This window comes from Pristiophorus japonicus, chromosome 20 (assembly GCF_044704955.1).
Source record: "Pristiophorus japonicus isolate sPriJap1 chromosome 20, sPriJap1.hap1, whole genome shotgun sequence".
Classification (NCBI taxonomy): Eukaryota; Metazoa; Chordata; class Chondrichthyes; family Pristiophoridae; genus Pristiophorus; species Pristiophorus japonicus.
Window position 1 is genome coordinate 85,957,987 of NC_091996.1, and position 71,529 is coordinate 86,029,515.

The 71,529-nt window shown below is 51.8% G+C and overlaps 2 protein-coding genes across 2 annotated transcripts in view; one reads left to right on the top strand and one right to left on the bottom strand.

Annotated features, from left to right (window-relative positions):
• The first annotated feature begins 29,094 nt into the window (after positions 1-29,094).
• Positions 29,095-59,940, top strand: slc25a35 (solute carrier family 25 member 35). The gene is made up of 5 exons (XM_070863088.1): positions 29,095-29,638; positions 32,048-32,113; positions 50,318-50,470; positions 52,493-52,627; positions 57,982-59,940. Exons 1-5 carry the CDS (start codon positions 29,261-29,263, stop codon positions 58,144-58,146), a joined length of 897 nt encoding a protein of 298 aa, XP_070719189.1. The 5' UTR covers positions 29,095-29,260; the 3' UTR covers positions 58,147-59,940.
• A 4,155-nt stretch (positions 59,941-64,095) lies between these two features.
• Positions 64,096-71,529, bottom strand: part of rangrf (RAN guanine nucleotide release factor) — a 12,380-nt gene continuing 4,946 nt past the window's right edge. Inside the window, exons 4-6 of the mRNA XM_070863089.1 lie at positions 70,436-70,586; positions 66,793-66,887; positions 64,096-65,480 (exon numbers count right to left, since the gene is read on the bottom strand). Of these exons, the coding sequence (XP_070719190.1) occupies positions 65,339-65,480; positions 66,793-66,887; positions 70,436-70,586 (388 nt within the window). The 3' untranslated portion in view covers positions 64,096-65,338. The remainder of the gene's footprint in view (positions 65,481-66,792; positions 66,888-70,435; positions 70,587-71,529) is intronic.

A 71,529-nucleotide genomic window follows, 5' to 3' on the forward strand; every position in this document is an offset into this window, starting at 1 on the left:
TTTTGGCAGGAAATTTGAGCTGGAGACAGATCACAAACCCCTAATGTCCCTTTTGGCCGACAACAAGGCCATAAATGCAAATACATCGGCCCGCATACAGAGGTGGGCACTCACGTTAGCTGCCTATGACTATACAATTCGGCACAGACCGGGCACTGAAAACTGTGCCGATGCACTCAGCAGGCTCCCACTAGCCACCACTGAGGGGGCAACTGAGCATGATGCTGAGACGGTCATGGCTGTTGAAGCTTTAGAAAGCGAGGGCTCACCTGTGACAGCCTGTCAGATTAAAGTCTGAACAAATAAAGACCCGCTACTGTCTTTAGTCAAGAAATGTGTCCTGAATGGGGACTGGGCAGCCACGTACGGGGCATGCCCTGAGGAGTTTAAACCGTTTCTTAGGCGCGGGGATGAACTCTCGATTCAGGCCGATTGCCTACTGTGGGGAAACCGAGTAGTCATGCCCCAGATGGGCAGAGAGGTGTTTATCAGAGAACTCCACAATGAGCACCCGGGCATTGTCATGATGAAGGCAATTGCCAGGTCACACGTTTGTTGGCCAGGGATAGATGCAGACCTGGAACTTTGTGTTCGCAGGTGCTACACATGTGCTCAGCTGGGCCACGTGCCCAGGGAAGCCCCCCTTAGCCCCTGGTGCTGGCCCGCCAAGCCATGGTCATGCATCCATGTGGACTACACAGGTCCTTTCATGGACCTTTTGGTTGTAGTAGACGCCTACTCCAAATGGATTGAGTGTGACATTTTAAATTCAAGCACATCCTCTGCCACGGTAGAATGACTACGGGCAATGTTCACTGCCCATGGTCTACCGGATGTCTTGGTCAGCGACAATGGCCCGTGCTTCACAAGCATTGAATTCCAGGACTTCATGGCAGGCAATGGAATCAAGCATGTCAGAACGGCACCGTTCAAGCCGGCCTCAAACGGCCAGGCGGAACGAGCAGTGCAGATAATCAAACAGGGGATGCTCAGAATCCAAGGGGGTTCCCTACAAAGACGCTTATCACGCATCCTGTTGGCCGATAGATCCCAACCACACTCACAGAGCTGCTAATGAAAAGGACGCTCAAAACCAGGTTATCCCTTATACACCCCACCATGAAAGAAATTGTTGCGAGCAGGCGTCAGTCACAATGTGACTACCATGACGGGAATGCGAGGGCGCGATGTATTGATGTCAATGACCCTGTTTTTGTTCTTAATTACGCTGCAGGGCCCAAATAGCTTGCAGGCACTGTGGTTGCCAAAGAGGGCAATAGGGTTTTGGTAGTTAAACTTACCAATGGACAAATCTGCCGCAAACACGTGGATCAAACTAAAAGGAGGTTCAGCAACCCCATAGAAGAAGCAGAGGAAGAACACGATGTCGAGTTCACTCCACCACAGGTGACCGAACACCGGAACCAAGTGGAGGAGAGACCAGTCACTGTGGGCAGTCCGGACAGGCCTGAGGCACCGCAATCAGCAGACACTCAGGCCAACGCCCAACAAACGGAGCCTCAACTCAGGCGCTCTACAAGGGAGTGTAAACCACCAGAAAGACTTAACCTGTGATCCCAATAAGACTTTGTGGGGGAGGTGATGTCATGTATTCAACTGTCATTGTAACCCATGTATAAGCTGACCTAAGTTGTACACCGTGAGAACATTGACCACTAGGTGGTGAACTTGTGGGAGACACTCCTAACCTGGACTTTCAGGTATAAAAGGGGAAGCTTCACCCACCGTCTGCCTCTTGAGGTCTTGGTAATAAAGGTAACTGGTCACAGAGTGATCTTTTCTCAAGTATGGGCCTCGTGTGCATTTATACTGTATAATAAGGAGATATTAGGTCCAAGTCCTAATCTGGCGGGCCGTGACAGGTGATTTATCATTTTCAAAAGCTTCCATGACCATCAACAAGTCTGCGGGCTGCGCCACCATCAACAAGTTTGCAGGCTGCGCCATTTCCATCCCCGTGGTGGGCAATGGTAGCCTACTGAGAGCATCCGCACAGTTCTCGGTGCCTGGCCTGTGGGGGATGGTATAGTTATACGCTGATAGCGCGAGTGCCCACCTTTGTATGCGGGCTGAGGCATTAGTATTTATCCCCTTGTTTTCAGCGAACAGGGATATGAGGGGCTTGTGATCGGTTTCCAGCTCAAATTTGAGGCCAAACAGGTACTGATGCATTTTCTTTACCCCGAACACACACGCTAATGCCTCTTTCTAAATCATGCTGTAGGCCCTCTCAGCCTTAGGCAAGCTCCTGGAAGCATAGGCGACAGGTTGCAACTTCCCCGCAACGTTAGCTTGTTGTAATACACACCCGACTCTGTACGATGACGCGTCACATGCTAGCACAAGTCTTTTACACGGGTTATACAATACAAGCAGCTTGTTGGAGCATAAAATGTTTCTGGCTTTCTCAAAAGCAATTACTTTTTTTCCCCATACCCAGTTCTCACCTTTACGCAATAACACATGTAGGGGCTCTGAGAGGGTGCTTAACCCCGGTAGCAAGTTACCAAAATAGTTGAGGAGTCCCAGGAACGACCGCAGCTCCGTGACATTCTGTGGCCTGGGCGCGTTCCTGATAGCCTCTGTCTTGGCGTCTGTGGGCCGAATGCCGTCCGCCGCGATCTTTCTCCCCAAAAACTCCACTTCTGTTGCCCTGAAGACGCATTTCGACATCTTCAGCTGCAGTCCTACGCGATCCAGTCGCTGGAGGATCTCCTCCAGGTTTTGTAGGTGCTCGACGTGTCCCGACCCATGATCAATATGTCGTCCTGAAAAACCAACATGTGTGGTATCGACTTGAGTAGGTTCTCCATGTTTCTCTGGAAGATCGCTGCAGCTGACCGAATTCCAAACGGGCATCTGTTGTAGATGAACAGTCCCTTGTGCGTGTTGTTGCAGGTGAGGCCCTTAAAAGACTCCTCCAGCTCCTGCGTCATGTAGGCCAAAGTCAGGTCGAGCTTGGTGAACGTCTTGCCTCCTGCCAGCATCGCAAATAGGTCGTCTGGCTTAGGTAGCGGGTATTGGTCCTGTAGCGAGAAACGATCAATAGTTATTTTATAATCGCCGCAAACCCTGACCGTGCCATCACTTTTGAGTACTGGAACAATCGGGCTGGCCCACTCATTGAATTCCACTGGGGAGATGATGCCCTCGCGTTGCAGCCTGTCCAGCTCGATTTCCATTCTTTCCCTCATCATGTGAGGTACCGCTCGCGCCTTGTGGTGAATGGGTCGTGCCTCTGGGACCAAGTGGATCCGCACCTTCGCCCCGGAAAAGTTTCCAATGCCTGGCTCAAAAAGGGAAGGAAATTTGTTAAGAACCTGGGTACGTGAGGCCTCATCGACATGTGATAGCGCTCGGATGTCATCCCAGTCCCAGCGGATTTTGCCCAGCCAGCTTTTTCCAAGCAGTGTGGGGTCATCGCCCGGCACAATCCAAGTGGCAGTTCGTGCACCGTGCCCTCTTAGGTGACCTTGACCATGGCACTGCCCAGGACAGTGATGAGATCTTTGGTGTACGTTCTCAGTTTCGTGTGGATGGGGCTCAGGGCTGGTCTGAATGCCTTGTTGCACCACAGTCTCTCAAACATCTTTTTACTCATGATGGATTGGCTAACGCCAGTGTCCAGTTCCATGGCTACTGGTAAGCCATTCAATTTTACATTTAGCATTATAGGTGGACATTTCGTCGAAAATATGTGCACCCTGTGTATTTCAGCATCTGCCTTCTCTCTCTGAGGCTCAAAATTGCTTTGATCCACCATGGACCAATCTTCCTCTGCCACATGGTGGTTAGCAGGTTTTGCAGAGCTTGCAGCTCGGCTGCAAGCTCGTTGGAGGTGCCCCATTGTTCCACAGCTCTTGCAAACATACCCTTTGAAGCGGCATGAATCGGCTGAATGGAAGCCTCCACAATGCCAACAGGGTGTGAATTGCTTTGCATTCATCCTTTGTTGCGGAAAATCTGAGTCATGTGGGTCACCTGAGGCCTGCTGGCAGTTGCAGATTCGTGGTTTCTGCCCTGTACATTTCTGCTCGCAAACACAGTTCCAGTTAATTTATGAATATTGCTAGCACTTGTGTGCTGAGAGATTTGTTTGGTGTTATCACTGGTGGACATAAATGCCTGTGCTATCGTAATGGCCTCACTGATGGTCTGTGTCTCTACAGTCAAAAGTTTTCGTAGGATGGTCTCGTGGCCAATGCCCAGTACAAAAAAGTCTCTGAGCATCTGCTCCAGGTCGCCATCAAACTCACATTGTCCTGCAAGTCGCCTTAGCTCAGCGACGTAGGTCGCCATTTCCTGACCTTCAGATCGCTGGCACGTGTAGAACCGATACCTCGCCATCAGCACGCTCTCCCTCGGGTTAAGATGCTCCCGAACCAGTGTACACAGCTCCTCATATGACTTATCTGTTGGTTTCATCAGAGCCAGAAGATTCTTCATGAGGCTGTCGGTCGGTGCCCCACAGACTGTGAGGAGGACCGCTCTCCTTTTTGCAGCACTTCCTTCTCCGTCTAGCCCGTTGGCTACAAAGTACTGGTCTAGCCGTTCGACATAGGCTTCCCAGTCCTCACCCTCCGAGAACTTCTCCAGGATGCCCACAGTTTGCTGCATCTTTGTGTTGGATTCGTATTCTCGTCGCCAGTTATTATGTTTCTAGCACAGATGAGACTGCACACAGGGAGGTTAAAGTAACAGTGACCTCAGTCTTTATTAAGACACTCCAGAGTGAGGAACATACCTTAGGGGTCGGCTTATACACAGTGCTCCCAAGGGATGCTGGGTTCCCTTGGGACTTCAGGGGATGCGCTCCCTGGTGGCGGAACATGGGAGCACATGCTTTACAGATACACAACAGACAGCACTGTCAGGATTTGTGGAGACTACAAGGTTACGATCAACCGAGTTTCGAAACAGGATCAATACCCATTACCGAAGTCTGATGACCTGTTTGCAGCGCTAGCCGGGGGGAAGTCGAGCACTAAACTGGATCTGACGTCGGCCTACATGACACAGGAGCTGGTCGAGACGTCGAAGAAACTTACGTGCATCAACACTCATAAATGACTGTTTATCTACAACAGGTGTCCTTTCGGAATTCGCTCGGCTGCAGCCATATTTCCGAGGAACATGGAGAGTCTACTGAAGTCCGTCCCCAGAACGACCATGTTCCAAGATGACATCCTGGTCACAGGTCGTGACTCCGCCGAACATCTGGACAACCTGGAAGAGGTTCTACATCGTCTGGACAAAGCGGGACTCAGACTGAAACGCTCGAAGTGCATCTTCATGGCACTGGAAGTCAAATTCCTGGGGAGGAAAATTGCTGCTGACGGCATCATGCCTACGGACTCGAAAACCAAGGCCTTCAAAAATGTACCCAAGCCTCAGAATGTGATGGAGCTGCGTTCGTTCCTTGGTCTACTCAACTACTTTGGTAATTTCTTACCGAGATTGAGCACCTTATTAGAGCCACTGCACATGCTGCTAAGAAAATGCGACAACTGGATTTGGGGTGCGTCTCAAGATAGAGCTTTTGAGAAAGCTACTAATCTGCTTTGCTCTAACAAGCTGCTGGTACATTATGATCCTTATAAGTGTTTAGTATTGGCCTGTGATGCTTCGTCATATGGAGTTGGTTGTGTGCTCCAACAAGCTAATGAGTTGGGCAAATTGCAATCTGTTGCATATGCTTCAAAAAGTTTGTCAAAGGTGGAAAGAATCTACAGCATGGTAGAAAAAGAAGCACTAGCCTGTGTGTATGGGGTTAAAAAGAAGAATCAGTACCTGTTTGGTCTTCGGTTTGAACTGGAAACAGATCACAAGCCGCTCATTTCATTGTTTTCGGAAAACAAAGTTAGCAATACAATGCATTGTCCCGCATCCAGAGGTGGGTGCTGACATTATCTGCCTATGATTATATCATTCGACATAGACCTGGCACTGAGAATTGTGCCGATGCACTTAGCCGTCTGCCGTTGCCCACACCGGAGGTGGAAACGCCACAACCGGCAGATCTACTGTTAGTGATGGATGCTTTTGAAAGTGAAGGAACCCCTGTCACGGCTCAACAAGTTAAGACCTGGACCAGCCAGGACCCGATATTATCGGTTGTGAAACGTTGTGTCCTTAGTGGTGATTGGTCTGCCATACCCAAGCAAATGTGTGAGGAGACCAAATCTTACAACCGTCGCAAAGACGAACTATCCATTCAGTCAGATTGTTTACTGTGGGGTAATCGTGTTGTTATGCCTAAGAAAGGCAGAGAGAAATTTGTACATGATCTACTTAGCACGCATCCCGGTATTGTCATGATGAAAGCCATTGCCAGCTCTCATGTATGGTGGCCTGGAATTGACTCTGATCTGGAATCATGTGTGCATCAGTGCAACACTTGCATGCAGCTTAGTAAAGCACCAGCGGAATCGCCGCTGAGTCTGTGGTTGTGGCCGTCTAAACCATGAACCAGGCTCCACATCGACTTTGCAGGTCCCTTCTTGGGAAAGATGTTTTTAGTTGTGGTGGATGCTTATTCCAAGTGGATAGAGTGTATAATCATGTCATCCAGTACATCCACAGCTACCATTGAGAGCCTTCATGTCATGTTTGCTACGCATGGTCTGCCTGACATCGTTGTGAGCGACAACGGATCTTGCTTCACTAGTCTGGAGTTTCAAGAGTTCATGAAACTCAATGGTATCAAACATGTGAGCTCAGCACCATTCAAACCCACATCCAATGGACAAGCAGAGCGTGCGGTCCAAACCATCAAACAGAGTATGAAACATGTAACTCAAGGTTCACTGCAGACTTGCTTGTCATGCATATTGCTTAGTTACAGGACAAGACCCCATACGCTTACCGGGGTCTCCCCTGCTGAACTATTGATGAAGAGAGGTCTCACGACCAGGCTTTCTCTTTCCACCCTGACTTGAATAATCGTGTTGAATACAGACGTCAAAGTCAGCGAGGGTATCATGATCGCGCTACTGTGTCACACAGCATTTCTATCAACGACCCTGTGTATGTACTAAATTATGGTCAAGGTCCCAAGTGGATCGCCTGTACTGTTATGGCCAAGAAGGGTAACAGAGTGTTTATTGTCAAGCTCAAGAATGGGCAAACATGCAGGAAACATGTCGATCAGATAAAGCTGTGACACACGGATGAACCGGAACAGTCTGAGGAAGATACAATCAGTGACCAAGCAACCTACCCTCAGTCATCAGAGGACTCCGCTGCCATCAATGAATCTGGACTTTCAATCCCTGACATGGACATTGCCACTCCCATCAGATCGGCTACCCAGCTCCCATCATAACAGACTCAGAACGCTCACCCAAGGCTGGAGTTGAACTGAGACGATCAACTTAGGAACGGAAAGCCCGGGACTGTCTCAATTTGTAAATAGACTGTTACTAATATCTTAAAGGGGGATATTGTCATGTATGTTGGGTTACTAGCCACCAGGTGGTGCCACTGACGGAGGTCATTGGGCTGTACGCACGTGTGTGCGGCCCAAGTATAAAAGACAAGCCATCTTGTAATGTAATCACTTTGGGCCCGAATAAAGCAGAGACAGGTTTGTACCTGTTCGGAGTTTACAGTATTGAGTTATTGCATGCACAACAATAACGAAAACCGCCTATTTCCACCTCTGTAACATCGCCCGTCCCCGCTCCTGCCTCAGCTCATCTGCTGCTGAAACCCTCATCCGTGCCTTTGTTACCTCCAGACTTGACTATTCCAACGCACTCCTGGCCGGCCTCCCACATTCTACCCGACGTAAACTAGAGGTGATCCAAAACTCGGCTGCCCCGTGTCCTAACTCGCACCGAGTCCCACTCACCCATCACCCCCTGTGCTCGCTGCCCCATGTCCTAACTCGCATCGAATCCTGCTCACCCATCACCCACTGTGCTCGCTGACCTACATTGGCTCCCGGTTAAGCAACGCCTCGATTTCAAAATTCTCATCCTAGTTTTCAAATCCCTCCATGGCCCTCACCCCCTCCCTATCTCTGTAATCTCCTCCAGCCCCACAACCCCCCCGAGATGTCTGCACTCCTCTAATTCTACCCTCTTGAGCATCCCTGATTATAATCGCTCCACCATTGGTGGCCGTGCCTTCTGTTGCCTGGGCCCCAAGCTCTGGAACTCCCTCCCTAAACCTCTCCGCCTCTCTCTCCTCCTTCAAGACGCTCCTTAAAACCCACCTCTTTGATCAAACTTTTGGTCACCTGTCCCGGATTTCTCCTTATGTGGCTTGTTGTCAAATTGATTTTTTTTGTCTGATAATCGCTCCCGTGAAGCACCTTGGGACGTTTTACTACGTTAAAGGCGCTATATAAATATAAGTTGTTGTTGTTATTAATCTATTAAATAAAGTTAATTTATAAACATTTTAAACCTCCAATCTATTTTAAAAGTTCGATTATAACATTTTAACCCCGCTAACATATTAAATAACATTCATTTATAACATTTTTAAACCCCATTAATCTATTAAAGAAAAGTAAATTTTTAACATTTTAAAATCTCTAATTTACAAAAAAAAAGTTCATTGTAATATTTTTAAATGTTGAATCTATTTTAAAAAGGTTAATTTATAACATTTAAACCTCTAATTCATTTTTTTGAAGTTAATTCATCACATTTAAACCTCTAATTTATTAAAGTAGGGTTCATTTATAATATTTTTAAACCCATTAATCTATTATAACTTTTTAAAATCCGTATAAACCTCTAATTTATTGAAAAATGTTCATTTATAATAGTCCCTGGATTGTTGCCCGATTGTTAGAAATGAACGTTGTTTAATATTTTAGGGGTTTCAAAATGTTAAAATCGAACTTTTTAAATAGATGCAAATTGGCATAGAAGCACCGACAGATCAGGAGAATTAACACGTGGCTAAAGGGCTGGTATGGGAAAAGAGCGGTTCCTTTTTATGGGACATTGGAACCAGTTCTGGGACAGGAAGGAGCTGTACCGATGGGATGGGCTCCACCTGAATCGGGCCACATCCCAGCGGAAAGGGTCAATAGGGAGGTGGCAAAGGCTTTAGACTGGTACGACAGGGGGAAAGATCTACAAGAAATTAAACTAGCCTAAATATAAACAAAGCCGGAAAGGAGAGCATAGGAAAGTAAAGTCGGGAAGGACATTGACGACCAGGGAATCACTCGAGTTATAGGACAGGAGTGTAAAAAGTTGGTTAAAAATAAAGAGGAACTGCTATTAAAAATAAGATACAGGTGTCCGTAATAAATTCATTCATTCACAGGCCATCCCTCGGAATCGAGGAAGACTTGCTTCCACTCTAAAAGTGAGTTCTCAGGTGACTGAACAGTCCAATACAGGAATTACAGTCCCTGTCACAGGAGGGACAGACAGTGGTTGGAGGAAAGGGTGGGTGGGACTGGTTTGCCGCACGCTCCTTCCGCTGCCTGCGCTTGCTTTCTGCACGCTCTCGGCGACGAGACTCGAGGTGCTCAGCGCTCTCCCGGATGCACTTCCTCCAATTAGGGCGGACTGGTCTTTGGCCAGGGACTTGCTTGTGATTGCTTGTGATTAATCTATTAAATAAAGTTAATTTTATTTAATAGATCCCAGCTATAAACTGATGTTACCACTCAGTTTGACTCCGGACACAATTCCTAGGTCGGGTATCTCGGGAGGTCCATCTAACCTTTCGCTCACGCACCTGTATCTAACCCCTCGCTCACACTCCTATATCTGGGGAGGTCCCTCTAACCCCTCGCTCACACTCCTGTATCTGGGGAGGTCCCTCTAACCCCTCGCTCACACTCCTGTATCTAACCCCTCGCTCACACTCCTGTCTCTGGGGAGGTCCCTCTAACCCCTCGCTCACACTCCTGTATCTAACCCCTCGCTCACACTCCTGTATCTGGGGAGGTCCCTCTTACCCCTCGCTCACACTCCTGTATCTATCTCCTCGCTCACACCCCTGCATCTGGGGAGGTCCCTCTAACCCCTCGCTCACACTCCTGTATCTGGGGAAGTCCCTCTAACTCCTCGCTCACATTCCTGTATCTGGGGAGGTCCCTCTAACCTCTCGCTCACACTCCTGTATCTGAGGAGGTCCTTCTAACTCCTCGCTCACACTCCTGTATCTGGGGAAATGGATAAGATTATGACGAGGTGGATGCAGAGAGGATGTTTCCACTGATGGGGGAGACTAGAACTAGGGGGCATGATCTTAGAATAAGGGGCCGCCCATTTAAAACTGAGATGAGGAGGAATTTCTTCTCTTAGAGGGTTGTAAATCTGTGGAATTCATTGCCTCAGAGAGCTGTGGAAGCTGGGACATTGAATAAATTTAAGACAGAGATAGACAGTTTCTTAACCGTTAAGGGGTTATGGGGAGCGGGCAGGGAAGTGGACCTGAATCCATGATCGGATCAGCCATGATCACATTAAATGGCGGAGCAGGCTCAAGGGGCCCTGTGGCCGACTCCTGCTCCTATTTCTTATGTTCTCATGTTCTTCTTGTTGTGTCTTTAAGACTCTTATGAATGACTCCACGAGGTCTAGTATTGTACTTGAGCTGTTGTGACCTTAGTCGCATTTATTGTAACTCCAGAGTGAGGCACAAGCATGGTGGGCAGCCTTTTATACTGGGCCCTGCACACCTATGCAGGTGACCCTCAGGTATCCCACTGCAGTGCCCTCTGGTGGCACACCTTATCTGACTATACAGTTAGCATACATGGTCTACATACATGATACTTATGTTCTTATGTGTCGGTGGGGATGTTGCACTTTGGAGGCTTTGAGGGTATCCTTGAAACGTTTCCTCTGCCCACCTGGGGTTTGCTTGCCGTGTAGGAGTTCCGAGTAGAGCGCTTGCTTTGGGAGTCTTGTGTCAGGCATGCGGACAATGTGGCCCGCCCAGCGGAGCTGGTCGAGTAATAAAACAGGGAAGCTGGAGGCAATAAAACGTTACGAGGAACCAGACATAGTAGGGATTACTGAGACATGGCTACAGAAAAATCAGGACTGGGAATTAAACATTGCAGGGTATAATATATTCAGAAAATATAAAGAGGGAATGGGGAGGTGGAGTAGCTGTGCTTATTAGGGATAACATAATGTCAGTAGGAAAAAGTGTTGCAGCTATTGGCAAGCCAGAAATAGAATCTATGTGAATAAAGATAAAAGATAACAAAGGATTAATCACACTAATGGGGTAGTCTACAAACCCATCTAATAGTGGAAGGGAGGTGGAGGAAGAAACATGCAGACAAATTAGGGAAATTAGTAAAAAACATAGAATAATAATCATGGGGGATTTCAACTACCCCGATATTAATTGGACAGAAGGGGTAGATAAAGGGGATAAGGGAATGGAGTTGCTGCAATGTGTACAGGACTACTATCTATCCCAATATGTAAAAAGCCCAACAAGGGAGGATTCGCTACTGGATCTAGTAATGGGGAATGAACCAGAGCAGATAAGAGAAGTACAAGTAGGGGAACATCTAGGCAATAGTGACCATAATATAATACGCTTCAAGATAATAAAATTGAGAAGGACGTAAGTGTGACGAAGATCAGGGTAATGAATTGGAGAAAAGCAGATTTTAAGGGGCTGAGAATAGAACTTGTGAAAATAAAATGGGAACAATATTGGCAAACAATGATGTAGAACAATAATTTAAAACGGTGTTCAACAGAGTCCAGGAAAAATATATTCCGCTAAAAAACAAGAACAAGCTAAACACTAATTGTTATGTCTCAATTAAAACAATGTGACTGAGTACTGTAGACTTGAGTAAGTGTGACCTTAGTCTCTTTATTCTGACTCCAGAGTGCTGGCACAGTATGGGAGGCCTGCTTATATGCAGTACACCCAAGAGATGCTGGGATCCCTTGGGACTCCAACAGATGCGCCCTCTGGTGGCGGTAGAATGCTGGTTACAAGGTGTTGCATACATAACACTAATGAGACTCCATGGATGAATAAAGCCATAAGGGAACAAGTAAGGGTAAGGAAAGAGGTGTATATTAGGTACATAGACAGCAGGGGAGTGCATGATAAGGGAGAATACAAAAAGATTAGGAGAGGTCAAAAAACAATTAGGAAGACAATGATAAACTATGAAATTAAATTATCAAGGGACATAAAACAAAATACAGGCACATAAATAAAAGGAGGAAGGTTGGGATGGGACTAGGGCCATAGGATAATACCACAGGTAACGATAGAGAGATGGCAGAAATATTAAATAACTACGTTGCTTCAGTATTTACCAGGGAGATAAAACAGGTGGACATGACATTGGATGATGAGATTAGATATCAGATAACTGCATTGAAAATAAAAATAGATATATTAAATAAACTAATCAAACTCAAAGAGGATAAAACCCCTGGTCCAGATGGATTGCATTAATGCATTTTAAAAAAATGTAGGGAAGAGATAGCAGAGGCATTACTACTTATATTTAATAATTAGTTAGAAAAAGGTGCAGTGCCAAAGGACTGGCGGATGGTTAACGTAATACCTATATTTAAGAAGGGGGATAGAACATGTCCAGGGAATTATAGACCAGTCAGCTCAACATTGGTGGTAGGAAAAATAATGGAATTCCCACTAAAGGAGAGAACAGAAGAACATCTAGAAACCAGAAGTATAATAATGAAGAGTCAGCATGGATTTCAAAAGGGAAAGTCCTGCTTGACCAACCTCATTGAAGGTAACAAAGAGAGTAGACAAGGGTAATGCAGTAGATGTAATATATCTAGATTTTCAAAAGGCCTTCAATAAGGTACCCCATAATAGACTGATCTACAGGGTCAGAATAAGTAGCAGAATGGATCGCTAGCTGGCTTCAAGACAGAAAGCAGAGAGTCGGGGTAAAGGGCAGCTATTCACAGTGGCAGAAGGTGGGTGGTGGTGTTTCACAAGGATCAGTGCTGGGACCACTGTTGTTCACAATTTACATTAACGATTTAGACTTTGGAATCAAAAACACAATTTCTAAATTTGTGGATGACACCAAATTGGGGCGACAGTCAATACTGAGGAGGACTGCAACAAATTCCAGGAGGACATTAATAAACTTGCAGAATGGACACATAATTGGCAAATAAAATTTAACACAGATAAATGTGAGGTATTACATTTTGGTAAGAAAAGTAATGAGGTCACATATTACTTGGGAAATACGAATCTAAATGGGGTAGAAGAGCAAAGAGATCTCGGAGTACAAATACACAAATCACTAAGGCAGCGACAGACCATAAAAAAGCAAACCAAGAACTAGGGTTTATTGCTTGAGGGACAGAATTGAAAAGTAGTGAAGTTATGCTAAACCTGTATCGAACCTTGGTTAGACCACACTTGGAGCACTGCGTACAGTTCTGGTCATATTATAAACAGGATATAGAGGCACTGGAGAGGATAATACCAGAAATGCGAGGGTATACATGTTATGCATGCAATAAAGGTTCAAACTGAGTACTATTTAACTAAGCAAGGTACGACAGAGAAACATAGAAAATAGGTGCAGGAGCAGGCCATTCGGCCCTTCGAGCCTGCACCACCATTCAAAATGATCATGGCTGATCATGCAACTTCAGTACCCCATTCCTGCTTTCCCTCCATACCCCTTGATCCCTTTAGCCGTGCCTTAGCTGTGCTTTATTTCGTCCCAAAGTGTCTGATTCACAAAATGGCTGGCCTTTTACACCAGGGCAGCACCATGTGCGCGCTGCTCAGTGGCCTCCAACAATGACGCCATCTGGTGGCTACAAACAGAATGTACATACATGACAATACATATCAGGAAAGGATGAACAAGCTGAGTCATTTTTTTGCTCATAAAAAAATGGTTGAGGGGTGACCTAATAGAGGTCTTTAAAATGATGACAGAGTGGATACAGAGAGAATGTTTCCACTTGTGGGGAAGAGCATAACTAGAGGCCATCAATATAAGATCGTCACCCAGAAACCCAATGGGGAATTCAGGAGAAACTTCTTTACCCAGAGAGGGGTGAGAATGTGGAACTCGCTGCCACAGGGAGGGGTTGAGGCGAATAGTATCGATGCATTTAAGGGGAGGCTGGACAAGCGTATGGGGGAGAAGGGAATAGAGGGTTACGCTGATCGATTTAGATGAGGAAAGACGGGAGGAGACTCGAGTGGAGCATAAACACGGCATGGACTGGTTGGGCCGAATGGCCTGTTTCTATGCTGTATAACCGATGTGTAATCCTGTGTATACCCCTCCCTGTGGCAGCGAGTTCCACATTCTCACCGCTCTCTGGGTAAAGACGTTTCTCCTGAATTCCCCATTGGGTTTCTCGGTGACGATCTTATATTGATGGCCTCTAGTTATGCTCTTCCCCACAAGTGGAGACATCTTTTCTATGCCTACCCTATCAAACCTTTCCATCATTTTAAAGACTTCTATCGGGTCGCCCCTAAGTCTCTTTGCTGGAGAAATGAGCCTTGTCCTGTTCAGTCCTCCCCGATAGTTATAAACCTCTCAGTTCTCGGATCATCCTTGTAAATCTGTCGTGCACGTTCTAAAGAACCTCTATATCCTCATCATCATCATAGGCAGTCCCTCGGAATCGAGGAAGACTTGCTTCCACTCTTAAAATGAGTCCTCAGGTGAGTGAACAGTCCAATACGAGAATTACAGTCTCTGTCACAGGTGGGACAGACAGTGGTTGAGGGAAAGGGAGGGTGGGACTGGTTTGCCGCACGCTCCTTCCGCTGCCTGCGCTTGTTTTCTGCACGCTCTTGGCGACGAGACTCGAGGTGCTCAGCGCCCTCCCGGATGCTCTTCTTCCACTTAGGACGGTCTTTGGCCAGGGACTCCCAGGTGTCGGTGGGGATGTTGCACTTTATCAGGGAGGCTTTGAGGGTGTCCTTGAAACGTTTCCTCTGCCCACCTTTGGCTCGTTTGCCGTGAAGGAGTTCCGAGTCGAGCGATGCTTTGGGAGTCTCGTGTCGGGCATGCGTTACCGCGTCGATAACGTTCCTGCAATAAGAACATAAGAAATAGGAGCAGGAGTCGGCCATTCGGCCCCTCGAGCCTGCTCCGCCATTCAATAAGATCATGGCTGATCTGATCATGGACTCAGCTCCACTTCCCCGCCCGCTCCCCATAATCCTTCACTCCCTTATCGCTCAAAAATCTGTCTATCTCCGCTTTAAATATATTCAATGACCCAGCCTCCACAGCTCTCTGAAGCAGAGAATTCCACAGATTTACAACCCTCTGAGAGAAGAAATTCCTCCTCATCTCCATTTTAAATGTGTGACGGCTTATGCTCCCTCTGCACTGCCCCTTCAAACACTCCCAGGGCAGGTACAGCACGGGGTTAGATACAGAGTAAAGCTCCCTCTACACTGTCCCATCAAACACTCCCAGGGCAGGTACAGCACGGAGTTAGATACAGAGTAAATGTTGGTCATGTTGAAGCAAATTCTGCCCTGTTACCACTTTGCAGACTTTCTCGACTATCCTTCCATATTGGAAAGTCAGAATTCCTGCACTCTGGGGGGGTGCCTCAATCATGCTTCAGATGTCAAGGTGTCACATTTCCGTTGTCAAACTTTGCATATCGTTTTTTTTATATTCATTCGTGGGATGTGGGTGTCGCTGGCAAGACCGGCATTTATTGCCCATCCCTAATTGCCCCTTGAGAAGGTGGTGGTGAGCCGCCTTCTTGAACCGCTGCAGTCCGTGTGGTGAAGGTGCTCCCACAGTGCTGTTAGGGAGGGAGTTCCAGGATTGTGACCCAGCGACGATGAAGGAACGGCCGATATATTTCCCAGTCGGGACGGTGTGTGACTGGGAGGGGAACGTGGAGGTGGTGGTGTTCCCATGCGCCTGCTGCCCTTGTCCTTCTAGGGGGTAGAGGTCGCGGGTTTGGGAGGTGCTGCCGAAGAAGCCTTGGCGAGTTGCTGCAGTGCATCTTGTCGATGGTGCAGACTGCAGCCAGGGGGCGCCGGTGGTGGAGGGAGTGAATGTTGAAGGTGGTGGGTAGCGTGCCCATCAAGCGGGCTGCTTTGTCCTGGATGGTGTCGAGCTTCTCGAGTTTTGTTGGAGCTGCACTCATCCAGGCAAGTGGAGAGTGTTCCCTCACACTCCTGACTTGTGCCTTGTAGATGGTGGAGAGGCTTTGGGGAGTCAGGAGGTGAGACACTCGTCGCAGAATACCCAGCCTCTGACCTGCTCTAGTAGCCACAGTATTTATGTGGCTGGTCCAGTTAAGTTTCTGGTCAATGGTGACCCCCAGGATGTTGATGGTGGGGGATTCAAATTTTCATAAAATCACAGAAATTTACAGCACGGAAGGAGGCCATTCGGCCCATCGTGTCCGTGCCGGCCGACAAAGAGCCACCCAGCCTAATCCCACTTTCCAGCTCTCGGTCTGTAGCCCTGCAGGTTACGGCACTTCAGGTGCACATTCAAGTACTTTTTAAATGTGGTGAGGGTTTCTGCCTCTACCACCCTTTCAGGCCGTGAGTTCCAGACCCCCACCACCCTCTGGGTGAAGACATTTCCCCTCAAATCCCCTCTAAACCTCCCCCCAATTACTTTAAATCTATGCCCCCTGGTTGTTGACCCCTCTGCTCAGGGAAATAGATCCGTCCTATCCACTCTATCCAGGCCCCTCATCATTTTATACACCTCAATCAGGTCTCCCCTCAGCCTCCTCTGTTCCAAGGAAAACAACCCCAGCCTATCCAATCTTTCCTCATCGCTAAAATTCTCCAGTCCCGGCAACATCCTGGTAAATCTCCTCTGTACCCTCTCCAGTGCAATCACATCTTTCCTGTAACGCGGTGACCAGAACTGCACGCAGTACTCCAGCTGTGGCCTAACCAGTGTTTTATACAGTTCAAGCACAACCCCCCTGCTCTTACATTCTACGCCTCGGCTAATGAAGGCAAGTGTTCCGTATGTCTTCTTAAGCATCTTATCGACCTGGCCTGCTACTTTGTATGTCATCATCATCATCGGCAGTCCCTCGGAATCGAGGAAGACTTGCCTCCACTCTAAAAGTGAGTTCTCAGGTGGCTGAACAGTCCAATACGGGAATTACAGTCTCTGTCACAGGTGGGACAGACAGTGGTTGAAGGAAAGGGGAGGGTGGGACTAGTTTGCCGCACGCTCCTTCCGCTGCCTGCGCTTGATTCCTGCATGCTCCCGGCGCTTCAGATGTCACACTGCAAAGGATCAAAAGTACAAAAAATAGAAAGCACGGCAATCATATTCTGCTGGTTTCTGCTGATCCAGCCCCGTAAATTTACAAGCACGTGTAACTGAGCACAGGGCTTACAGCGATTGTTCTCTGTGGCCATAACATTACAGGCCTCCACTACAGCATCCGAATAATGCACCTTGCGTTACATGGTATTCCTCAACCACCATTATAAATGTGGTGCCCTAACGTGAGCAATGCCATGGGATGCCTGTTCGCGTTATATGTTTTTTCTAGAGGGAGTATGTTCATAACAGAAGAAATAGGAGCCGGTCTCGGCCATTCGGCCCCTCGAGCCTGCTCTGCCATTCAATATGATCATGGCTGATCTTCGACCTCAACTCCACTTCCTCCGTATCCCTTAATTCCCCTCGAGTCCAAAAATCTCTCTACGACTCAACATCCACAGACAGCCCTCTGGGGCAGAGAATTCCAACGATTAACAATTATCTGAGTGAAGAAATTTCTCTTCATCTCAGTTTTCCAGGGATTTGAGCACATAAATCTAGGCCGACACTCCCTGTGCAGTACTGAGGGAGTACCGCACTGTCGGAGGGGTAGTGCTGAGGGAGTGCCGCACTGTCGGAGGGGCAGTGCTGAGAGAACGCCGCACTGTCAGAGGGGCAGTGCTGAGGGAGTGCCGCACTGTCGGAGGGGCAGTGCTGAGAGAACGCCGCACTGTCGGAGGGGCAGTGCTGAGGGAGTGCCGCACTGTCGGAGGGGCAGTACTGATGGAGCGCCGCACTGTCGGAGGGGCAGTGCTGAGGGAGTGCCGCACTGTCGGAGGGGCAGTACTGATGGAGCGCCGCACTGTCGGAGGGGTAGTGCTGAGGAAGCGCCGCACTGTTGGAGGGGCAGTCTTTCGGATGAGACGTTAAACCGAGGCCCCGTCTGCTCTCTCAGGTGGATGTAAAAGATCCCACGGCCACTATATCGAAGAAGAGCAGGGGAGTTATCCCCGGTATCCTGGGGCCAATATTTATTCCTCAATCAACAGATTATCTGGGTCATTATCATATTGCTGTTTGTGGGAGCTTGCTGTGCGCAAATTGGCTGCCGCGTTTCCCACATTACAACAGGGACTGCACTCCAAAAACGTACTTCATTGGCTGTAAAGCACTTCAAGACGTTCGGTGGTCGTGAAAGGCGCTATATAAATGCAAGTCTTTCTTTCAACCACGCCAAAGGCTGAAGACGGGTGGAGAAGGATAGTTTACCACAGTCACATCGGATGTTATTTGTGACTTTGATCAGGGCCGTTTCAATGCTGTGACCGGGAACTGGAACTGCAGCCCAGGGAGATTCAGCAACTTCCCGAATGAATGGGCCATGGAGAAGGTGCAGTGCCGCCTTGACACCAGCAGAGGCCGACACACACCAGCAAACCAGGGGAACCACGTTCCATCGGGCCCGGAATTTGATGGACTCCATGCTGCCCATATTACTACTTCGGGTTCCGCCCAGTGCCACTTTCCATTTGGTCTGGAGCCGGGCGGGAGAGGAGAGAGCTGCCAGGAACATAGAAACAGAAACCTAAAAAATAGGTGCAGGAGTAGGCCATTCAGCCCTTCGAGCCTGCACCGCCATTCAATATGATCATGGCTGATCATTCACCTCAGTACCCCATTCCTGCTTTCTCTCCATACCCCTTGATCCCTTTAGCCGTAAGGGCCACATCTAACTCCCTTTTGAATATATCTAACGAACTGGTCTCAACAACTTTGTGGTAGAGAATTCTACAGGTTCACCACTCTCTGGGTGAAGAAGTTTCTCCTCATCTCGGTCCTAAATGGCTTACCCCTTATCCTTAGACTGTGTGCCCTGGTTCTGGACTTCCCCAACATCGGGAACATTCTTCCTGCATCTAACCTGTCCAGTCCCGTCAGAATTTTATATGTTTCTATGAGGTCCCCTCTCATTCTTCTAAATTCAAGTGAATATAAGCCTAGTCGATCCAGTCTTTCTTCATATGTCAGTCCAGCCATCCTGGGAATCAGTCTGGTGAACCTTCGCTGCACTCCCTCAATTGCAAGAACGTCCTTCCTCAGCTTAGGAGACCAAAACTGAACACAAATCCTCTCGCTATGATAGCATTTGTTGAAGCCTTCACTCACCCTGACCACCCGCGTGAGGTCGTTAAACTTCTTCCTGCACTGGGTGTGGGACCTGGGGAGCCCATAGTCCAGCAGACCTGTGGCAAGGGCATCCTGTGAGTTGGTACAGGACCGCCCACCTTCTCTCCACCGCTAAGACCAAAGCCTCCAAAGGTTCCTCAGAAATCCCTCCCAGGCTCTCTCCCTGGGGCGGCGATCTGCCCTCAGGATTTGTAAATAAGTGTTCCTGCTCCTTGTCCTTCTCCTTATGGTTGTTGAGGCCCAATGCTGAGAATGAGCTGCTGCCACATCAATGGACCTCCCCTTTAAGCAATGAAAAAAGGCTGTGGCAATCATTGTGTATATAATACCACCAACGGTGTCTCCGCAAGATCCTGCAAATCCCCTGGGAGGATAGACGCACCAACGTCAGTGTTCTTGACCAGGCCAACACCCCCAGCATCGAAGCACTGACCACACTCGACCAGCTCCGCTGGGCGGGCCACATTGTCCGTGTCATGTATCTTACGTGGCTACTGTTGGTACTATCACAAGGTGTGCCACCAGAAGGCACTGCAGTGGGAGACTTGTAGGTTACCTGTACAGGTGTGCCTGGCCCAGTATAAAAGGCAGGCCACCAGGTGTGATCCTCACTCTGGAGTTAACTAAGGTCACTACAGTTCAAGTACAACACGTTGCCTCATGGAGTCATTACTAGAGCATCTAAGGACACAACAATTGGCGACGAGATTACGGACTTTCACGCGAAAATGGCTACCCTTGGTACGTTGCAGCAGTTCGCCGATGGTGATGATTGGGTCATCTTTGTGGAGAGGCTTGACCATTTCTTGGCCGGAGACGTCCCGGCTTCACTGGCTGATAAACGCCGAGCTATCCTGCTAACCAGGTGTGGGCCCAACGTCTATGGCCTCGTCAGGGACTTACTGGCACCAGCGAAGACAACGACCAAGTCGTACAAGGAGCTCGTAACCCTGGCCCAGGAGCAACTCAAGCCCAAGGAGAGCATCCTCACAGCCAGAGACGGGTTCTACACCCACCGACGGACCGAAGGCCAGGAAGTCGCAGAATACGCCGCAGACCTCAGGAGGCTGGTGGCACCGTGCGAGTTCGGCACCCACCTCACCGAAGCGCTGCGGGACATTTTTGTCTTTGGAATTGGCCATGAGGGCCTTCTTCACAGGCTACTGTCGGCGGACACCACAGTCACCCTGCAGAAGGCCATCTCTGTGAGCCAGGCATCCATGACCTCGACCTGCGGCTCTAGGCAGATGTCTCACCCTCAGGACTCAAACCTACAGGTACTGTGCACAGAGTGGCGCCGTATAGAGGCTGGACTGTAGAGCGCGAACCCTCTCAGGGAAGAGAGAACAGGCCCCCGAGTCCCTGAACTCAGAGTCTGCCGAGGGCGGGGGGGCTAACCGAGTAGCTCCATGCTGGCGTTGCGGAGGGAATCACAGGGCTCACCAGTGCCGCTTTAAAGACTATGTGTGCAAATCCTGCAGCACAAAGGGCCACCTCCAGCGAATGTGTAAGAGAAATATGACTCACTGAGTCGATGAAGAGTCTGCAGATGGCCAGGAATCCAGCGCGGATTATGAATCGATCGGTAGAGAGGCAGCCCAGCCCCACGGGGAGGTACACAGCATGTTTACCTGCACCACCGAGTGTTCCCCGCTGAAGATGGAAATCGAGATAGATGGCGTTCCAGTCTTCATGAAAGTGGACACAGGGGCGAGCCAGTCAGTGATGAAACAAGAAGCCTTTGAGAGGCTGTGGGAGAATCAGGCTGAACGACCCAAGTTGGTCCTGGTTCAGGCAAAGCTGCGCACCTACACCGATGAACTCATCCCAATCGTTGGTAGTGTGAATGTAAAGGTACTCCATGATGGCGCAGTGCACAAGTTATCCCTGTGGATTGTTGCAGGTGATGGACCAACGCTGCTCGGCAGAAGGTGGATGGAGAAGATCCATTGGAAGTGGGAAGACTTCAACCCTCCAGCGATCGATGCCCTCCACACCCAGAGGCAAAACAAGCCCTCACCGGAGGTTGGATCCGGCACCAGAGAGCAGACCAGCACAGCACCCGAGGCACAGACCGCTCAGCACGACTGCGTGGAGATGATCCAGCTGAGACGACCCGAACACACCTTCCAGGCTCCAGTGACAGGACTCCGGAGGAAGAAAATCGGATCCAAAGGCGACTTCCCAGCTTCGGTGGCAGAACCCAGGGAGAAGAGGATCACCGCAGTCGACATCGTGGATGGAGGAAAGATGGCGCCCAAACCACGAGGTGAGGCGCTGAAGAAAAAGATGGCGGCGGCCAGATCACGAGGTGCAGCGCTGATGGAGCAACACGTGGCACCAAACGGAGAAGAGGATTAGGGTAAAGATAGCAAGGCTCTCTTAAAGGAGCCCAGCAACCCACCACTCTTAAAGGGACAGTCCCACACACTCAATCAATGTAATAGCAACTGTGAGTTAGATGTAAAATGTGCAATTGATGATCAGAGTTGTGTACATGCAATAAGCAAAGAAAAGTTGCGCTACAGGTTATTTACAATGAGTAATGAAACGTTGTGCGATGTAGGATTTCAACTGCATGCAGTCAATGCAGCGGGCAAACACCCATCGGGAGCACACAGGTCCAGCGAGCTACCCAATGCTGTAGCCTGCGTCCCTGGGACCAGAGAGATGCACCACGGAGTGTGGCCACAAGCAGCCAATATACACACACTGCAGAGCAAGCGATCTCAGGAGGGCAATGGCACCAGTATCGATACCCTGCCCCCGATCGGCTCCACCTCTCAGGCACCTGATGGCACCAACCGCCACGAGCCTGAAAGAGCAAACTGCGCTAAGGCGCAGCCCCCAGACCCTATCGCCACCAAGGCTACACCTGGGAACGAAGGGTCACCCGATACGGTTCTCCCAAATGGGACTGGGACCAGCCAGGATCCCAAACCAAATAACGCCCAGGCAAGCGAGTCAGCAGTTCCCTGCGCACGGCCAGACGACTGCTCCTCAGGGAACAGCAGCGACCCGGGGCGCAAGGAGACGACAGGGAGGTCACAGGCGTCTGTGAACCTGCCCGACGCTAGGAGCAACAGCAAAGGCCCCGGGAGCGGGCAACTCGAGCCAACCGGGTTCCCACTGCCAGCACCGGGCACCGAACCACCACCAGACGACCTGGGCACCATCCAGCAGTTCTGGCACTAGTTTGTCCTCACACACCGGTGCTGACTCCAGCACTGACTCCAAGTATATTCCAAGTATATTCCAAGTATGTACCTCACCAGTCAAATGTACTTGCCTCACTATGGTACCACGAATGTAATACTGTAAATGCAAATTTTTTGGGGGGACTTGAATGTATTTGAATGTAATGAGCCACCGGCATAATCTATATGTGGCTGGGGGAGAGAATAGAGTGGTCACGGACGCACAAACAGAATCCACCAGCACCTCTACTGCCAACGAAACACCACCTACCCACCCAAGATGAAAACGACCCTCCAAGGGTCAACCAGATAGAGCTAAGCCCAGAGCACAGTCAATGCATGAAGGCAATTTGCACTCAGGACTTGGGGGAGAGTGATGTCATGTATCCTACATGGTTACTGCTTGTACTATTACAAGGTGTGCCACCAGAGGGCACTGCAGTGGGAGACTTGTAGCTTACCTGTACAGGTGTGCCTGGCCCAATATAAAAGGCAGGCCACCAGGTGTGATCCTCACTCTGGAGTTAACTAATAAAGGACCTGGGCACGGCCAAGGGTGCCATCAGCCGGTCCAGGCAGCGGGCGGTCGAGGGGGTCGTTCAACCTGACTGCCTGCCTCTCTTCCGCTCTTACATCCGGTCCAGGGTGTCCTTGGAGATGGAGCACGCGGTGTCCACCGGTACGCTCGCGGCCTTCCGCGAGAGGTGGGCACCGGAGGGACTGGAGTGCATCATCACGCCCGGCAACCAAATTTTAATTTGATTTTACGTTTTTAAGTTTAATTTGTTTTAATTGCCGGTGCTTTTAGTGTCCCCCTCCCCTTTTATAGGGGGCACTGGGGAAAAATGTGATTTTAGCGCCCAAAAAAAAAACACAAAAAAAAAACCAAAAAAAAGGGGGAAAAAAAAAAAGGGCCTTGTAAATGTCTGGAGTGTCACCCAGGTCGGGTGGCACCGTTTAATGTTTTTTTTTTGTTTTGCAGATGAACTCCAAAAAGAGATTAACTAATAAAGGACTAAGGTCACTACAGTTCAAGTACAACACATTGTCTCGTGGAATCGTTATCAGGGCATCTGAAGATATAACAGAGGGCATCCTGTCAGTTGGTACAGGACCGCCCACCTTCTCTCCACCGCTAAGACCAAAGCCTCCAAAGCTTCCTCGGAAACCCCACCCGGGCTCTCTCCCTGGGCCGGCGATCTTCCCTCAGGATTTGTAAATAAGTGTTCCTGCTCCTTGTCCTTCTCCTTATGGTTGTTGAGGCCCAATGCTGAGAATGAGCTGCTGCCACATCAATGGACCTCCCCTTTAAGCAATGAAAAAAGGCTGTGGCAATCATTGTGTATATAATACCACCAACGGTGTCTCCGCAAGATCCTGCAAATCCCCTGGGAGGACAGACGCACCAACGTCAGTGTTCTCAACCAGGCCAACATCCCCAGCATCGAAGCACTGACCACACTCGACCAGCTCCGCTGGGCGGGCCACATTGTCCCACATGCCCGACACGAGACTCCCAAAGCAAGCGCTCTACTCGGAACTCCTACACGGCAAGCGGGCCCCAGGTGCGCAGAGGAAACGTTACAGGGACCACCCTCAAAGCCTCCCTGATAAAGTGCGACATCCCCACCGACACCTGGGAGTCCCTGGGCCAAAGACCAGTCCACTCTAAGTGGAGGAAGTGCATCCGGGAGGGCGCTGAGCACCTCGAGTCTCGACGCCGAGAGCGTGCAGAAATCAAGCGCAGGCAGCGGAAGGAGCGTGCGGCAAACCAGTCCCACCCTCCCTTTCCTTCAACCACTGTCTGTCCCACCTGTGACAGAGACTGTAATTCCCGTATTGGACTGTTCAGTCACCTGAGAACTCACTTTTAGAATGGAAGTAAGTCTTCCTTGATATCGAGGGACTGCCTGTGATGATGATTAGGCTGCCCCCAATATTGGTCCAGCTTTTCAGTGTAACGCCAATAGAATCATGAGGAGAGGACGAATTTTGCATGCAGCCTAAATGATTTTCATCAGGCGTTACTTAACCATTTTTAGTCTAAACACGGCCAATTTCTTGATTAGAACAAATTTCTAGCCCTGATGAGATCACCTCTCATTCTTCTAAACTCCTCAGATTATAGGTCCATTATACTCAATATTTCCTCACATGACAATCCCCACATCCCAGCGATCAATCTAGTAAACATTTATTGCAATCACTCTAGTGTAAGTATATCCTTCCACACCAGCAGTCTCACCAGGGCTCTATATAATTGCAGGGAGAGAGAGATGGGGAAGGGGCTATGGGGAGAGAGAGATGGGGAAGGGGCTATGGGGAGAGAGAGATGGGGAAGGGGCTATGGGGAGAGAGAGATGGGGAAGGGGCTATGGGGAGAGAGAGATGGGGAAGGGGCTATGGGGAGACAGAGATGGGGAAGGGGCTATGGGGAGACAGAGATGGGGAAGGGGTTATGGGGTGAGAGAGATGGGGAATGGGCTATGGGGAGAGAGAGATGGGGAATGGGCTATGGGGAGAGAGAGATGGGAATGGGCTCTGGTGAGAGATGGGGAAGGGGCTATGGGGAGAGATGGGGAAGGGGCTATGGGGAGAGAGAGATGGGGAAGGGGCTATAGGGAGAGAGAGAAGGGGAAGGGGCTATGGGGAGACAGAGATGGGGAAGGGGCTATGGGGTGAGAGAGATGGGGAATGGGCTATGGGGAGAGAGAGATGGGAATGGGCTCTGGGGAGAGATGGGGAAGGGGCTATGGGGAGAGAGAAACATAGAAACATAGAAACATAGAAAAGAGTTACAGGAGTAGGCCATTCGGCCCTTCGAGCCTGCACCACCATTCAATAAGATCATGGCTCATCATTCACCTCAGTACCCCTTTCCTGCTTTCTCTGAATACCCCTTGATCCCTTTAGCCGTAAGGCCCATATCTAACTCCCTCTTGAATATATCCAACAAACTGGCATCAACAACTCTCTGCGGCAGGGAATTCCACAGGTTAACAACACTCTGAGTGAAGAAGTTTCTCCTCATCTCAGTCCTAAATGGCTTACCCCTTATCCTTAGACTGTGTCCCCTGGTTCTGGACTTCCCCAACATCGGTAACATTCTTCCTGCATCTAACCTGTCCAGTCCCGTCAGAAATTTATATGTTTCTATGAGATCCCCTTTCATCCTTCTAAACTCCAGTGAATAAAGGCCCAGTCAATCCAGTCTCTCCTCATATGTCAGTCCAGCCATCCCGGGAATCAGTCTGGTGAACCTTCGCTGCACTCCTTCAATAGCAAGAACATCCTTTCTCAGATTAGGAGACCAAAACTGAGTACAATATTCCAGGTGAGGCCTCACCAAGGTCCTGTACAACTGCAGTAAGACCTCCCTGCTCCTATACTTAAATCCTCTAGCTATGAAGGCCAACATACCATTTGCCTTCTTCACCGCCTGCTGTACCTGCATGCTAACTTTCAATGACTGATGTACCATAACACCCAGATCTCGTTGCACCTCCCCTTTTCCTAATCTTCCACCATTCAGATAATATTCTGCCTTTGTGTTTTTGCCCCCAAAGTGGATAACCTCACATTTATCCACATTATACTGCATCTACCATGCATTTGCCCACTAACCTAACCTGTCCAAGTCACCCTGCAGCCTCTTAGCATTCTCCTCGCAGCTCACACCGCCACCCAGTTTAGTGTCATCTGCAAACTTGGAGATATTACACTCAATTCCTTCATCTAAATCATTAATGTATATTGTAAAGAGCTGGGGTCCCAGCACTGAGCCCTGCGGCACTCCACTAGTCACTGCCTGCCATTCTGAAAAGGACCCATTTATCCCAACTCTCTGCTTCCTGTCTGCCAACCAGTTCTCTATCCACGTCAGTATATTACCCCCAATATCATGTGCTTTAATTTTGCACACCAATCTCTTGTGTGGGACCTTGTCAAAAGCCTTTTGAAAGTCCAAATACACCACATCCACTGGTTCTCCCTTGTCCACTCTACTTGTTACATCCTCAAAATATTCCAGAAGATTTGTCAAGCATGATTTCCCTTTCATAAATCAATGTTAACTTGGACTGATCCTGTCACTGCTTTCCAAATGCGCTGTTATTTCATCTTTAATAATTGATTCCAACATTTTCCCCACTACTGATGTCAGGCTAACCCCCCGGTCTATAATTACCCGTTTTCTCTCTCCCTCCTTTTTTAAAAAGTGGTGTTACATTAGCTACCCTCCAGTCCATAGGAATTGATCCAAAGTCGATAGACTGTTGGAAAATGATCACCAATGCATCCACTATTTCTAGGGCCACTTCCTTAAGAACTCTGGAATACAGACTATCAGGCCCCGGGGATTTATCGGCCTTCAATCCCATCAATTTCCCTAACACAATTTCCCGCCTAATAAGGATATCCTTCAGTTCCTCCTTCTCACTAGACCCTCGGTCACCTAGTACTTCCGGAAGGTTATTTGTGTCTTCCTTCGTGAAGACAGAACCAAAGTATTTATTCAATTGATCTGCCATTTCTTTGTTCCCCATTATAAATTCACCTGATTCTGACTGCAAGGGACTTACGTTTGTCTTCACTAATCTTTTTCTCTTCACATATCTATAGAAGCTTTTGCAGTCAGTTTTTATGTTCCCGGCAAGTTTCCTCTCATACTCTATTTTCCCCCTCCTTATTAAACCCTTTGTCCTCCTCTGCTGAATTTAAATTTCTCCCAGTCCTCAGGTTTTCTGCTTTTTCTGGCCAATTTATATGCCTCTTCCTTGGATTTAACACTGGCCTTAATTTCCCTTGTTAGCCACAGTTGAGCCACTTTCCCAGTTTTATTTTTACTCCAGACAGGGATGTACAAATGTTGAAGTTTATCCATGTGATCTTTAAATGTCTGCCATTGCCTATCCACCGTCAACCCTCTAAGTATCATTTGCCAGTCTATTCTAGCCAATTCACGTCTCATACCATCAAAGTTACCTTTCCTTAAGTTCAGGACCCTAGTCTCTGAATTAACTGTGTCACTCTCCATCTTAATAAGGAATTCTACCATATTATGGTCACTCTTCCCCAAGGAGCCTCGCACAACAAGATTGCTAATTAGTCCTTTCTCATTACACATCACCCAGTCTAGGATGGCCAGCCCTCTAGTTGGTTCCTCAACATATTGGTCCAGAGAACCATCCCTAATACACTCAAGGAAATCATCTTCCATCGTATTGCTACCAGTTTGGTTAGCCCAATCTATATGTAGATTAAAGTCGCCCATGATAACTGCTGTACCTTTATTGCATGCATCCCTAATTTCTTGTTTGACGCTGTCCCCAACCTCACTACTACTGTTTGGTGGTCTGTACACAACTTCCACTAGCGTTTTCTGCCCTTTGGTATTCCACAGCTCCACCCATACCGATTCCACATCATCCAAGCTAATGTCCTTCCTTACTATTGCGTTAATTTCCTCTTTAACCAGCAACGCCACCCCACCTCCTTTTCCTTTCTGTCTACCCTTCCTGAATGTTGAATACCCCTGGATGTTGAGTTTCCAGCCTTGGTCACTCTGGAGCCATGTCTCCGTGATGCCAATGTTATCATATTCATTAATTGCTGCCGGTGCAGTTAATTCGTCCACCTTATTCCGAATACTCCTCGCACTGAGCCTTCAGGCTTGTCTTTTTAACACACTTTGCCCTTTTAGAATTTTGCTGCAATGTAGCCCTTTTTGATTTTTGCCTTGGGTTTCTCTGCCCTCCACTTTTACTTTTCTTCTATCTTTTGCTTCTGCCCCTATTTTACTTCCCTCTGTCTCCCTGCATAGATTCCCATCCCCCTGCCATATTAGTTTAACCCCTCCCCAACAGCACGAGCAAACACTCCCCCCAGGGGAGAGGTGGGAATGGGCTACGGGGAGAGAGATGAGGAATGGGCTATCGGGAGAGATAGGGAAGGGGCTATGGGGAGAGAGAAGGGTAATGGGCTCTGGGGAGAGATGGGGAAGGGGCTATGGAGGGGGAAAAAAATGAAGATTTGCAATTTATATAGCCACTTTCACCGGCCCATGAGGTCCCTAAAGCGCTTTCAAAAGGAAATGCTGAGGAGAGTGGTGCATTGCAGAGTGCTGCAGTGCAGGGCACCGGGCTGACTGGCAGCAGCCTCCTTTGCCCAGTGCAACCCCTCCCCCCTCAGCACCCTCACACCCCCCACAGTTGGTGCACAGACTGTCTGTGGATTTTTGCAGAGAGAGGTGGCGCGGGGGTGATTGACAGCTGGCGGCCCGGGGGGGGTGATTGACAGCTGGCGGCCCGGGGGGGGTGATTGACAGCTGGCGGCCCGGGAGGTGATTGACAGCTGACGCGGGGATTGGAACGCGGTGCCGGCGGTCGCTCGGCGACGCGGGCCGGGGAATGGTGATTGACAGCTGCCGCTGCAGCGCCTGCGGGCGCGCCTGCCTCCCTCCCTCTCCCCCGGCCGCTGTGATTGGGTGCACGCCTTGTGAAGCCCCTCCCGGCCGCACGGCCACACAAGGCGTGCACCCGGTGCAATGCAGCATGCCGTTGCCTGGCAGCCGGCGTCGGGCTGCATCGGTCGGAAATTGAGCGCGCAGCGGCCGATTGTGTGATATTTGCACATTTTGCGTTTTGCAAGCCGCCGGATGGACTTCGTGCTGAGCGGGCTGGCCGCCTGCGGGGCCTGCGTGTTCACCCACCCGCTGGAGGTGGTCAAGACCAGGATGCAGCTGCAGGGCGAGCTGCAGCGGCGCGGCTCGTACCCGGTGCACTACCGCAGCGTGCTGCAGGCTGCCCGCGCCGTGTGGCGGGCGGACGGGCCGCGGGCGCTGCAGCGGGGGCTGGCGGCCGGCCTGCTCTACCAGTTCGGCATGAACGGCGTCCGCCTCGGCGCCTACGCCGCCGCCGACACGGCCGGCTACACCCGCAACGCCGCCACCGGCCGGGTCAGCGGCTGCAAGAGCACGGCGGCCGGGGCGCTGGCCGGAGTGGCCGGAGCGCTGCTGGCCAGCCCCTTCTACTTGGTGAGTGAGTGAGGGAGTGTCCGATAACTGAGGGAGTGAGGGTCCGCCAACTGAGGGAGGGAGTGAGGGTCCGCCAACTGAGGGAGGGAGTGAGGGTCCGCCAACTGAGGGAGGGAGTGAGGGTCCGCCAACTGAGGGAGGGAATGAGTGAGGGTCCGGGGATTGAGGGAGGGACTGAGGGAGGGACCGCCAACTGAGGGAGGGAGGGAGTGAGTGAGGGTCCGACAAAGGAGGGAGGGTACGGCAACTGAGGGAGGGAGTGAGGGTCCGTTAACTGAGGGAGGGAGGATCCGGCAACTGAGGGAGTGAGGGTCCGCCGGCTGAGGGAGGGAGGGAGTGAGGGTCCACCAACTGAGGGAGGACGTGTCCGCCCTCTTTGACCTCAACTCCACTTTCCCGCCCGATCCCCATATCCCTCGATTCCCTTAATATCCAAAAATCTATCGATCTCAGCCTTGAATATACTCAACGACTGAGCCTCCACAGCCCTCTGGGGCAGAGAATTCCAAAGATTCACCACCCTCTGAGTGAAGAAGTTTCTCCTCATCTCAGTCCTAAATGGCCGACCCCTTATCCTGAGACTGTGACCCCTGGTTCTAGACTCCCCAGCCCGGGGGAAATATCCTCCCTGCATCTACCCAAACATTTGCATCTTAACATCTACCTGGTGAGTGCTGCATGCAGTCTGCTGTGGGTGGGCTGGTGGCTGGGGACTTGAGACAGGAGAGAATAGAAAGACCTGCATTTATATAGCGCCTTTCACGACCACCGGACGTCTCGATGCGCTTTACAGCCAATGAAGTACTTTAAAAAAAAAAAATTGCAGTCACTGTTATAATGTAGGGAAACCGATTTGCGCACAGCAAGCTCCCACAAACAGTAGTGTCACAATGACCAGATCAGGGCTGATTTGCATCTTAACTTGTATTTATATAGCGCCTTTAACACAGTGAAACGTCTCAAGGTGCTTCATGGGAGTGTTAGGAGACAAACAATTTGACACCGAGCCATATAAGGAGATATTAGGGCAGGTGACCAAAAGCTTGGTCAAAGAGGTAGGTTTTAAGGAGCGTCTTGAAGGAGGAGAGAGAGGTGGAGCGGTTTAGGGAGGGAGTTCCAGAGCTTGGGGCCCAGGCAGCTGAAGGCACGGCCACGATATGCCACAACAACCCACCCATCACGCTTCCCGACCCCAGCCACCCCATGGTCAAATAGCATCCGGACACTCGCTGTCCTGGGTGTGATCTTGCGCAGGGCAGGAGGGTTGACGTGGGCGGGGTGGGGCAGGATCGATCGAGAGAGGCTCCTGACTCTAGCATTGCAATACAGGTCTCCTCTAAGGTGTCAGCTGTGACTCAGTGGGGGTAGCACTCTCGCCTCTGAGTCAGAAGCTCCAGGGTTCAAGTCCCACTCCAGGAACTTGAGCACAAAAATCTAGGCTGACACTCCCAGGGCAGTGCTGAGGGAGCACCGCACTGTCGGAGGGGCCGTCTTTCGGATGAAACGTTAAACCGAGGTCCCGTCTGCTCGCTCAGCTGGACGTAAAAGATCCCATGGCCACAATTTCGAACAAGAGCAGGGGAAATCCCCCCGGTGTCCTGGGTCCAATATTTATCCTCATCCATACCTTTGTTATTTCCACACTTGACTATTCCAACGCACTCCTGGCTGGCCTCATTCTACCCTACGTAAACTAGAGGTGACCCAAAACTCGGCTGCCCCTTGTCCTAACTCGCACCGAGTCCCGCTCACCCATCACCCACCGTGCTCGCTGCCCCATGCCCTAACTCGCACCGAGTCCCGCTCACCCATCGCCCCCTGTGCTCGCTGCCCGGTGTCCTAACTCGCACCGCGTCCCGCTCACCCATCACCCACTGTGCTCACTGCCCCCGTGTCCTAACTCGCATTGAGTCCCGCTCACCCATCACCCTCGCTGACCTACATTGGCTTCCGGTTAAGCAACGCCTCGATTCCAAAATTCTCATCCTTGTTTACAAATCCCTCCATGGCCCTCGCCCCCTCCCTATCTCTGTAATCTCCTCCAGCCCCACAACCCCCCGAGATACTGCGCTCCTCTAATTCTGCCCTCTTGAGCATCCCTGATTATAATCGCTCCACCATCGGTGGCCGTGCCTTCTGTTGCCTGGGTCCCAAGCTCTGGAACTCACTCCCTAAACCCCTCCGCCTCTCTTTCCTCCTTCAAAACGCTCCTTAAAACCGACCTCTTTGACCCAGCTTTTGGTCACCTGTGCTAATTTCTCCTTATGTGGCTGGATGTCAAATTGTTTTATCTTAAAATACTCCTGTGAAGCGCCTTGGGACTTTTCACTACGTTAAAGGCGCTATATAAATGCAAGTTAAGAATTATTGTCTTTCCGTGCATCTGAAACTTTGCATTGTTTTTTTAAGGTCAAGACTCACCTACAGACACAGTCAACCTCTGCTATAGCTGTGGGTCATCAGTATAAACACCAGGTAAGTGGAAATACTGGATACGCAAAGCGGATATCTGGGAGATAAGGATACTGTGCCTTCAGGAATTAAAGTTACAGTGAGGCCATTGAGTCCCTCGAACCTGTTCCGCCATTCAATTAGATTGCGGCTGATTATCATCATGACTCCAGCTACCTGCCTTGCCTCAGGAAAGGAAATGGAATGTTGGCCTTTATTGCAAGGGGGGATAGAGTATAAAAGCAGAGAAATCCTGCTTCAACTGTACAGGGTATTGGTGAGGTCACTCCTTGAGTATTGCGTACAGCTTTGCTCTCCTTATTTAAGGAAGGATATACTTGCATTGGAGGCTGTTCAGAGAAGGTTCACTCAGTTGATTCCAGAGATGAGGGGGTTGAGCAGGTTGGGCCTCTACTCATTGGAGTTTAGAAGAATGAGAGGTGATCTTATCGAAACATATAAGATTCTGAGGGGGCTCGACAGGGTAGATGCAGAGAGGATGTTTCCACTGGTGGGGGAGACTAGAACTAGGGGACATAGTTTCAGAATAAGGGGCCGCCCATTTAAGATGGAGATGAGGAGGAATTTCTTCTCTCAGAGGGTTGTAAATCTGTGGAATTCTCTGCCCCAGAGAGCTGTGGAGGCTGGGTCATTGAATATATTTAAGGCGGAGATAGACAGATTTTTGAGCGACAGGGAGTAAAGGGTTATGGGGAACGGGCGGGGAAGTGGAGCTGAGTCCATGATCAGATCAGCCATGATCTTATTGAATGGCGGAGCAGGCTCGAGGGGCCGAATGGCCGACTCCTGCTCCTATTTCTTGTGTTCCGTAACCCTTCATACCTTTGCCCAACAAAAAGCTATCAATACCAAATCGAAACACTGGATGCTGGAAATATCAGCGGGTCAGGCAGGCAGAAACAGAGTTAACGTTTTGGGTCGGTGACCTTTTCTCCGAACCGGGAAAAAGTTAAAAATATAATCGGTTTTAAACGAGTTCAGAATCAGGGAAAGAGGGGAGAGAAGGACAAAAAAAGAAAGACTTGCATTTATATAGCGCCTTTCACGACCACCGGACGTCCCAAAGCACTTTACAGCCAGTGAAGTACTTTTGAAGTGTAGTCACTGTTGCAATGTGGGAAACGTAGCAAGCTCCCACAAACAGCAATGTGATAATGACCCAGATAATCTGTTTTTGTTATGTTGGTTGAGGGATAAATATTGGCCCCAGGACACCGGGGAGAACTCCCCCTGCTCTTCTTCAAAATAGTGGCCGTGGGATCTTTTACGTCCACCTGAGAGAGCAGACGGGGCCTCGGTTTAACGTCTCATCCGAAAGAATGCCCCTCCGACAGTGCGACGCTCCCTCAGCACTGCCCCTCCGACAGTGCGGCGCTCCCTCAGCACTGACCCTCCGACAGTGCGGCGCTCCCTCAGCACCGCACTGGGAGTGTCGGCCTGGATTTACGTACTCAAGTCCCTGGAGTGGGACTCGAACCCATAACCTTCTGACTCAGAGGCGAGTGTGCTGCCCACAAAAGGGAAGGTCTGTGATCGGGTGGAAGGTGGGAGAGATTAAAGGGATGATGGTGTGAGAGAGAGAGAGCTCTATCAATCTCAATTGACTCCCGGCCTCAACAGCCTTTTTGGGGGAGAGTTCCAGATTCCCACCGCCCTTTGTGTGAAGAAGTGCTTCCTGACATCACCCCTGAACGGCCGGGCTCTAATTTTAAGGTGACGCCCCCTTGTTCTGGACTCCCCCCACCAGAGCAAACAGTTTCTCTCTCTCTCGACACTATCTAATCCTTTAATCCTTCAATTAGATAACTGCCTTAATCTTCTATACTTAAGCCCGGTCTGTGCGACCTGACCTCATAATTTAACCCTTTTAGCCCCGGTATCATTCTGGTGAATTTGCACTGTCCCCCTCCGAGGCTGATATGTCCTTTCGAGGGACGGGGTCCAGGGCTGGAGGCAGTACTCCCGATGGGGGTCTGACCAGCTGAAGCCTAACTTCCACCCCATTGTACTCAGGGCCCCTCGAGATAAAGGCCAACATCCCCTTCGCACTTTTAAATTATTATTTTGTCCATTAGCTTTTCGTGCCCTCGGTGCAAGGACCCTTAAAGCCCCCCTACTCCTCCACAGTTCTCCAGCTTCTAACTAACAGAGAGTCGGGATAAATGGTTCATTCTCGGGTTGGCAACCAGTAACTAGTGGGAGTGCCGCAGGGATCAGTGCTGGGACCCCAACTATTTACAATCTACATTAACGACTTGGAAGAAGGGACTGAGTGTAACGTGGCCACATTTGCCGACGATACAAAGATGGGAGGAAAAGCAATGTGTGAGGAGGACACAAAATCTGCAAAAGGACATAGGCTAAGTGGGCAAAAATTTGGCAGATGGAGTATAATGTGGGAAAGTGTGAGGTCATGCAGTTTGGCAGAAAAAAAATCAAAGAGCAAGTTATTATTTAAATGGAGAAAGATTGCAAAGTGCCACAGTACAGCGGGACCTGGGGGTACTTGTGCATGAAACACAAAAGGATAATATGCAGGCATAGCAAGTGATCAGGAAGGCCAATGGAATCTTGGCCTTTATTGCAAAGGGGATGGAGTATAAAAGCAGGGAAGTCTTGCTGCAGTTGTACAGGGTATTGGTGAGGCCACACCTGGAATACTGCGTGCAGTTTTGGTTTCCATATTTATAAAAGGATATATTTGCTTTGGAGGCAGTTCAGAGAAGGTTCACTTGGTTGATTCCGGAGATGAGGGGGTTGACTTATGAGGAAAGGTTGAGTAGGTTGGGCCTCTACTCATTGGAATTCAGAAGATTGAGAGGTGATCTTATCGAAACGTATAAGTTTATGAGGGAGCTTGACAAGGTGGATGCAGAGAGGATGTTTCCACTGATGGGAGAGACCAGAACTAGGGGGCATGATCTAAGAATAAGGGGCCACCCATTTAAAACTGAGATGTGGAGGAATTTCTTCTCTCAAAGGGTTGTAAAATCTGTGGAATTTGCTGCCTCAGAGAGCTGTGGAAGCTGGGACATTGAATATATTTAAGACAGAGATAGACAGTTTCTTAATGATCAGCCATGATATTGAATGGTGGTGCAGGCTCGAAGGACCGAATGGCCTACTCCTGCACCTATTTTCTATGTTTCTATGTTAATCGATAAGGGAGTGAAGGGTTATGGGGAGCGGGCGGGGAAATGGAGCTGAGTCCATGATCGGATCAGCCATGATCGTATTGAATGGCGGAGCAGGCTCGAGGGACCGTATGACTGACTCCTGCTCCTATTTGTTCTGTGCTCCCCATTTTGAAAATACCCTGATCTGTTTGTCTTGGGTCCTTACACTCACCCACATTGAACTCTATCTGCCACCACTTTGCCCACGCACTGAATCCATCGATGTCCCCGTGCAACTTCCTGCTCCCACCTACACTACTTACCGTGCCCCCGAACTTGGTGTCGTCGGCAAGCTTGGACGTACGGCTTGTGCGATGTACGCACCTGTGCGCAGGCTCGCAGGCTTGTGGGGCTGTTGCACTGTGAGTGGCTCAGCCCATCACGTGATGTTCACGAGACTCAATAAAACCCCGGCCAGTTGAGTTCAGGTTCCCCACCATGAGGCGTGCGGTTGTGAGCCTGGTGGATGAACTGGCCGTGTTCAGTTTGATTGTTAAGCATAAACCTAAGAATTAGAAGCAGGAGGAGGCCATTCGGCCCCTCGAGCCTGCTCCTCCATTCAATAAGATCATGGCTGATCATTGACCTTGTCATGTATGTAACCTTCATGTAACAACACCGCAATACAGTATATACTTGAGAAATGCACACCTTGACCACAGGGGGTGAACTTGTGGGAGACACTCCTCACCTGGTCATCCAGGTATATAAAGGGAGTTCCCACGCAGAGTCATCACTTCTTGGTCCTGTGAATAAAGGTGCAGGTCATGGAGTGACCTTGTCTGCAGTATGTGCCTCGTGTGGATTTGAGGTATTGTGTAAGGACTTTGCAGACCTCAACTCCACTTTCCCGCCCGATCCCTCGATTCCCCTCGACTCTTTAAAAAAAAAAAAAAAAATCTATATGTTCAGAGACTCTGGCATCTCTGGGCTAGAGAATTGCAAAGATTCACAACCCTCTGAGTGAAGAAATTCCTCCTCATCTCAGTCCTAAATGGCCGACCCCTTATCCTGAGACTGTGACCTCCTGGTTCTAGGCTCTCCAGCCCGGGGGGAAACATCCTCCCTGCATCTACCCTGTCAATCCCCCTTCAGAGTGCGAATAAACCTTTGCGGATAAACCAGCGGGTTCTTTACAGCGAACGTGTCGCTGTGAATCCTTAAGCCAAGAACCCGCAAAGCAAGTGCACTACAAAGCTCTAATCCTTTGTCCAAGTCCTTTTTATAAAAGGGCCTGACCACTGCCATCGAACCGGAAATCGTTGTGCACGCACAGATCCTGTGTTTTTGTTTTGTTTTGGAGCGGAGTATTTAAAATACACACTCGACACCAGGTCTGCGTTCGAAGATTCAAGCGGGTGTTATTCGCAGTGGTGGGGAGGTGACCGGCTGTGGGTCTAGCTAGGTCACTGTCCAATGGTACTTAGTTTCAAACTACCTTTTATGCACTTAATCATACACACTCAACCTCGTGCTGATTGTGTTTAAAGCCCGCGTGCACAGTGATTGGTCAATTTCCTTCCGCGTCACATAACGTCACTCGTCTCTGTTCTCTGCCGTGCTCGCGTAACATCAAGGTACCGCCTCCATTACCCGGGAGAGGGTAATCATCATCATCATAGGCGGTCCCTCGTGTCGAGGATGACTTGCTTCCACGCCAAAAAGGGACGCGCTCACAGCAGTTTCAATGAGGTCCTAATATTCCAGATCCCGAACTACATCCTGAAGGGTGGAAGATGCCTGTGGGTGGATTTTTTTAACGTGGGGTGGCCGTTGCACACCAGCCACCACACGGGGCTTGACAGAGCGAGGTCTTGGTCCAGTGGCAAGGGTTAACCAGGACGACTGGAGACCAGCTCTGCTGCACAGACCTAGTGCGTGCACATATCGCGCAGTGTGGGCTGGGCCCGTGCTGCCCCTGGGCCCTCGCCTCTCCTGGGCCCCCGAACTCTCGCCTCTCCCGGGCCCCCGATCACGTCTCTCTACAATCTCTCGCCGCTCCTTCGCCCCGACCTTGCCGCTCCTGCTGTACCTGCCCACGCTCCAATCACCAACCGACCAAAGCAGTGAACATATTTAATCAGGACTGATGAGACCACAGTCTGTTGTTGCTGCCATGAACCTTGCTCAGGTCAGGTGGTATCCGGTTCACGACTGCCCTGTTGTTCCACTTCCCCACCCTCCGAGGCCCCTTTGTGGTTCCATTTCTAAACCACGCAGCTTACCTCGGGCGGTTCTTGCAAAGTCGACATGTTATTCTCAACCGCCTACTGAGCGATCGAAAAGCTGATTCACTGCAAATAGCCCGTTAGCCCCAAGACCCCGTCTTAACCCGATCATTATAGCAGAGCGCGAAAGCTCCACTTCAGTTTGTTTATGAAGAATAAAGAAACGGATTTAGAGAAATGTCCATCTTCCGGAAGAATGAGCGAGGGATATTTTCCCCCTCTATAAATTGCCGTTAATGCGTTCTGTTGATGTGCGTTGCCGGTTGCTAGGCGCTGCTGCGCGGTGTAAGATTTATCAGATCCGCCCGATTTATTATCTCTGTCAGAAGAGACTTGTGACAGCCACCAACCACGCTAGGTGCAGGTATTTTGTAAATAAGCACAACAGATTTTATTTAGTGGTTTGCTTCTAGTACAAAGAAGTAATACTTAACGGGGCGATAGTTGACAATCTGTTCTTTGAAACCTCAACGGAAGCCAATGAGTGACCACGGAGCTTGTCTCTCGCTGTGTTCTGTTGACTTTCGTCCTCCTCCAGTCGTCTTCTGTGGTGGTGCTGCCCCCGAAGTTGAATAGCTGTTACTCTTGTACTCTTTCCCTCCCATTTTCAAATGCTGTGAGAAGCTGCAGTTGTTCGAGCCTTACAATAGGTCATTCTCAGACCTTCAATCTTATCTCGATCGCCCCTCCCTCCCTGTGGCAGCAATCACTTCTCCGAGAACAATTCCACAGACCATGTCACAAAGAATTCATTACTGTGCTTGGCCATGCAAAATTATGATGAGGGTTGCTTTGTGTTGCATACCTTTATCTTACTGATATTCTGGTCTTGGCCATTCCAGTTCCAAATGAAGCTGTTCCAGCAACAACAAAAATGGTTAAGGTAATTAATGGCTCAATTTACCATGATGCTTTGCTTCTCTGTTTTTACCATGGTGAACTGAGCTGACACACATTGTACAGGAACAGCGTCCCGAATCCGGAACCCGCGGGACCGAGGCCGTTCCAGATTCCGTGTTTTAACGGACTTTGTGACGTCTTTCAGGTATTTCCGGATTTCGGAATGTCAGAAGCGGGTGGGGGGGGTGGGGGGTACCTGCCGAGGAGCTGTTCGGCTGTCCAGGGCCCTCCGAGGAGGTCTCGAGGTAAGGGCAGCGACGGCAAGGCCCGAGGTCGGACAGGGTCGTCTGGTCCGGATTCCGCAAAACATTTAACGGATTCCGGACGACCCTGGCACCAATCGGTCCGGATTCTGGAACATTCCAGAACTCCGGATTCTGGATGCTGCACCTGTACTTACTTTTATCACATCAACGAAAGCATTATTAAAACACTATCCCAACATGCAGCTAAGTTTTATCTCTCAGCGGCCTTCAATGTCAACCACTATCATCATCATAGGCAGTCCCTCGGAGTCGAGGAAGACTTGCTTCCACTCTAAAAGTGAGTTCTCAGGTGACTGAACAGTCCAATACAGGAATTACAGTCTCTGTCACAGGTGGGACAGACAGTGGTTGAAGGAAAGGGTGGGTGGGACTGGTTTGTCGCGCGCTCCTTCCGCTGCCTGCGCGTGTTTTCTGCACGCTCTCGGCGACGAGACTCGAGGTGCTCAGCGCCCTCCCGGATGCACTTCCTCCACTTAGGGCGGACTGGTCTTTGGCCAGGGACTCCCAGGTGTCGGTGGGGATGTTGCACTTTATCAGGGAGGCTTTGAGGGTGGTCCTTGTAATATTTCCTCTGCCCACCTGGGGCTCGCTTGCCGTGTAGGAGTTCCGAGTAGAGCGCTTGCTTTGGGAGTCTCGTATCGGGGTATTCGGACAATGTGGCCCGCCCAGCAGAGCTGGTCGAGTGTGGTCAGTGCTTCGATGCTGGGGATGTTGGCCTGGTCGAGGACGCTAACGTTGGTGCGTCTGTCCTCCCAGGGGATTTGCAGGATCTTGCGGAGGCAGTGCTGCTGGTATTTCTCCAGCGATTTGAAGCTAACCGGCAGCGCATTGTGACCCCATTGAATCTGAAGGCTTCGTCAACAGTGGACCTGGGCTGATCACTCAGTGCAAGTGAAACCGTTTCAAGGAGCTTATTTCCAACGAGGGATTAAAAACCCGCAAGACTTGGCGTTTAGACAGACCTCCATCTGTTGTGAACGTTATTTTTAAAAATTTGTGGCCCGACAGTTATGCTTCTGCGTAGTTTCCGGATCATTGGAGGAGTACCTGGGTTTCCAAGTATAGTGAAAGGCCGAGGCCCATGGGAGACAGCACTGCTCACATCCTGTCCACCCATTGTCCATACTCTCCGTCTCCGACCTCTGAACTAATTCCCTGCCCATGTCACTGGGTCGCCCCAGGGTCACTGGGGATCGCCCCTCCCGGGGTCATTGGAGGTCGCTCCCCCAAGGGTCGCCCGCCCCTGGGGTTACTGGCCTCCCCGCCCCTGGGGTCACTGGAGGTCGCGCCCCTCCCCCCCCCCCCCCCCCCCCAGGGTCAGCAGGTTGCCTCAAAGGAATCTTGAGCTTGCTGCCTTTACTAAGGAGGAGACTGCGAGGTCACCTGATTGGAACTTTTACGATTTTTGAAAGCTGGCATTTACACATTATTTTTCCTCAGGACATCCCAAAGACAGCTCACAGACAATGGATGACGTTTGATGTGCAGTCACTGTTGCTGTGAGGGCTAACACACTCAATTTGCGCACAGCAAGCTCCCACACACAGCCATGAGATAAATAACCAGATAATCTATTTCAGTGATGTTTGGTTGAGGGATAAATATTGGGCCCAGGACACCAGGGAGAATGCCCCCTTTTTTCTTCCTATAGTGCACATGGAAACTTGTTACGTCCATCTGAGGGGGCAGACGGGGCCTCTGTTTAACGTCTCATCTAAAAGATGTCAACTCCCGACAGTGCGGCGCTCCCTCGGTACCGGCCCTCCGACAGTGCGGCGCTCCCTCGGTACCGGCCCTCCGACAGTGCGGCGCTCCCTCGGTACCGGCCCTCCGACAGTGCGGCGCTCCCTCGGTACCGGCCCTCCGACAGTGCGGCGCTCCCTCGGTACCGGCCCTCCGACAGTGCGGCGCTCCCTCGGTACCGGCCCTCCGACAGTGCGGCGCTCCCTCGGTACCGGCCCTCCGACAGTGCGGCGCTCCCTCGGTACCGGCCCTCCGACAGTGCGGCGCTCCCTCGGTACTGCACTGGGAGTGTTAGCTGAGATGACCAAGCATTTGGTGGCCTATCCTGTTATCTCTTTCTGTGGCTCAGTGTCAAATCTTGTCTGATTACGCTCCTGTGAAGCGCTTTGGGTCGTTTTAAAATATGAAAGGCACTGGAATTGACCATTACAACGCACTCCTGGCTGGCCTCCCACATTCTACCCTCTGTAAACTAGAGCTGATCCAAAACTCGCTGACCCGTGTCCTAACTCGCACCGAGTCCCGCTCACCCATCACCCCCTGTGCTCGCTGCCCCGTGTCCTAACTCGCACCGAGTCCCGCTCACCCATCACCCCCTGTGCTCGCTGCCCCGTGTCCTAACTCGCACCGAGTCCCGCTCACCCATCACCCCCTGTGCTCGCTGCCCCATGTCCTAACTCGCACCGAGTCCCGCTCACCCATCACCCCCTGTGCTCTCTGACCTACATCGGCTCCCGGTTAAGCAACGCCTCGATTTCCAAAATTCCTATCCTTGTTTTAAAATCCCTCCATGGCCCTCGCCCCCTCCCTATCCCTGTAATCTCCTCCAGCCCCACAACCCCCCGAGATCTCTGCGCTCCTCTAATTCTACCCTCCTGAACATCCCTGATTATAATCGCTCCACCATCGGTGGCCGTGCCTTCTGTTGCCTGGGCCCCAAGCTCTGGAACTCCCTCCCTAAACCGCTCCACCTCTCTTTCCTCCTTCAAGACGCTCCTTAAAACCTACCTCTTTGACCAAGCTTTTGGTCACTTGCGCTAATTTCTCCTCATGTGGCTTGGTGTCAGATTTATTTGCATCATAACCCTCCTGTGAAGCGCCTGGGGACGTTTCACTACGTTAAAGGCGCTATATAAATACAAGTTGTTACACTCGGGGCCTGGGGTAGGACTTGAACCCACGACCTCCTGACTCCGAGGTGAGAGTGGGAGTGTCTTGAGCCAAGCCGAAAGACGTCAGTGAACTGAATCCACGCAAGCTGTTCGGTGACTTTGGCTGAGCAGAGAACGCAAGTTAAAATTGCAGAAGCTGGGCTTGTGAAGGGAAGTAGAGCGGAACAGGGTGGAGCAGTTGGTGAGACCATGGCTTTTCCCGTCTGACATCCACAAGTCGGCTCACAAGATGAAATCAGTTTGCGCAATCACAGCCCGGCTCAGGCTCATTAAAACTCATCACCACAGGCAGTCCCTCGGAGTCGAGGAAGACTTGCTTCCACTCTAAAAGTGAGTTCTCAGGTGGCTGAACAGTCCAATACAGGAATTACAGTCTCTGTCACAGGTGGGACAGACAGTGGTTGAAGGAAAGGGTGGGTGGGGAGTCTGGTTTGCCGCACGCTCCTTCCGCTGCCTGCGCTTGCTTTCTGCACGCTGTCGGCGACAAGACTCGAGGTGCTCAGCGCCCTCCTGGATGCACTTCCTCCACTTAGGGCAGACTGGTCTTTGGCCAGGGACTCCCAGGTATCGGTGGGGGTGTTGCACTTTATCAGGGAGGCTTTGAGGGTGGTCCTTGTAATATTTCCTCTGCCCACCTGGGGCTCGCTTGCCGTGTAGGAGTTCCGAGTAGAGCGCTTGCTTTGGGAGTCTCGTATCGGGGTATTCGGACAATGTGGCCCGCCCAGCAGAGCTGGTCGAGTGTGGTCAGTGCTTCGATGCTGGGGATGTTGGCCTGGTCGAGGACGCTAACGTTGGTGCGTCTGTCCTCTCAGGGGATTTGCAGGATCTTGCGGAGGCAGTGCTGCTGGTATTTCTCCAGCGATTTGAAGCTAACCGGCAGCGCATTGTGACCCCATTGAATCTGAAGGCTTCGTCAACAGTGGACCTGGGCTGATCACTCAGTGCAAGTGAAACCGTTTCAAGGAGCTTATTTCCAACGAGGGATTAAAAACCCGCAAGACTTGGCGTTTAGACAGACCTCCATCTGTTGTGAACGTTATTTTTAAAAATTTGTGGCCCGACAGTTATGCTTCTGCGTAGTTTCCGGATCATTGGAGGAGTACCTGGGTTTCCAAGTATAGTGAAAGGCCGAGGCCCATGGGAGACAGCACTGCTCACATCCTGTCCACCCATTGTCCATACTCTCCGTCTCCGACCTCTGAACTAATTCCCTGCCCATGTCACTGGGTCGCCCCAGGGTCACTGGGGATCGCCCCTCCCGGGGTCATTGGAGGTCGCTCCCCCAAGGGTCGCCCGCCCCTGGGGTTACTGGCCTCCCCGCCCCTGGGGTCACTGGAGGTCGCGCCCCTCCCCTCCCCCCCCCCCCCCCCCCCCCCCCCAGGGTCAGCAGGTTGCCTCAAAGGAATCTTGAGCTTGCTGCCTTTTACTAAGGAGGAGACTGCGAGGTCACCTGATTGGAACTTTTACGATTTTTGAAAGCTGGCATTTACACATTATTTTTCCTCAGGACATCCCAAAGACAGCTCACAGACAATGGATGACGTTTGATGTGCAGTCACTGTTGCTGTGAGGGCTAACACACTCAATTTGCGCACAGCAAGCTCCCACACACAGCCATGAGATAAATAGCCAGATAATCCATTTCAGTGATGTTTGGTTGAGGGATAAATATTGGGCCCAGGACACCAGGGAGAATGCCCCCTTTTTTCTTCCTATAGTGCACATGGAAACTTGTTACGTCCATCTGAGAGGGCAGACGGGGCCTCTGTTTAACGTCTCATCTAAAAGATGTCAACTCCCGACAGTGCGGCGCTCCCTCGGTACCGGCCCTCCGACAGTGCGGCGCTCCCTCGGTACCGCCCCTCCGACAGTGCGGCGCTCCCTCGGTACTGCACTGGGAGTGTTAGCTGAGATGACCAAGCATTTGGTGGCCTATCCTGTTATCTCTTTCTGTGGCTCAGTGTCAAATCTTGTCTGATTACGCTCCTGTGAAGCGCTTTGGGTCGTTTTAAAATATGAAAGGCACTGGAATTGACCATTACAACGCACTCCTGGCTGGCCTCCCACATTCTACCCTCTGTAAACTAGAGCTGATCCAAAACTCGCTGACCCGTGTCCTAACTCGCACCGAGTCCCGCTCACCCATCACCCCCTGTGCTCTCTGACCTACATCGGCTCCCGGTTAAGCAACGCCTCGATTTCCAAAATTCCTATCCTTGTTTTAAAATCCCTCCATGGCCCTCGCCCCCTCCCTATCCCTGTAATCTCCTCCAGCCCCACAACCCCCCGAGATCTCTGCGCTCCTCTAATTCTACCCTCCTGAACATCCCTGATTATAATCGCTCCACCATCGGTATCCGTGCCTTCAGCTGCCTGGGCCCCAAGCTCTGGAACTCCCTCCCTAAACCGCTCCACCTCTCTTTCCTCCTTCAAGACGCTCCTTAAAACCTACCTCTTTGACCAAGCTTTTGGTCACTTGCGCTAATTTCTCCTCATGTGGCTTGGTGTCAGATTTATTTGCATCATAACCCTCCTGTGAAGCGCCTGGGGACGTTTCACTACGTTAAAGGCGCTATATAAATACAAGTTGTTACACTCGGGGCCTGGGGTAGGACTTGAACCCACGACCTCCTGACTCCGAGGTGAGAGTGGGAGTGTCTTGAGCCAAGCCGAAAGACGTCAGTGAACTGAATCCACGCAAGCTGTTCGGTGACTTTGGCTGAGCAGAGAACGCAAGTTAAAATTGCAGAAGCTGGGCTTGTGAAGGGAAGTAGAGCGGAACAGGGTGGAGCAGTTGGTGAGACCATGGCTTTTCCCGTCTGACATCCACAAGTCGGCTCACAAGATGAAATCAGTTTGCGCAATCACAGCCCGGCTCAGGCTCATTAAAACTCATCACCACAGGCAGTCCCTCGGAGTCGAGGAAGACTTGCTTCCACTCTAAAAGTGAGTTCTCAGGTGGCTGAACAGTCCAATACGGGAATTACAGTCTCTGTCACAGGAGGGACAGACAGTGGTTGAGGAAAGGGTGGGTGGGACTGGTTTGCCGCACGCTCCTTCCGCTGCCTGCGCTTGCTTTCTGCACGCTCTCGGCGACGAGACTCGAGGTGCTCAGCGCCCTCCCGGATGCACTTCCTCCATTTAGGGTGGACTGGTATTTGGCCAGGCACTCCTCGGTGTCGGTGAAGTTGTATTTTATCAGGGAGGCTTTGATGGTGGTTCTTGAAACGTTTCCTCTGCCCACCTTTGGCTCGTTTGCCGTGTCGGAGTTCCGAATTAAAACTGACCATTAATTCAGTGCCAGTGGGTAACATCATTCAGACAGGCTCGGCGGGGCCGGGGGGGGGATTGGCACTGGTGCAATACGGGTGCTTTCCTGGGGCTGGGCTAAATCTGCATCTAACCCCGTGCTGTACCTGCCCTGGGAGTGTTTGATGGGACAGTGTAGAAGGAGCTTTACTCTGTATCTAACCCCGTGCTGTACCTGCCTTGGGAGTGTTTGATGGGACAGTGTAGAAGGAGCGGGGTAATGAACAGGCAAGGGTTGGCGAGGGCCATTGTAATATATTTGCATCATGGGTTCTATGCTTACTAATTTGCAGCAACACATAATTAAGAACTAGCTGGTTTATTCGCAAAAGGTTTAACAATCACACTAGACATTACCTGGAGAAATACCACCAGTGATGCCTCCGCCAGATCCTGCCAATCCCCTGGGAGGACAGACGCACCAACATTAGTGTCCTCGATCAGGCCAACATCCCCAGCATCGAAGCACTGACCACACTCGACCAGCTCCGCGGGGCGGGCCACATCGTCCGCATGCCCGACACAAGACTCCCAAAGCAAGCGCTCTACTCTGAACTCCTTCACGGCAAACGAGCCAAAGGTGGGCAGAGGAAACGTTACAAGGGCACCCTCAAAGCCTCCCTGATAAAGTGCAACATCCCCACCGACACCTGGGAGTCCCTGGGCCAAAGACCAGTCCGCCCTAAGTGGAGGAAGTGCATCCGGGAGGGCGCTGAGCACCTCGAGTCTCGTCGCCGAGAGCGTGCAGAAAGCAAGCGCAGGCAGCGGAAGGAGCGTGCGGCAAACCAGTCCCACCCTCCCCTTCCCTCAACCACTGTCTGTCCCACCTGTGACAGAGACCGTAATTCCCGTATTGGACAGTCACCTGAGAACTCACTTTTAGAGTGGAAGCAAGTCTTCCTCGACTCCGAGGGACTGCCTGTGATGAAACATTACCAGTTCATCCACCAGGCTCACAACTGCATACCCCATCGTGGATCCCCCGAACCCAACTTGCCGGGGTTTTATTGAGCCTTGTGAACATCATGTGACATGGCTAAGCCACTTCCAACTGGACAGCTCCTACTCATTGGAATTCAGAAGAATGAGAGGTGATCTTATCGAAACGTGTAAGATTATGAGGGGGCTCGACAAGGTGGATGCAGAGAGGATGTTTCCACTGATGGGGGAGACTAGAACTAGGGGGGCATGGTCTTAGAATAAGGGGCCGCCCATTTAAAACTGAGATGAGGAGAAATTTCTTCTCTGAGGGTTGTAAATCTGTGGAATTCGCTGCCCCAGAGAGCTGTGGAAGCCGGGACATTGAATAAATTTAAGACAGAAATAGACAGTTTCTTAACCGATAAGGGGTTATGGGGAGTGAGCGGGGAAGTGGAGCTCAGTCCATGATCGGATCAGCCATGATCGTATTAAATGGCGGGGCAGGCTCGAGGGGCCGAATGGCCGACTCCAGCTCCTATTTCTTAAGTTCTTAACATGATTATCCAGGCTATTTTTGTGGTTCACATCGTGTCAAATCTGTTCCGAGAAGCTCTCCCGATTTCTCAATTTCCGCCCCCCCCCCCCCCCCCCCACCCCCTGAGATATTTTCACTTGCCAAGTTTTGCCCGGTGTGGATGAGTAACTTTATTGTTATGACTTGGCTCCTCACAAGACTTCACACACAACCCTCGGGACCAGTTGCGACACCTAAAGCAAAAAAGAAGGAACTTGCATTTATATTGCGCCTTTCACAACCACCGGATGTCTCATAGCATTTTACAGCCAATGAAGTACTTTTGGAGTGTACTCACTGTTGTAATGTGGGAAACGCCGCAACCAATTTGCGCACAGCAAGCTCCCACACACAGCAATGTGATAATGATCCAGATAATCTGTTTTTGTTATGTTGATTGAGGGATAAATATTGGCCCCAGGACACCGGGGAGAACTCCCCCTGCTCTTCTTCGAAATAGTGGCCGTGGGATCTTTTCCATCCACCTGAGAGAGGAGACAGGGCCTCGGTTTAACATCTCATCCAAAAGACGGCCCCTCCGACAGTGCGGCGCTCCCTCAGCGCTGCCCCTCCGACAGTGCGGCGCTCCCTCAGCGCTGCCCCTCCGACAGTGCGGCGCTCCCTCAGCGCTGCCCCTCCGACAGTGCGGCGCTCCCTCAGCGCTGCCCCTCCGACAGTGCGGCGCTCCCTCAGCGCTGCCCCTCCGACAGTGCGGCGCTCCCTCAGCGCTGCCCCTCCGACAGTGCGGCGCTCCCTCAGCGCTGCCCCTCCGACAGTGCGGCGCTCCCTCAGCGCTGCCCCTCCGACAGTGCTGCACTGGGAGTGTCGGCCTGGATTTATGTGCGAGAGTCCCTGGAGTGGGACTCGAACCCACAACCTTCTGACTCAGAGGCGAGAGAGAGAGAGAGAGAGAGTGCTATCCATTGAGGTACGGCTCACCTGTGATAATTAACCACTGCAAGCAGACAGAATCCAGCCCCCATTTTACAGACACACTTTCAATTCAGTTTCTTAAAGCTGGTGTCAGCAAAAGTGACCGTTGGACTCTCAGATTCGTACAACGCACCTGATTCTCTAATGTTTTTTAGGGGAAGGAAACTTGCCGTCCTATCTCGCCCTGGGCCTACATGTGACTCCAGTCCCACACCAATGTGGTTGACTCTTAACTGTCGGAGGGGCCGTCTTTCGGATGAGATGTTAAACCGAGGCCCCGTCTGCTCTCTCAGGTGGGCGTAAAAGATCCCATGGCCACTATTGGAAGAAGAGCAGGGGAGTTCTCTCCTGTGTCCTGGGGCCAATATTTATCTCTCAATCAACATCACAAAAAACAGATTATCTGGGTCATTATCACATTGCTGTTTGTGGGAGCTTGCTGTTCATTAGTTGGCTGCCGCTTTTTCCACATTACAACAGTGACTAAAAGTACTTCAGTGGCTGTGAAGAATTTTGTAACATCCTGAGGTGGTAAAAGGCGCTATAGAAATGCAAGTTCTTTCTATCTTAACAAAACACCTGTTACAGTGAAGACTCCATCGAGAGAGTGGCCTACATAAGAAATAGGAGCAGGAGTCGGCCATTCGGCCCCTCGAGCCTGCTGCGCCATTCAATAAGATCATGGTTGATCCGATCATGGACTCAGCTCCACTTTCCTGCCCGCTCCCCATAACCCTTGACTCCCTTATCGCTCAAAAATCTGTCTATCTCCGCCTTAAATTTATTCAATGTCTCAGCCTCCACAGCTCTTTGGGGCAGAGAATTCCACAGATTCACGACCCTCTGAGAGAAGAAATTCCTCCTCATCTCCGTCTTAAATGGGCGACCCCTTATTCTGAAACTATATCCCCTAGTTCTAGATTCCCCCACGAGGGGAAACATCCTCTCTGCATCTACCCTGTCCAGCCCCCTCAGAATCTTTCATCTTCGGAATCAACCGAGTGAACCTTCTCTGAACAGCCTCCAATGCAAGTATATCCTTCCTTTAAATACGGAGACCAAAACTGTACACAGTACTCCAGGTGTGGCCTCACCAATACCCTGTACAGTTGTAGCAGGACTTCTCTGCTTTTATACTCTATCCCCCTTGCACTAAAGGCCAACATTCCATTTGCCTTCCTGATCACTTGCTGTACCTGCATACTAACTTTTTGTGTTACATGTACAAGGACCCCCAGGTCTCTCTCTACTGCAGCACTTTGCAATGTTTCTCCATTTAAATAATTTACTTTTTTATTTTTCCTGCCGAAGTGGATAACCTCACACTTTCCCACATTATACTCCATCTGCCAAATGTTTGCCCACTCACTTAGCCTGTCTATATCCCATTTCAGATTCTTTGTGTCCTCCTCACAACTTGTTTTCCCACCCATCTTTGTATTGTCAGCAAACTTGGCTACATTGCACTCGGTCCCTTCATCCAAGTCGTTAATATAGATTGTAAATAGTTGAGGCCCCAGCACTGATCCCTGCGGCACCCCACTAGTTACGATTAGCCAACTGGAAAATGACCCATTTATCCCGACTCTCTGTTTTATGTTAGTGAGCCAATCCTCTATCCATGCTAATATATTACCCCCAACCCCGTGAACTTTTATCTTGTGCAGTAACCTTTTATGTGGCATCTTATCGAATGCCTTCAGGAAATCCAAATACACCACATCTACTTGTTCCCCCACTTATCCACCCTGTTCGTTACATCCTCAAAGAACTCGAGTACTTCATGTACGAGGACACCCTGATCCCTCTGTACTGCCACATTTTGTAGCGCGCAGTCAGACTGGAGTTAAGGCCTGCGATTTAAAAAATATCAGGAGTTAGAGTGCGGGCAGGAATTGAGAGTGGCAACACCCACCTACCTCACGAATTCTACCCAAGTTCAGTTATTACTCCAGACCGTTTAATTACAGGAAGTAAATGATCCTGAAGAACAAAAGGGATTTTCTGAGCTTGAGAAATAGTGGGAAGTATGAAATTAAATACTATGCAAGAACTCCAGGCTGGTTTGTGAGACGTGCATCTATTAATTGTGCTCATTCACCCACAAATTTCAGGCCACACGATACAGCTGTCTGCTGTACAGAATAAACAGTTTTCATACTGCAAATACTGACACACTCCCGGGGACCCCCTGTAAATACTGACACACTCCCGGGGACCCCCTGTAAATACTGACACACTCCTGGGGACCCCCTGTAAATACTGACACACTCCCGGGGACCCCCTGTAAATACTGACACACTCCCGGGGACCCCCTGTAAATACTGACACACTCCCGGGGACCCCCTGTAAATACTGACACACTCCCACTCCCAGGGACCAACCTCTGAAGCAAATGCTTTTTCGGTGTACAGCTGTGACGTGCGCGAATACAGATATATGATGACCTCCACCGGGAAGTCCATACAGACCCCTCGAGGTCCAGAGATTCCAGTTTAGAAACACTATGCTCTAGACCTTTTGCTCACTTCACGTAACAGGAACGGTAGCACAGTGATTATGTTACTGGACTCTCAATCCCGAGGCCTGGGGTAATGAGTTCAAGTCCCACCAGGGCAGCTGGGGAATTTAATTTCAGTGAATTAAATAAATCTAGAATAAAATGCTGATCACAGTAATGGTGACCATGCAACGGCTGGATTGTTGTATAAACCATCTGGTTCACTGATGCCTCTTTAGGGAAGGAAATCTGCCACCCTTACCCGGTCTGACCTAGAGGTGACTCCAGACCCACAGCAATGTGGTTGGCTCTTAACTGCCCCTCTGAAATGGCCGAGCGAGACACTCGTGTACCAGACCGCTACAGGATCCCCATTCTAAGTCCTGGGGAATTTCAGTGTTGACACGAGATTGTCTCCACAGGGAGCGCACCAAATGTTTTCAACAATATGTTGATGCTGATACAACCAAATGGTCTCTCCGCAGGGGATGCTTGACGCGCTGGTCACCATTTACCAGCGGCACGGCATCGTGGGACTGTGGCGCGGGTCAGGGGCGGCGGTGCCCAGGGTGATGGTGGGCTCTGCCGCCCAGCTCTCCACCTTCTCCGAGGCAAAACAGTTCACCGAGGATCTGCAGGTCAGTGCAATCGGAAGGATTGTTCATCACCAGACCTCCCTTCCCCACCCCCGCCGCTCTCTCCCCCACCCCCGCCCCCGCCGCTCTCTCCCCCACCCCCGCCCCCACCGCTCTCTTCCCCCACCCCCGCCCCCACCGCTCTCTCTCTCCCCCCCCACCGCTCTCTCTCTCCCCCACCCCCGCCCCCACCGCTCTCTCCCCCACCCCCGCCCCCACCGCTCTCTTCCCCCACCCCCGCCCCCACCGCTCTCTCTCTCCCCCCCCACCGCTCTCCCCCCCCCCACCCCCGCCCCCGCCGCTCTCTCCCCCACCCCCGCCCCTCTCTCCCCCACCCCCACCGCTCTCTCTCTCCCCCCCCACCGCTCTCTCTCTCCCCCACCCCCGCCCCCACCGCTCTCTCCCCCACCCCCGCCCCCACCGCTCTCTCTCTCCCCCCCCACCGCTCTCTCTCTCCCCCCCACCGCTCTCTCCCCCCACCCTCACCCCCACCGCGCTCTCTCTCCCCCACCCCCGCCCCCACCGCTCTCTCTCTCCCCCCCCACCGCTCTCTCTCTCCCCCCCACCGCTCTCTCCCCCCACCCTCACCCCCACCGCTCTCTCTCTCCCCCCCCACCGCTCTCTCTCTCCCCCCCACCGCTCTCTCCCCCCCCACCGCTCTCTCCCCCCACCCTCACCCCCACCGCTCTCTCTCTCCCCCCCCACCGCTCTCTCTCTCCCCCCCACCGCTCTCTCTCTCCCCCCCCACCGCTCTCTCTCTCCCCCCCCACCGCTCTCTCTCTCCCCCCCCACCGCTCTCTCCCCCCCACCGCTCTCTCCCCCCCACCGCTCTCTCCCCCCCACCGCTCTCTCCCCCCACCCTCACCCCCACCGCTCTCTCTCTCCCCCCCACCGCTCTCTCTCCCCCACCCTCACCCCCACCGCTCTCTCTCTCCCCCCCACCGCTCTCTCCCCCCACCCTCACCCCCACCGCTCTCTCTCTCCCCCCCACCGCTCTCTCCCCCCACCCTCACCCCCACCGCTCTCTCTCTCCCCCCCACCGCTCTCTCTCCCCCACCCTCACCCTCTCCCCCACCCCCGCCCCCACCGCTCTCTCTCTCCCCCACCCCCGCCCCCACCGCTCTCTCCCCCACCCCCGCCCCCACCGCTCTCTCCCCCACCCCCGCCCCCACCGCTCTCTCTCTCTCCCCCCCCACCGCTCTCTCTCTCCCCCACCGCTCTCTCCCCCACCCCCGCCCCCACCGCTCTCTCTCTCTCCCCCCCCACCGCTCTCTCTCTCCCCCCCACCGCTCTCTCCCCCACCCCCGCCCCCACCGCTCTCTCTCTCCCCCCCCACCGCTCTCTCTCTCCCCCCCACCGCTCTCTCCCCCCACCCTCACCCCCACCGCTCTCTCTCTCCCCCACCCCCGCCCCCACCGCTCTCTCCCCCACCCCCCCCCCCCCACCGCTCTCTCTCTCCCCCCCCACCGCTCTCTCTCTCCCCCCCCACCGCTCTCTCTCTCTCCCCCGCCCCCACCGCTCTCTCTCTCCCCCCCCCCACCGCTCTCTCTCTCCCCCCACCGCTCTCTCCCCCACCCCCGCCCCCACCGCTCTCTCTCTCCCCCCCCCCACCGCTCTCTCCCCCACCCCCGCCCCCACCGCTCTCTCTCTCCCCCCCCCACCGCTCTCTCTCTCCCCCCCACCGCTCTCTCCCCCCACCCTCACCCCCACCGCGCTCTCTCTCCCCCACCCCCGCCCCCACCGCTCTCTCTCTCCCCCCCCCACCGCTCTCTCTCTCCCCCCCACCGCTCTCTCCCCCCACCCTCACCCCCACCGCTCTCTCCCCCCCCCCCCACCCCTCTCTTCCCCCCCCCCCACCCCCACCGCTCTCTTTCCCCCCCCCCCCCACCCCCACCGCTCTCTTCCCCCCCCCCACCCCCACCGCTCTCTCCCCCCGCCCCCTCCTCACCCCCAACGATCGCAGCCGTGTCCCCCACCAGCGCTAACGGCGAGCGCCATTGACTGTTCCTTTTCCTTCCCGTGCAGGTGTTCAAGCCCCACAGCTGGCTGGTGTCGCTGACGGCAGGGCTGGTCAGCAGCGTGTTTGTTGTCCTCGCCATGACACCTTTTGACGTAATCAGCACCCGGCTCTACAACCAGCCCGTGGACAAGAAGGGGAAGGTAATCTACACTTCACTCCCCCAACGCACTCCTGGCCGGCCTCCCACATTCTACCCTGCGTAAACCAGAGCTGATCCAAAACACGGCTGCCCCGTGTCCTAACTCGCACCGAGTCCCGCTCACCCATCACCCCCTGTGCTCAATGCCCCGTGTCCTAACTCGCACCGAGTCCCACTCACCCATCACCCCCTGTGCTCAATGCCCCGTGTCCTAACTCGCACCGTGTCCCGCTCACCCATCACCCCCTGTGCTCGCTGCCCCGTGTCCTAACTCGCACCAAGTCCCGCTCACCCATCACCCCTGTGCTCAATGCCCCGTGTCCTAACTCGCACCGAGTCCCGCTCACCCATCACCCCCTGTGCTCAATGCCCCGTGTCCTAACTCGCACCGAGTCCCGCTCACCCATCACCCCCTGTGCTCAATGCCCCGTGTCCTAACTCGCACCGTATCCCGCTCACCCATCACCCCCTGTGCTCGCTGCCCCGTGTCCTAACTCGCACCGAGTCCCGCTCACCCATCACCCCCTGTGCTCGCTGCCCCGTGTCCTAACTCGCACCGAGTCCCGCTCACCCATCACCCCCTGTGCTCGCTGCCCCGTGTCCTAACTCGCACCGAGTCCTGTTCACCCATCATCCCCTGTGCTCGCTGCCCCGTGTCCTAACTCGCACCGAGTCCCGCTCACCCATCACCCCCTGTGCTCACTGCCCCATGTCCTAACTCGCACTGAGTCCCACTCACCCATCACCCCCTGTGCTCGCTGACCCGTGTCCTAACTCGCACAGAGTCCCGCTCACCCATCACCCCCTATGCTCACTGCCCCGTTTCCTAACTCGCACCGAGTCCCGCTCACCCATTACCCCTGTGCTCGCTGACCTACATTGGCTCCCGGTTAAGCAATGCCTCGATTTCAAAATTCTCATCCTAGTTTACAAATCCCTCCATGACCTCGCCCCTCCCTATCTCTGTAATCTCCTCCAGCCCCACAACCACCCGAGATGTCTGCACTCCTCTAATTCTGCCCTCCTGAGCATCCCTGATTATAATCGCTCCACCATCGGTGGCCGTGCCTTCTGTTGCCTGGGCCCCAAGCTCTGGAACTTCCTCCCTAAACCTCTCTACCTCTTTCCTCCTTCAAGACGCTCCTTAAAACCGACCTCTTTGACCAAGCTTCCTGCCCTCATTTCTACTTATGCGGCTTGGGGTCAAATTCTTATCTTATAATATTGCTGTGAAGCACCTTGGGACGTTTCACTACATTAAAGACGCTATATAAATACAAATTGTTATTGTACTGGATCACCCCCCCGCCCCCGAGCATTACACAGACAACAGTTCCCTGCCCCTCCCCCCACTGGGGCATTTTTAATGGACGGCAGAGCGAGGCCGATGATATATACGGCCGGACAAATGGGAAGCAACATCAAGAAAGACTTGCATTTATATAACGCCTTCCACAACCACCGGACGTCTCAAAGCGCTTTACAGCCAATGACGAAGAAAGCAGTAAAGAAAGGAAAGATAGATTACGAAGGTAAACTTGCGCAAAACATAAAAACAGATAGTAAAAGCTTTTACGGATATATAAAATGGAAGAGAGTGACTAAAGTAAATGTTGGTCCCTTAGAAGATGAGAAGGGGGATTTAATAATGGGAAATGTGGAAATGGCTGAGACCTTAAATAATTATTTTTGCTTCGGTCTTCACAGTGGAAGACACAAAAACCATGCCAAAAATTGCTGGTCACAGGAATATGGGAAGGGATGACCTTGAGACAATCACTATCACTAGGGGGGGTAGTGCTGGACAGGCTAATGGGACTCGAGGTAGACAAGTCCCCTGGTCCTGATGAAATGCATCCCAGGGTATTAAAAGAGATAGCGGAAGTTATAGCAGTCATTTGTTATAATCTACCAAAAGTCTCTGGACTCTGGGGAAGTACCAGCGGATTGGAAAACAGCTAATGTAACGCCTCTGTTTAAAAAAAAAAAAGGGGGGCAGACAAAAGGCAGGTAACTATAGGCCGGTTAGTTTAACATCTGTAGTGGGGAAAATGCTTGAAACTATCATTAAGGAAGAAATAGCGGGACATCTAGATAGGAATAGTGCAATCAAGCAGACGCAACATGGATTCATGAAGGGGAAATCATGTTTAACTAATTTACTGGAATTCTTTGAGGATATAACGAGCATGGTGGATAGAGGTGTACCGATGGATGTGGTGTATTTAGATTTCCAAAAGGCATTCGATAAGGTGCCACACAAAAGGTTACTGCAGAAGATAAAGGTACGCGGAGTCAGAGGAAATGTATCAGCATGGATAGAGAATTGGCTGGCTAACAGAAAGCAGAGAGTCGGGATAAATGGGTCCTTTTCAGGTTGGAAATCGGTGGTTAGTGGTGTGCCACAGGGATCGGTGCTGGGACCACAACTGTTTACAATATACATAGATGACCTGGAAGAGGGGACAGAGTGTAGTATAACAAAATTTGCAGATGACACAAAGATTAGTGGGTTGTGTAGAGGACACGGAGAGGCTGCAAAGAGATTTAGATAGGTTAAGCGAATGGGCTGAGGTTTGGCAGATGGAATACAATGTCGGAAAATGTGAGGTCATCCACCTTGGGGGAAAAAACACAGTAAAAGGGAATATTATTTGAATGGGGAGAAATTACAACATGCTGCGGTGCAGAGGGACCTGGGGGTCCTTGTACATGAAACTCTTCCAAAAAGTTAGTTTGCAGGTAATCAGGAAGGCGAATGGAATGTTGGCCTTCATTGCGAGAGGGATGGAGTACAAAAGCAGGGAGGTCCTGCTGCAACTGTATAGGGTATTGGTGAGGCTGCACCTGGAGTACTGCGTGCAGTTTTGGTCACCTTGCTTAAGGAAGGATATACTAGCTTTGGAGGGGGTACAGAGACGATTCACTAGGCTGATTCCGGAGATGAGGGGTGATCTATGATGATAGATTGAGTAGACTGGGTCTTTACTCGTTGGAGTTCAGAAGGATGAGGGGTGATCTTATAGAAACATTTAAAATAATGAAAGGGATAGGCAAGATAGAGGCAGAGAGGTTGTTTCCACTGGTCAGGGAGACTAGAACTAGGGGGCACAGCCTCAAAATACGGGGGAGCCAATTTAAAAGCGAGTTGAGAAGGAATTTCTTCTCCCAGATAGTTGTGAATCTGTGGAATTCTCTGCCCAGGGAAGCAGTTGAGGCTAGCTCATTGAATGTATTCAAGTCACAGATAGATAGATTTTTAACCAATAAGGGAATTAAGGGTTATGGGGAGCGGGCGGGTAAGTGGAGCTGAGTCCACGGCCAGATCAGCCATGATCTTGTTGAATAGCGGAGCAGGCTCGAGGGGCTATATGGCCTACTCCTGTTCCTAATTCTTATGTTCTGGAGTGCAGTCACTGTTGTAATGTGGGAAACGCGGCAGTCAATTTGTGCACAGCAAGCTCCCACAAACAGCAACCAGATAATCTGTTTTTGTTATGTTGATTGAGGGATAAATATTGGCCCCAGGACACCGGGGAGAACTCCCCTGCTCTTCTTCAAAATAGTGGCCGTGGGATCTATTACATCCACCTGAGAGCAGACGGAGCCTCGGTTTAACGTCTCATCCAAAAGACAGCCCCTCCGACAGTGCGGCGCTCCCTCAGCACCGCCCCTCCGACAGTGCGGCGCTCCCTCCGACAGTGCGGCGCTCCCTCAGCACCGCCCCTCCGACAGTGCGGCGCTCCCTCCGACAGTGCGGCGCTCCCTCAGCACCGCCCCTCCGACAGTGCGGCACTCCCTCAGCACCGCCCCTCCGACAGTGCGGCACTCCCTCAGCACCGCCCCTCCGACAGTGCGGCGCTCCCTCAGCACTGCCCCTCCGACAGTGCGGCGCTCCCTCAGCACCGCCCCTCCGACAGTGCCCCAGGGCAAACCCTGACCCCGGATGAATCCCTGGTTCAGGAAACGCGTCCCCAGATATAGGCAAGTTCAAATCGGCAGCCCCCCCGCTTAAACTGACCCTGGGGCCGGTCAATAAACTGGGCGGGGCTGTGTGGCGGGGAGCGCCTTCCGATGGTGGGAGGGGTATCAATCTCCTTTTCGACCAGTAGAAGGGCCGGACTCTCTGAAGGGTTTAATTTGCCGCACTCGTTTCCCGCAGTAGGCGGTTCTGCCCACCCTTAACTGAACCCACCCTTAACCATCAAGTTCAGTTGAAGAGCTGGGGAATGGTAGCACAGTGGTTATGTTACTGGACCAGTAATCCAGTACTCGGCCGACATCCCCAGCATCGAAGCACTGAGCGCACTCTACCAGCTCTGTTGGGCAGGCCACACCGCCCCAAGTGGAGGAAGTGCATCCTGGAGGGCGCTGAGCACCTCGAGTCTCGGCGCCGAGAGCATGCGCAGGCAGCGGAAGGAGCGTGCGGCAAACCAGTCCCACCCACCCACCCCTTTCCTTCAACCACTGTCTGTCCCACCCGTGACGGGGACTGTGGCTCTCGTATTGGACTGTTCAGCCACCTGAGGACTCACTTCAGGAGTGGAAGCAAGTCTTCCTCAATTCCGAGGGACTGCCTATGATGATGAGATTTCTTATGTTTCTATTTCCTGTCCTGGGTACTTTGCCCCCACCCTGTGTGTCCTCTAATTCGGTTTAGGCAACATGATCACCCTACCATTCAACCCATCGAGCCCCCGAAAATTAATCAGGCACCTTCACACCTCAGCTCATCTGCTGCTGAAGCCCTCATCCATGCCTTTGTTGCCTCCAGACTTGAACTCCTCTGCTCAAGCAGTCCCTCTGAGTCGAGGAAGACTCGCTTCCACACAACCACGAGTTCTCAGGTGACTGATGAGACCAATGCGGGACCTACAGTCTCTGTCACAGGTTGGGGCAGACAGTGGTTGGAGAGTCTGGTTTGCCGCACGCTCCTTCCGCTGCCTGCGCTTGTTTTCTGCACGCTCTCGGCGACGAGGCTCAGCGCCCTCCCCGATGCTCTTCCTCCACTTAGGGCGGACTGGTCTTTGGCCAGGGACTCCCAGGTGTCGGTGGGGATGTTGCACTTTATCAGGGAGGCTTTGAGGGTGGTCCTTGTAACGTTTCCTCTGCCCACCTGGGGCTCGCTTGCCATGTAGGAGTTCCGAGTAGAGCGCTTGCTTTGGGAGTCTCATGTCGGGGCATGCAGACAATGTGGCCCGCCCAGCGGAGCTGGTCGAGTATGGTCAGTGCTTCGATGTTGGACTGGTCGAGGACGTTAACGTTGGTGCGTCTGTCCTCCCAGGGGAGTTGCAGGATTAGAGTCAAGTCTCCCTTGCGCCTTCCAACGCCCCAGTCACTGTTGTCTTCCTGCAGGGTATTTTCTACGCTGGGTATCTGGATTGCTTTGCGAAGACGATGCAGAAGGAGAGCTTTCTCGGTCTCTACAAGGGCACCGGGGCATCCTACTTCCGTCTGGGCCCGCACACCATTCTCAGCCTGCTCTTCTGGGAGGAACTGCGGAAGTTTTACTGGCAGTGAGGGAGGGCACTGGCAACAGGCGCACATCTGGACAGCTGTGGCTGCAATCTTGCACTGCTGATTGGCTCAGGAATTCCATTAGTATCGTTTTTGTGTTTTCTCAACGTTCCAATTTCCTCCAGTACTTGAGCGTTGTTCCAGGTTGGTTTGCCGAATGCAGGTGGAATCTGGTGGTGCGAGCCCCTCTGAAAGCCAACCCGGATCATTTCATCACCGGCGGTCCCTCGAACAAGGATGACTTGCTTCCACAGGAGTTCGCAGGTGTTTCAATGAAGGACCTAACGTTCCAGTCCTGAACTCCAGTTGAGGGGGTGGAAGATGCCTGTGCGTGGATTTTTTTAATGTGGGGTGACCGTTACACACCAGCCACCACACGGGGCTTGACAGAGCTAGGTCTTGGTCCAGTGGCAAGGGTTAACCATAACGACTGGAGACCAGCTCTGCTGCACGGACCTAGTGCGCGCACATATTGCACAGTGTGGGCTGAGCCCGTGCTGCCCCTGGGCCCCTCGCCTCTTCTGGGCCCCATACCCTCATTCGCTGCTCCTCCACCACGATCTCTCGCCGCCCCTCCGCCATGACATTCCCGCACCTCCGCCACGATCTCCCACCGAATCCCAGACACGATCCCTCAATGCTTCTCCGCCTCGATCATCCGCCACAACCTTCTCGCTCCTCTGCTATACCAACCGGAAGGAACAAGAGGCAGGACTGGCGGAAATCTGAAGGGAATCCCAGCAAACGCTCCACGGAACTGCGCAGCGGGTCTAAGGATAAAGAGCCTGTTAAAAGTGGGGGTGAAGAATGTTTGTCACCGGGCAGGATTGAGCGCATGGGGTTGGTTGACTGGATGGGTGATGGGGTGGTTGGCAGGGATCTGGTCAGGCTTTGCGGGGGGGCGATCTACGTTATGTTTGTTTATTTATTGCACCACTCGACCTAACTCGGAGGCCCCGGTCACCTTCAATCTGCACCACTGTGTCTCGGGGCACGTGCTTTCGCTGCACCGATTGTAACGACTTCATACAAGCCGGACCTCCGAACACAAAGTGGGAGTTGGGGCTTGGAGGGAGTTGTGGTACTGGAGGGATGGGCTTTGATGGGAGGTTTGCACTGGAGGAATGGGATTTGAGGGAGGTTTGCACTGGAGGGATCGGCTTTGAGGGAGAGTTGCACTGGAGGGATCGGCTTTGAGGGAGGGTTGCACTGGAGTGATGGGCTTTGAGGGAGGGTTGCACTGGAGTGATGGGCTTTGAGCAAGGGTTGCACTGGAGTGATGGGTTTTGAAGGAAAATTGTACTGGAGGTATGAGCTTTGAGGGAGGTTTGCACTGGAGCGATGGGATTTGAGGGGAAGGTTGCACTGGAGGTATGAGCTTTGAGCGATGGGCTTTGACGGGAAGGTTGCACTGGAGGTATGAGCTTTGAGCGAAGTTTGCACTGGAGCGATGGGCTTTGAGAGAGTTGCGGTACTCGAGGGATAGTACTAGATATGGGCCTCTCGCACCTCACGAAATTCCTCGTTCTACTCTCTATAAATGAAGTCAGTGTGGGTCCCGGACACGGCTAAAACCACAGGTCAGGGCTGCACAGTAACCGCTTCATCCACTCGCACTGCTCGATATCCGTTCCATCGTGCGCTATCTGAGGAAGGACTGCATAGGCCACCTCCGCCACCGTTCTGCATTTGACCCCGACAGCCCAATTTTTTGTAGCTGCTGTTCCGAAAGTTGTAAGTTCCCCCGACCTTCATGGTCTGGGTTTTATTTTTTGAAATAAAAGTCGGTTCTCTGCCTCCTGGCGTGTAGGAATTAATGACTAAGCTTGTTAAGTTTCCTCCCACCGATACCTTTTAACCAGCAGCCAAACAAGATTTGTGGCAAGAGCCCCAAGTTAACAAGGTGAGCAATGGGCTTTGACGGGAAGGTTGCACTGGAGGTATGAGCTTTGAGCGATGTTTGCACTGGAGCGTATTGCTTGAAAATAGTCAACAGGCTAGTGGATCTCCCGTGGCAGTGCTCGCAGCCGTATTATTCTGCTGCCAAGAGGGAGGTGCCATAACTTGGCCGTCCCTTTAAGGCTTCGTATGTGTTGAGGTCACGTAGAGGCGAATTGCCCTTTAAAGAAAGACTTGCATTTCTGTAGCGCCTTTCACAACTTCCGGACGTCCCAAAGCGCTTTACAGCCAATGAAGGTACATTTTTGGAGTGCAGTCACTGTTGTAATGTGGGAAACGTGGCAGCCAATCTGCGCACAGCAAGCTCCCACACACAGCAATGTGATAATGGCCCAGATCATCTGTTTTTTTTTGGTATGTTGATTGAGGAATAAATATTGGCCCCAGGACACCGGGGAGAACTCCCCTGCTCTTCTTCCAAATAGTGGCCGCGGGGATTTTTTACGTCCGAGAGCGCAGACGGGGCCTCGGTTTAAAGTCTCATCCGAAAGACGGCACCTCTGACAGTGCGGCACTCCCTTAACACTGCACTGGGAGTGTCGGCCTGGATTTATGTGCTCAAGTGCCTGGAGTGGGACTTGAACCCACAACCTTCTGATTCAGAGGCGAGAGAAAGTGCTACCCACTGATTCAGCCGTGGCTCAGTGGGGGGGACACTCCGTCACTTGGGAACATCCTCAGGTTTAGATTCAGCTGGGGGGCATTTTCTGAGGCCGAAGAAATTTCTCAGTGGCTTTAAGAATATCACCAATAGAATGAAGGGAGGCTCGAGAAGAGGTTATTAGTGTATTTGCACACACACACAGGGCTGTTGGGACATGGCATTCCCCCCACAGAAACAGTGCGGGAAACAGAGTCCAGAATAACTTTCTAAAAAGGGAAGTGAATTAAGCATTTTGAAGAAAAATTTAAACAGGCCGAGGGATAGGGCAGGGGAGTTGGTCTGAATGGCTGTTTCAGAGAACGGCCTCCTGCTGTGCTCTAAATGACCGTCAGTGGCTTTCTATACTGTCATGTAACACTTGGGTCTGACGCCCCAAAACCTTTTATATATAAAATAGTTTGGCAGGTAAAAGCGTCAACTGGGGCTGTTTTCTTTGGAACGGAGGAGGCTGAGGGGAGACCGTATTGAGGTGTATAAAATTGTGAGGGGCCTGGATAGAGTGGATAGGACGGACCCGTTTCCCTCAGCAGAGGGGTCAACAACCAGGGAGCATAGATTTAAAATAATTGGGGGGAGGGTTTAGAGGGGAAATGTCTTCACCCAGAGGGTGGTGGGGGTCTGGGGCGGAACTCACTGCCTGAAAGGGTGGTAGAGACAGAAACCCTCACCACATTTAAAAAGTACCTGGATGTGCACCTGAAGTGCCGTAACCTGCAGGGCTACGGACCGAGAGCTGGAAAGTGGGATTAGGCTGGGTGGCTTTTTGTCGGCCGGCGCGGACACGATGGGCCGAATGGACTCCTTCCGTGCTGTAAATTTCTGATTCTATGAACCAGAAGCCGACATTTATTTTATTTTAAATTGGTGGCGCGGATTTAAAAAAATATGGCCTGTGCGTATCCCAATTCAGTTTGGGCCTATACACATTGGAGTGAGAGGTGATCTTATTGGAGTGAGAGGTGATCTTATTGAAGTGTAAGATTCTGAGGGGGCTCGACAGGGTAGCTGCAGAGAGGATGTTTACCCTCCTAGGGGTATCTAGAACTAGGGGCCAGAGTTTCAGAATAAGGGGCTGCCCATTTAAAATGATGGAGGATTTTCTTCTCAGGATTGTAAATCTGTGGAATTCTCTGCCCCAGAGAGCTGTGGAGGCTGGGACATTGAATATATTTGAGATAGACAGATTTTTGAACAATCAGGGAGTGAAGGGTTATGGGGAGCGGGCGGGGAAGTGGAGCTGAGTCCATGATCAGAGCAGCCATGATCTTATTGAATGGCGGAGCAGGCTCGAGGGGCCGAATGGCCAACTCCTGCTCCTATTTCTTATGTTCAATCTCTCAACCTTGAGCCACAAAATGGAGCAGCTGTGATGTTTAGACCCGACTGCAACAATCGGGGTGTGAAGAAGAAAACACTTGTTTTACTGACCTGTCTCCTTGGCAACGCTGGGCAGCCATTTTGAGAATTTACAGTCTGGTGCTGCAATGTTCCATTTTCTTAAACATGACCTTAAAAATCACGATTTGAGCCCAACTGAGGTGTTTAAAACGATAAAGGGATTCGATAAGGTCGATACAGTGCAACTGTTTCCAGAACAAGGGGGCATAACCAAAAAAGTGCTGGGCCATTTGAGAGAGAAATCAGGAGGCACCCTTTCACACAAAGGATCGTGGAAATCTGAAAGGCTGCAGAGACTGGGAGTCAATTGGAGCTTTCAGGACTGAGATTCATCAATTTTTGTTAGCTGAGGGTATCAAGGGATAGTGAGCAACGGCAGGTAAATGGAGTTAAGATACAGATCAGCCTTGATAAAGAGCTTAAGGAATAGGAGCAGGAGTAGGCCCCTCAAGCCTGCTCCTCCATTTAATGAGATCATGGCTGATCTGTACCCTAACTCCATCCACCTGCCTTGGTTCCATAATCCCTTAATACCCTGTCGAGCAAGTATCTATCATGCTCGGATTTCAAGTTGTTAATTGAGTTTGTCATCTGCTTTTTTAGGGGGGGTTCCACACTTGCACCAGCCTTGGCGTGGAACACTGTTTCCCCAACTCCTCGCTTGGGCCACCCCAGGCAAGAGCTGATCACTGGGGACATAGAAAATAGGTGCAGGAGGAGGCCATTCGAGCCTGCACCACCGTTCAATAAGATCATGGCTGATCATTCAACTTCAGTACCCCATTCCTGCTTTCTCTCCATACCCCTTGATCCCTTAGGACCACATCTAACTCCCTTTTGAATATATCTAACGAACTGGCCCCAACAACTTTCTGTGGTAGAGAATTCCACAGGTTCACAATTCTCTGAGTGAAGAAGTTTCTCCTCATCTCGGTCCTAAATGCCTTACCCCTTATCCTGAGACTGTGACCCCTGGTTCTGGACTTCCCCAACATCGGGAACATTCTTCCCGCATCTAACCTGTCCAATCCCGTCAGAATTTTATGTTTCTGTGAGATCCCCTCTCATTCTTCTAAATTCCAGTGAATATAAGCCGAGTCGATCCAGTCTTTCTTCATATGTCAGTCCTGCCATCCCGGGAATCGGTCTGGTGAACCTTCGCTGCACTCCCTCAATAGCAAGAATGTCCTTCCTCAGATTAGGAGACCAAAACTGTACACAATATTCCAGGTGTGGCCTCACCAAGGTCAGGACTGGGGACAGGTCAGGGCCGGGATGGTTCAGGGGAAAGAGTGAGGCCTAATTGGCCCTCGCCTCGGTTGGAGGGGAGGTTCAACTCCCCGGAAGCGAACGTGGAGTTGCAATGTCGCGCACTCCGTTTCCATCCAGGTGGGGGGCGCATCACGTAGCGCCGACGCCTCTCAACGGCCCTCCCCGTTCCGTTAAAGGGGAGAACGCTGCGAGCTCTGCAGCCCCCTTTCGATGGGGCCCCCACCGCGGTGGCCACCAGGGGGTGCCGTTGGCCGCAGCCTGCCACCGAGACGGGCACGATGGCGGCCGGGACCCCCGCGACATTGTCGCACGGCGGCCCGACCAGTGGGGGGGGGGGGGGGACAAAGATGGCAGCACGCGGCACACCACACTTACTTTAACTTCCACCCCATGATGGAGTGTAGCCCATTCGGATTTGTGCCTCTGCTAACTCTCACGGGAGCTGGTCGCGCCCCCTCCCCACCGGGCCCGTTAGCGCTCGCGCGCGCCCCCCCCCCCCCGGAGGCGCACAATAGGGGAATTTCGGCCCTCCCCCCATTGTCTCGGAGCTAGTCCACCGTTGTCACTGGACAGGATTTCCAAGTCCGCGCCGCACTGACACGAAACGCGAGGTGGCGCGCGAAGACGAGATGGGACTCGGCCCAGAGACGCACACGTCCGCGCTTCATCCTGGCACTTTATTGAAAGAATGCCCGTGGCTTGACAGGTGATTGCGAGCCCTGCACATCATCTCTTCCGTTGGAATCGCGAGCTTGCATTTATAAAATCGCACCGGCCACATCCTCAGGGCGTCCTGGAGCGCTTCGCGGCCAATGACGTACTTCGGAAGCGCGGTGGCTGCTCGGCACACGGTTGGCCGGACACAGCAAGATCCCACAAGTGGCAATGGGCAGCATTGACCGGTTAATCTGCCGTTTGTGGGGGGGGGGTGGGGTGTTGGTTGGGAGAGAAATGGCTGGGGCCCCCAGCCCCACGTCTTCCGTTGGATTTTACCCGCACCCACCGAGAGCAGACGGGACCCTCGGTCCAACGTGTCGGCCTGCGGCACCTCCGACTGTGCCGCGCTCCCTCAGTGCTGGCACCGGGAGAGTCGGCCTGGGATTTTGCGCTCGAGCCTCTGGAGCAGGACTTTGAACCCACGACCTTCTGCCTCAAAAGGCGAGAGAGGGCGACCCGCTGAGCCACGGCTGACAGCTTCAAATAAGATGCGCACAGTATCAAAGAATGAAACAAAGAAAGTGCAGGCAGGCACGTTTGGTGAAAATGGGGACTGACATTTTATAGGGTTCAGAGATCAGGAGCAGGAACCCCGGGGGTTAAGGTCAGCTCACAGCACAGAGAGGACCTGGGCCCTTTCTTTCACAGGGACAGGAGGCCATTCGGCCCCTCGAGCCTGTTGCTCCACTCGGTGAGATCGCGGTGATCTGTGACCCAGCTCCATTTCCAGCGAGCTGAGGCACAAATTGGCCGCGACGTAATAAAATGGCGGAACAGGTAGCAGTTTGGAACTCTCTTCCACAACTGACACTAGATGATTTGTTAATTTTAAATCGGCGATCAGTAGCTTTCTGTTAACCAGAAGTGATCTGGGGCCAAAGGCAGGTGCATGGAGTTAGGTCGCAGATCAGCCCATTGAATGGCCAACACTCCCGCTCCCGCGTGAGCTCCATCCGTAGAATCAGGCGGCACAGATACCTCGTTGGTTGAAAACAATAAAACGCTACTCCCACAATTGGACAGATTTCGAGTCGCCCCAACATCGGCCCAACACAAGCCGCCCGCTTTGCCAAAGCACCGTCGCCATTCAGACCCCGGCACCAGGCGCGCCCCGTTCTTTGGGACCCCCTCGTCTCCCTCCGGAGCGTGGACAGCGCTCGACCGCGAGCGAGCTCCTCGTGGCATTCAGGAGAAGACCGCCGGCTCCAGGAGCTGGAAGGACTGCACGGTGGTGCGGAAGTGTTCCAGGGTCCAGGGCTGGCCTGAGTTGGCCGAGGGGCCTCCTGTCTGGGCGGATTCAGCTCCAGTGCTGCTGCTGCTGAGAGGGCTGGTGGTGGGAGAGAGAGAGAGAGAGAGAGAGAGACGGTTAGAGGGAGCAACTGGCACAAGAATCGGCATAAATATAGGAATTATGAGCAGCACATTCGGTCCCTCGAGCCTGCTCCGCCCGATCCCTCGATTCCCTTAATATCCAAACATCTATCGATCTCCGCCTTGAATATACTCAACGACTGAGCCTCCACAGCCCTCGGGCAGAGAATTCCAAAGATTCACCACCCTCTGAGTGAAGAAATTCCTCCTCATCTCAGTCCTAAATGGCCGCCCCCCTTATCCTGAGACTGTGACCCCTGGTTCTAGACTCCCCAGCCCGGGGGAAACATCCTCCCTGCATCTACCCTGTCAAGCCCTGTAAGAATTTTGTACGTTTCATAAGAAATAGAAGCAGGAATAGGCCGTAAGGCCCCTCGAGCCTGCTCCGCCATTCAATGAGATCATGGCTGATCCGATCTTGGCCTCAACTCCACTTCCCCACCTGTTGCACATAACCCTTCACTCCACCTTGAGTATATTCAATGATCCAGCCTGCACAGCTCTCTGGGGCAGAGAATTTCACAGATTCACAACCCTCAGAGAAAAAAATTCCTCCTCATCTCCGTTTTAAATGGGCGACCCCTTATTCTGAAACTATGCCCCCGAGTTCGAGATTTGTCCACAAGGGGAAACATCCTCTCTGCATGTACCCTGTCGAACCCCTCAGAATCTTATATGTTTCAGTAAGATCACCTCTCATTCTTCTAAACTCCAATGAGTAGAGGCCCAACCTGCTCAACCTTTCTTCATAAGACAACCCCCTCATCTCCGGAATCAACCGAGTGAACCTTCTCTGAACTGCCTCCAATGCAAGTATATCCTTCCTTAAATACGGAGACCAAAACTGCACGCAGTACTCCAGGTGTGGCCTCACCAATACCCTGTACAGTTGTAGCAGGACCTCTCTGCTTTTATACTCTATCCCTCTTGCAATAAAGGCCAACATTCCATTTGCCTTCCTGATCATTGCTGTACCTGGAAACTAACTTTTTGTGTTTTATGCACAAGGACCCTTAGGTGCCTCTGTACCACAGCATTTTGTAATCTCTCTCCATTTAAATAGTAATTTGCTTTTTTATTTTTCCTACCAAAGTGGATAACCTCACATTTTCCCACATTATCGTCCATCTGCCAAATTCTTGTTCGCTCACTGAGCCTGTCGATATCACTTTGCAGATTCTTTCTTTCTTTCCTCCTCACAACTTGCTTTCCCACCCATCTTTGTATCATCAGCAAAGTTGGCTACATTACAGGTATGATAACGGTACCTGATTACTATCGGATCATTGAAGGTGATGAGGATATCAGTGGAGTACTGCGGGAGCCTGAACAGTACCAGATGTATATTCACCGTGTTTCGGGCCTGTGAAAAGAGCAGAAAGATACAGTAGAAGAAAGTAAAGCTGGGATTCAATCCTATTGCTTCCAACAGGAACCTGGTGGTCTGTGTGCGGTTATTGGTTGGGGCACTTAGTAGTTTTACACCAAGACCTGACTATTCCAACGCACTCCTGGCCGGCCTCCCACATTCTACCCGACGTAAACTAGAGGTGATCCAAAACTCGGCCGCCCCGTGTCCTAACTCGCACTGAGTCCCGCTCACCCATCACCCCCTGTGCTCGCTGCCCCGTGTCCTAACTCGCACCGAGTCCTGCTCACCCATCACCCCCTGTGCTCACTGCCCCGTGTCCTAACTCGCACCGAGTCCTGCTCACCCATCACCCCCTGTGCTCACTGCCCCGTGTCCTAACTCGCACCGAGTCCTGCTCACCCATCACCCCCTGTGCTCGCTGCCCCGTGTCCTAACTCGCACCGAGTCCCGCTCACCCATCACCCCCTGTGCTCACTGCCCCGTGTCCTAACTCGCACTGAGTCCTGCTCACCCATCACCCCCTGTGCTCGCTGCCCCGTGTCCTAACTCGCACCGAGTCCTGCTCACCCATCACCCACTGTGCTCGCTGCCCCGTGTCCTAACTCGCACCGAGTCCCGCTCACCCATCACCCCCTGTGCTCACTGACCTACATTGGCTCCCGGTAAAGCAACGCCTCGATTTCAAAATTCTCATCCTTGTTTACAAATCCCTCCATGGCCCTCGCCCCCTCCCTATCTCTGTAATCTCCTCCAGCCCCACAACCCCCGAGATGTCTGCGCTTCTCTAATTCTGCCCTCCTGAGCATCCCTGATTATAATCGCTCCATCGGTGGCCGTGCCTTCTGTTGCCTGGGCCCCAAGCTCTGGAACTCCCTCCCTAAACCTCTGCGCCTCTCTTTCCTCCTTCAGGACGCTCCTTAAAACCGACCTCTTCGACCCAACCTTTGGTCACCTGTGTCCCAAAGTCTCCGTATGTGGCTCGGTGTCAAATTGTGTCTGATAATCGCTCCTGGGAAGCATCTTGGGACGCTTTTACTGCGTTAAAGGGGCTATATAAATGCAAGTTGTTGCTGCTGGGCATCGGGACTGTGGTTGGATGGCTGCCGACTGACCCCTAGTACATCACCCAAGCGAGCATTCTTTGACCATCGGCGGGAGCGGGGGCGATGCGCCTCAGCCAATCCCAGTCCCGTGCTCACCCAATGTCCAGGCATTCCCACTTCCCAGCCGGTTCAGTGGTTGGTGATGGGAGGTGGAGATTCTTGCCGGGCGGTTCTGCAGGGCTACGGGGAAAGGGGCAAGTCATGTGTAACTTAATTTGAAAGCTCTTTCAAAGTGTTGGCATGGGCTCGGAGGGCTGAAGGGCCCCCTTCGGTACGGTATGATAACATAAGAAATAGGAGCGGGAGCAGGCCATTCGGCCCCTCGAGCCTGCTCCGCCATTCAATGAGATCATGGCTGATCTTTGACCTCAACTCCACTTTCCCGCCCGATTCCCATATCCCTCGATTCCCTGAATATCCAAAAACCTATCGATCTCGGCCTTGAATATACTCAACGACTGAGCCTCCACAGCCCTCTGGGGCAGAGAATTCCAAAGATTCACCACCCTCTGAGTGAAGAAGTTTCTCCTCATCTCAGTCCTAAATGGCCGACCCCTTATCCTGAGACTGTGACCCCTGGTTCTAGACTCCCCAGCCCCGGGGGAAACATCCTCCCTGCATCTACCCTGTCGAGCCCTGTAAGAATATTTCAATGAGATCACCTCTCATTCTTCTAAACTCCAGAGAATATCGGCCTAGTCTGCTCAATCTCTCCTCATAGGACAATCCCCCATCCCAGGAATCAGTCTGGTGAACCTTCATTGCACTCCCTCTATGGCAAGTATATCCTTCCTTGGGTAAGGAGACCCAAACTGTACACAATACTCCAGGTGTGGTCTCACCAGGGCCCTGTCTTCACTCTTATACGCAAATCCTCTTGTTTTTAAGGCCAACATACCATTTGCTTTCCTAATTAGAATAAGGGACCGCCCATTTAAAACTGAGATGAGGAGGAATTTCTTCTCTCAGAGGGTTGTATATCTGTGGAATTCTCTGCCCCAGAGAGCTATGGAGGCTGGATCATTGAATATATTTAAGGTGGAGATAGACAGATTTTTGAGCGATAAGGGAGTGAAGGGTTATGGGGAGCGGGCGGGGAAGTGGAGCTGAGTCCATGATCAGATCAGCCATGATCTTACTGAATGGCGGAGCAGGCTCGAGGGGCCGAATGGCCGACTCCTGCTCCTATTTCTTATGTTCCAATTGCTTGCTGTACCTGCATGTTAACTTTCAGTGATTGGTGTACAAGGACACCCAGGTCCCTCTGAACACCAACATTTCCCAATCTCTCACCGTTAAAAAATACTCCACTTTTCTATTTCTCCTACCAAAGTGGAAAACTTCACATTTCTCTACACCATACAAGGGTCTACAGCCATTCGGGCAGCTGGTCTATGCTCCACCTAAGAAATTGGAGCAGGAGTCGGCCATTCGGCCCCTCGAGCCTGCTCCGCCATTCAATACGACCATGGCTGATCCGATCATGGACTCAGCTCCACTTCCCCGCCCACTCCCCATAACCCTCGACTCCCTATCACTCAAAAATCCGTCTATCTGCGCCTTAAATATATTGAATGTCCCAGCCTCCACAGCTCTCTGGGGCAGAGAATTCCACAGATTTACAACCCTCAGAGAAGAAATTCCTCCTCATCTCAGTTTTAAATGGATGGCCCCTTATTCTAAGACCATGCCCCCTAGTTCTAGTCCATCAGTGGAAACATCCTCTCTGCATCCACCTTGTCAAGCCCCCTCATAATCTTATACGTTTCGATAAGATCACCCCTCATTCTTCTGAATTACAATGAGTAGAGGCCCAACCTACTCAACCTTTCCTCATAAGTCAACCCCCTCATCCCCGGGATCAACCGAGTGAACTGCCTCCAAAGCAAGTATATCCTTTCGTAAATATGGAAACCAAAACTGCACGCAGTACTCCAGGTGTGGCCTCACCAAAACCTTGTATAGCTGTGATACCTATGATACCTTGTATAGCTATGATAAATAAATAGAGAAACATCCACAAAAAGTTTAAACCGCTTCGTATTTTACAGCAAAACCGGCATAAATACATAAAATGACTGGGCAACTCGGAAGAATGTGTTTGTCCCTGCTTTTATACTCCATCCCCTTTGCAATAAAGGCCAAGATACCATTGGCCTTCCTGATCACTTGCTGTACCTACATACTATCCTTTTGTGTTTCATGCACCAGGACCCAATCACAATCCAGCCTCAACTGCATCTCTGTAGCGCCGTGAACGTCCTGCTGTACTGCAGCACTTTGCACACAAGAGATTCGATGAGATCGGAGGCTTCAGCCCCCACCCCTCCCCCCCCCTGCCCGCACCGTAAGCTGCAATGCCTCCTGGGTGATACCACCCGGTGTTTCTCAGCCGTGCCATGGCCGGGCGGTGCCCCCGGGCCTTCTGCTACTGACCTGCTCGGCGAATTTGGCCACCCGCTGTCTCCCGGAGAGGAACCATGCGCTGCTGAGCTCCTGCAGCGCAATCTGCTCCGTGTCGACCAGCTCCACGCTCAGGACCTCCGGCGAAGCCTCGTTACTGGCCGCAACGTCATCAAAATGGTACCTGCCGACACAACGCACCACTGACTCGGACACTGCCGCCTCAACTGCATCTCTGTAGCGCCGCAAGCGTCCCAAGCCGCTTCACTGGAGCGTCATCAGATATCCAGCTCCACGAGACGACATTGGGGCAGCTGACCACAAGCGTGATCCAATCACAGTCCAGCAAAAAGAGACTTCTACCCAATCACAATCCAGCAAAATAACTCCACCCAATCACAGTCCAGCAAATATAATTCTATCCAATTACAGTCCAGCAAAATTGAGTTCCACCCAATCACAATCCAGCAAAATATAATTCTACCCAATCACATTCCAGCAAAATATAATTCTATCCAATCACATTCGAGCAAAATATAATTCTATCCAATCACATTCCAACACAATATAATTCTACCCAATCACAGTGCAGCATAAACAGACGTAGTCGCCATGACAGCTCGTCGCCCATCCCACTACAAATAAAAAATATCACACTGACCCATTAACCCGCAGATCCCCAGCCCTCCTGTGCAGCGGGCCGTCTAAATGGCCTGGGCTCAACAACTCCCCGAGCCCCTGATCTCCCGGCCTTCACCCACCCCCCACCTAGACTGTCGCACACCACTCCTCCCTCCCCTCACCAACCCCCGATCGGGCCTGCAGGCACCTCGCTGTTCTCATCCGTGCCTTTGTTACCTCCAGACTTGACTATTCCAACTCACTCCTGGCTGGCCTCCCACATTCTACCCAACGTAAACCAGAGGTGATCCAAAACTCGCTGCCCCGTGTCCTAACTCGCACCGAGTCCCGCTCACCCATCACCCCCTGTGCTCGCTGCCCCGTGTCCTAACTCGCACCGAGTCCCGCTCACCCATCACCCCCTGTGCTCGCTGCCCCGTGTCCTAACTCGCACCGAGTCCCGCTCACCCATCACCCCCTGTGCTCGCTGCCCCGTGTCCTAACTC

Bases quoted from the DNA above. Each gene is read 5' to 3' on its own strand.
- slc25a35 (XM_070863088.1), top strand. From the start codon at position 29,261: ATGGACTTCGTGCTGAGCGGGCTGGCCGCCTGCGGGGCCTGCGTGTTC. The intron at 29,639-32,047 runs GTGAGTGAGTGA...TGTTTTTTTAAG, and splicing joins TGGCCAGCCCCTTCTACTTG to GTCAAGACTCACCTACAGAC. The intron at 50,471-52,492 runs GTCAGTGCAATC...CTTCCCGTGCAG, and splicing joins AGTTCACCGAGGATCTGCAG to GTGTTCAAGCCCCACAGCTG.